The sequence below is a fragment of the Suricata suricatta genome, chromosome 14, assembly GCF_006229205.1.
Source record: "Suricata suricatta isolate VVHF042 chromosome 14, meerkat_22Aug2017_6uvM2_HiC, whole genome shotgun sequence".
NCBI classification, from domain to species: Eukaryota; Metazoa; Chordata; class Mammalia; order Carnivora; family Herpestidae; genus Suricata; species Suricata suricatta.
Genome location: NC_043713.1, coordinates 34,306,500 through 34,367,722, shown reverse-complemented (window position 1 = coordinate 34,367,722; position 61,223 = coordinate 34,306,500). Strand labels below are relative to the sequence as shown.

Here is a 61,223-nt window from a genome sequence, read left to right as displayed (position 1 = left end):
CGGCCCCGGCGAGCGGCGGTGGTACAGTCCGAGACAGCCCCCGGCTATAAATAGCGCCAGGCGCATGGCTCTTCGGGAGGCGCTGAGATTCCGGGCCCGGCGGCCGCGGGGAGCGGGTGCCCATTAGGAACGCGGCTGCTGGCCTCCTCTTTGCCTTTTGGGGGTTCTTTTGTAATAGCAGCAGGTGCAACTTTCTGTATTTTTAAAACATTGATTTTCATTTTCGTGTGGGTATGTAGGGGGGCGTTATCCACCGAGCTGAGCTCTATTAGGGCGCCAGGCGGGCGAAGCAAAGGCAGGGATGGCGGGCGGGGCGGCGGCGAAGGCGGCGGCGGAGGTGGAATGGGCGCTTTTTTCTCCCATCTGGTTCCCTTTATTTATTTATTTAGACTAGAAAAAGCGAGTCGGCTTGGAGGGAGTCCGCCCAGCGATCCGAGTGCGCATTGATCAGTGTCGAGAGAAAAAAAGCTACATAAATATATATTATGTGGATAAATCTATAGACAAGAGCTCTCTCGCGCGCGCTCTCTTTCTCTTCGTGTCTCCCTGCTTTTTTCCTCCTCGAATCCCCAACCTGCCAGAGCAGTCCCAAATCTTCGCTCTCCCGCACGGCATCTGCAGCCACCCGAGCCACCTGGGAGGTCGGAACCGGGGGAGCAGTTGGGCCTCGCTGGGCATGGGCGGGGGGACGGGGCGTAGAGATCCGGGGCCCGACCCTCGTCCCAGCCCGCCTGCGAAGGCTGGAGGTGGGTGTTTCGGTCCCGGACGGCCTCCCCCGCCCCGAAGCGCGGCGGCTGGTCCTGCAGGCGGCTGGGGGGAGGAAGGTAGGAGCCGGGCGTCTCGGCCGGCTCGCCCGCCGTGGAAGGAGGCAGGGATCTGGATGCTGTGCCGGGTCGCTGAGCCGGCGCGAGGGACCGGCTTGATTTGGCCCTCGTCTGCTTTATACCGGTTCAAGTTGAAATTTTTTTTCTTAATCCACCATCAAAAAAATAAAGCCCCCGAATCGCTATCCGGGCTGCGGCCGGACCCAGACTCGCGCTGCGTGTGCTGCCCCCGCGGGCTTCGTTGGCAGCGCCTCCCTCTCCAGAAGTGTGAGGCTCGGAGTCGCGTCTGCAGGCTGGAGCCAAGGGTCCGGCCGCCCAGTCCGACTTTGCCGGGTTCCCCACCAGGCCAGCGGGGGCCAGAGCCTTGGCCGCGCAGGAGAGGGAGTGGCCGGCGCGGGAGCCGGGTCCAACCTGCCCCGCCTCCGGGGGCGAATGCTGGTGGTGAACTTGGGCTGGGAAAGCAGATTTTTATTTTAACGATATTTACCTGCCCCTCATCCTCTCCCACGTTTGCTTTTCCAGGGCAGCCTCTTCTTCATGGCTTCAGAAGCCGGGCAAATTAAAGTAACGCGCTGGCTCCCCCGCGAGTTGCGGGGGCTGAGCTGCCGGCCTGACCCTGGCCGGACCCCCGCCGGCCCCCTTCGGTGTTCTGGGTTTCTCTTTTCTTGCCCTCGGATTACATGCCGTTATTAGACAATATGTTTACAATTTTATTTAAAGAAATGAGACCCCAGCTTCCTGAAAACCGAGACCAAGCCCGTTTGGTACCACCACAACGCGGAGCTCTCCAGCGCCAGGAGGAGGCCTGAGGAGGCCCTGAGGTTCGCAGCCCCAGGCCCTGAGCCCACCTGGGACACCTCTCCCTGAGGATCCAGGGCGAGTGACCAAACAGCAAGTACAATTCTGAGAGCTGTGGAACTTCGTCCTTTCATTTAAAGATTCTCCTGTCTTTTCTTGATGGAATCGTGTGTAAGTATAGTTGATTCATAACTCGGTTCTGGGCTTACATTATCCAGTGTTATATGACAGCCTAAGAATCGCCCAGGTTGATGGAATCGAACAGAACTCACACATAGAACCTCTCTGCAACGTAGCTGTGTGCGTGGTGTGCCTTTGAAGTGCTGTAATAAGGTGGCATGTCCCTGGTAGGCACACGGAGGGTTTGAGTTGGTGGCTTGGAGGTGTGTGTACCCATGTCTTGTCAGGACCATGGGTGCTTGTGTGGATGCAGTGTGGATGTGCACATCGACCGTTTGTATCTAAGCTGTGTGTGTGTGTGTGTGTGTGTGTGTGTGTGTACACCCACCAGTCTGAGACCTCCTCCTCCCCTTTCCCTCAGGACACATCAGCAGAGGCCAGTATCTTTGTCCAAAATATCTCCTCTAACAGCATCTTGTGGTGCTTACCTCCCAGGATCTCACAATGGAGTAGGATGTATTTTCTGCCATAACAGGGGAGGTTAGGAGAGTAATTCCTGCTTGAGCTCTCTCTCTCTCTCTCTCTCTCTCTCTCTCTGTCTGTCTGCCTCCCCCCACTCCCTGCCTGCCACCTCCTTAAAGCAAAGCTAGGTGTGGGGGAAGAGAAGGAAGTGAGCTTGGGTGGGGGTGAGAGGAGGGGCTAGCACAGGGGAGGGCAGCTGTGGTTTATCTTCCACTTCCTGCCCCGACCCCAGCCCCGCCCAATTCCAAGTAAATTATTCACAGGTGTTTCATTATTCATATTATTATTAATAATAATAGCCAATACATAAATAAAAGCAGTCCCTGGGCAGGAGTGAGTGGGAGAGTGGAGTTGTTAATGGAAGGGGGCATCTGGTTATTTCGAATGCCTGCAAAAATGCTGCCATAAGGTATAGCATGAGCTCCCTCCAGGACTGCGTCTCTGCCTCCTGCACCACAGCCCCCTCTCCCTGAGTCTCTCCACATGTGGACCCAAAGGTGTGGAGAGCTCCTTCTTCCCTAGGGAAGGTACTTCACTCTCCCCTCTCTCCCACCTGAGGATGGCTTATTTTGGATTTGGACAGTCTCCCCTTAGGGGGTAACACATTCCTCACCTCTCAGCTCTCTGGCACCATGTGGTAAAATGCCCACATTGAGGGCCAGAAGCTACCAGGACACCAGGCCCCATATAACTGAGTTACCTTGTGTTAACAGTGGCCGAAACAGCTTCTGCCAAGGCATTGATCTCTTAAAGGCACAGAGCAGGATCTCTTAGGCTCCCACTACTCTTCCACAGCAGAGTACTGGCGATAAAACAACACGGACAGGTGTCTCAAACTAATGCAATAAAGGAGCAGGACCCCAAAGAAAATAGTAAGGAACGTGGTTAGGTTGCCTCTCTGCTGCCCTTGCCCTTGATATTCTAGAAAGATTTGAGCTTTTTTTTTTTTTAACCTTAGATCATCAAAGAGAAATGTAACTAGGGAAAGACGGGGGCAACGTATTACTCACTGTGACATTTAAACAGACTTAAAACTTTTTCTTCAAGTGCCACTTCATGGCCACAATTATTCCATCCACTGAGAGAGAGAGAAGGCCGGCAAATGGAAGAAGGAACTGGGAACAGTTGCTTCTCATTTCTCTCTGTGTTTGGGGTTTACATTTTGTTGCTGATTCATCTTTAGAGATGTCAGGAAGCCCTGTGTGGTGGGGATCTTGGCTCAGTTGGTGTAGTTCTGCAGGCCTTATCATTGCCTCCCGCTCCTCACTTCCCTTTGCTCCTCCCCCTCAAGGGAGGAGGAAGCCCTCTTTGTGTCCAGCTTCCCTTCGGTGGAGCCACCATCCCTCTCCTCTCTCTGGCACCCACTGAACCACATTCTGCAGTCCCGGCCATGGCCACATGCTCTGAGACTGGCTTTGGCTCTCCTGCCTATCAATCTCACTTCATCTAGATTGTGAACTGGTGGAAGGAAGGAGCCCAGTAATCTGGCCCCTCTTTGTCCTCTGCAACCCCTCTTGCCAGGCACGAGCACACAGTAGGTGCTCAGGATGGAGTTTCTAGATACCTATGGCTAATCTGACTTGGAGGAGGGGGATGATGCTGTATTCATTCGTCTGAGTCCTAAGGATGGGGAGCTGCAGGGCCCCAGACAGACTCTCTTCCAGAAGAAGTTCAGAGCCAGAGATGAGAACAATCCATTTAGAACCCACACAGCAGTTTAGCCTCCCTGGGATGCACAGCTTGGCTTGGAGACATCGCCGCACAGTCATTCTTGCATTCACCAAACGCTTCCAGTCTCTGCCTGGAAGCAGCAGAGAAAGGACAGGACTGGGAAGAACCCACTGTCTAGTTAGAGACACCAAAGTTGTACCAAGTGAAAAGCCCCAGAACAGCAAATGGCAACAGATGGTTAAATGTCTTCCAGGCCTGAGAAGTTCCACATGCGAGAAAATAGAAAACAATCCAAGTTGTGTGGGATAATCTGTGATGGGGGGGTGGTAGTGGTGGCAGCAGCCTTGAAGAAGGAGGGGCCCTTGTGGAGGCAGGAGGCAGAAAGTGGTGGATGGCCAGAGAGCTGGGTGATGGCCTGGCCTAAGGCCTAAGGCCTAGGAGGATAAGAGGCAGCTGATTCTCCAAGGCTATGTCGAGAACAAGCTAAAAACAGAGCTATGGTGTGCTCAAGGCTCTCCACACAGAGACCAGACTGCCAATAACTGCTCAGCCCAGACCTACAGAGGGCAGTGGGGGAAGGCTGGAGACAGGAGACTCACTTGCCCTCTACAGAGAGCTCATGGATTTGGGCAAAGAGGTTGACTCAGAGAAGAGCAACCACACCAGGGTGTAAGCACACCAAGGGGTAGAGTGAAAGGTGCTGGAGATGTGTGCCATGGGACGCTGGGGAGCTGGAGCTTGTGTAGGCATTGGCACCCTGGCAAGGCTCTCTGGTGGAGAGAACTCTGATCTGGCCCCACCGGAAGGTGGAGGCATCAGCTTAGGAAGAGAGGAGAAGGTTGAGGCAGTAGATGGAATTCCTAGGTCTGGTGAGTGTAGAGAGTTCTCATGTGATGGTAAGAAGGTGGAAGCTTCTAGAGGAGACTCCTATATGGAAGTAGGCAGGGTGGGCAAGATGTGGATTTGAAGGCAGCCTTAGAAGTCTGTTTCTGGTCTTCTCCACAAGTTTAGGACTTCTCTATCTATGAATAATTTGGGAAGGGTTAGTGATACAAGAAGCACTAATTGAGGTGGAAAGGAAGAGGAAAACAATCCCTACCTTCTCTCAGTTAACCTCAGCAGCCTCCTGCCAGTGAGAGGAGACAATTGAAGGGCTCCCTTGTCCTGTCCTGAGCCAACAGCAGACCTGGCCAGGTGAGCAAATGCACGGAGGGAGGAAGGGAACGGAGTTAAGATGCTAGGTGTTTTAGGAAAGCCAGGGGCTCCCCACAAGGGACTAGGCTGCTCCTCTAGCTCAGCCAAGTGCCAGGCCTGGCAAGACAGGGGCTCCGGGCTTCCTTCCTTGCTGGTTGGGCCACAGGGACACATGACTGTGGTCTTGTGGGGACTCCTGGGCTCTGGGCAATGGTGGGGAGTTGTTTTGGGGAGTCTCTAGGCCTTTGGGTGGTCAACATGAATGTGCCCTGTTCCTGGCATGAAAACTTGCTCATGTTCCCCGCTTCTGTGCCAAGTGATGCTTTGCCTCACGTTTGCTAAGGACACGCAAGAAATGGAAAGGCAACCCAAGAAGTGGAGTAAAGGGATCTGGAATCCTGTAGCCCAGGTACCCTGCAAGGACAGGGGGCTGGGAGATGCAGCAGGAACCTGAGTTACGGCTTTCCAGGCCTCAGCTTTCTCCTCCATAAAATGGAGACCGCTGTCCTTTCTTCCACCCTCCTTTCCCTCCTCACATCGAATCCAAGGAGGTGAGACAGTGCTGTATCTGTGAGGCTGACTCACTGTTCTCATGTAAAAAATTAAGAGGAGAGCAGGGACTGAGGGTCAAAATGGGCCACAGAAAGGTGTAGATGAAATTAACTTGTTTCACTGAAGGGTTAGGAATTTACTCCTTATCTTTCTCAAATAATTCACGTGTTTTCAAAAGGAGCTCTGGCCGGCCAGCACTCGGTTGGACAGAAGAAGGAGCTTTTACTGCTGCGTTTAGGTAAAGCTGGCAGAAGCCAGACTGGTTGGGTTCAAGTCCTGCCTCTCCCACTTACTCGATCTATGACCTTGGGCAGGTTATTTAATCTCTCTATGGCTCAGTTTCCTCATTTGTAAAATAGGAAGAGGAATAGAACCTATTAAAATTGTTGTGGGGGATTAAATGAGTAAATGCACGTAAAGTGCTTAGATCGATGTGGGGCCAGCCAGTGGTCTGGCAGCCTCACTAACCGAAAGGACCGGAGTCAGAGGGGCTGGCCCAGGCTCCTCCCCCAACGTGCGCGGGTGGGAGGCGGGGCGGCCCCTCTGGTTGGGGCAGCTTTGGACCCGAAGTGGGTGTCCTCTTGCTGCAAGACTGTTTCTCAAGCTGCTCCTTCGGGAACGGGAAGCCTTCCCCGAGGGCAAGGCCTGCATCACTGCCTCTTGGGGCCAACCCCAGGTACTGGCTGACAGTGCTACTACGCAGCCTCTTCTTACCTGAGAGGTGTTGCCGAAGCAAGTCCTTTTAATTGTGATGTTTTACTAATTAGTTTTTAATTATGTTAATTTATTGTACATGAGCCCTGAGGTTTTCAGACACTGGGCTCACTTTAGAAACTGGAATAATAAGTTGTTTTTATTACACACACAATGCTGTGGGTAAATGTCACTTTCTCATGGCCACGATTTCTCTGATAATGTTGCTGAAAACAGGGCTTTTACTTATGTTTTTTAATGTTAATTCTCCCACTGCAGCCAGGACCCCCAGGTCCAGCACGCAGTCCTTCAGCTAGTGCTGAGGTTAAGACATTCAACATCTGGGGCAGTGCAGAAGGTATGAAGGAATCAGGTGGCTTGGTGGTACAGGGAAACCCCGACTGGGTAGGGGCTCAGGTAGGTGAGCCTGTAGGACAGTTACACTGAAATAGATCTTCCAAGGGTTGTTGCGTGGGGGCCTCAGACTCACCTGCCTGGGTGGCCCCCTCCAGCTCCCTCACCCAGCAGCTGGGTACAGACAAGAAGTTGGCAAGGGGGCTGCAGGTGTGCCACCTGGGGAGAGGGAAGGAGAGGCTGGTATGAGGATACAGAGGGCACGCGGGCAGTCAGTTTGGGCTCTGAGTGCCACGGAAGGATGTAGCCTATTGTTCCAGGATGACAGGTGGATTTGGGAGGAGAGGTTTACAGCAGGGCTGGCTCACAAGAAAGACTCAGGGTGGGGACTCACTGACCACAGGCTGACTGGTTGCTGATGACAGGGAAGAGTGTAATCAGTGGTATAAGGCTGGGAAAAAAGCACTTGGGTATTTTTGAAGGATGGCTGAGAAGGGAGAAATCATCCCTAACACACATGTGCCAGTCTGAAGGAATACTGTTTTGGGCCCATTTTCCAAAGATAATTTCTACATCCAAAGGATGAATGTTTGTTACCACCGGTAACATTTATGTTTTTTTTTTATGGTTGTTTTTTTGTTTTTTTGTTTTTTTGTTTTTGAGAGACAGAAAGAGGCAGCGTGAGCTGGGAAGGGTCAGAGAGAGAGGGAGATACAGAATCTGAAGCAGGCTCCAGGCTCTGAGCTAGCTGTGAGCATAGAGCCCGATGTGGGGCTCGAACCCACAAACCGTGAGATCATGACCTGAGCTGAAGCTGGGCCCAACCGACTGAGCCACCCAGGCGCCCCACCACCAGTAACATTTAAAGAAGATGCCACAGGTTTTCAAGATGTACTCCCTCCCCCAAATAATTTCCAGATGGCAGCCTTCTTTTAATAAGTTTAAAGTCTTCCGAAGTTTTATAATATATATATTTATGTATATATAATATATACATATGTAAATTCTGGTCTGTTACTAAACAGACACATTAATATATATTTTACTCAAAGAGTAAAATTTAAAGAAATACAGTCTATAAATACAACTGGGTATTTAATCCTTTAAAATATGTATATAAGACTTAAGTTTCTGTATGATATATACACACATGCATAGGTGCATGGATTGTGTATAGAAAGAGTTTAGGCTTTAGAACCATACTGATCTTTTTTTTCTTAAGTTTATTTATTTGAGAGAGACAGAGATAGCACAAGTGAGGAAGGGGCAGAGAGAATCCTAAGCAGGCTCCACACTGTCCGGACTTGGGGCTCAGACTCATGAAATCATTGAGATGATAACCTGAGCCAAAACCAAGAGTTGGCTGCTTAACCAGCTGAGTCACCCAGCCACCCCTAGGACGAGATATATCATTAGCTTACCAGCAATATAAGTCATGTTCTCCGAGTTCCGGTTTCTGCATCGGAAACGTGGGCATAAGAACACTATATATGGCTGTCATGAAGCGATAATAAACTATTGAAAGAGGTAACTTAGTGCCTGCCACATAGTAGCCAATAAATATTAGCTATTACTATTTTTTAAAATTTTTCATTTATTTTTGAGAGAGAGAGAGAAAGAAAGAGAGAGAGAAAGAGATAGCATGAGCAGGGGAGGGTCAGAGAGAGAGGAAGACACAGAATCCGAAGGCAGGCTCCAGGTTCTAAGCTGTCAGCACAGAGCCTGATATGGGGCTCGAACAGATGAACTGTGAGATCATGATCTGAGCCGAAATCGGATGCTTAACCGACTGAGCCACCCAGGTGCCCCCCAGCTATTACTATTATTTTATTCATTCAAAAGTAAACTAAGTCTCTCCTTTCCAGGTATAAATATAAGCTAGCCAAAAATAGTATTTAAACAATGTGTAAGAGGACACGGACATTTTCTAAGGGAGTGGGCAGTTTAGGTTTCCCCTCAGTGGTCCTTGCACTGTGTGGAGGACAGGAGAAGAACCCATCTCTGTTTGTGGGTGCCATGTTGTATGAACGGGTTTTGGGGAGCAGAGCAGAGCCCATGTCAGGGAGGGGCCCCACAAGTTTCTCTCAGTATGACAGCTCAGTGATACTCACCTGCATTCAGCTTTAGGAAGGGGCCCACACTGTAGCCCAGACCTAGTACTCCCCCCACACTGGCGGGGAGCCTTGCCCCGACACATGGGATGTTCCCATCCAGGCCTGCATGACCCACCCCCCGCTGCCCGTTCCTGGGAAGGAGAAGGGTGGGCAAGCTCTGTGACTCACTCCTTGGCTCTGTGCCCTCTCGCTGAGTCACAATGTAATTGATCCCTCCCTGAGCCAGGTTTCTGCTCTCATGTGACCTAAAGTAGGGTCATTTCCAGACCAGGGTTGGGGAGGCCTGGCCAGGGAGAGGCAATCCCAGGAGGGAGGGGCAGACTATCAGATCCCTAGGAAGGCACTGAGCCTTGTGCGTGACCTTCCTGGCTATCTGCTGAGATGCTGTTTTTGCAAGAGTCAGGGGTTGGTCTACTACCCATCAACACATATATATTCTCTCATTGGCCTCCATTGATATCCCCATCAAGGTAGGGATGTCTCTATAAAATAATGCCAACAGGAAATAATGAAGGTCTCTGGGCACCTCCTTGAAGATGCCCATGATGTTTGTGCTTCTGGGACGAGGCTGGTCATCCTTGTTTCTAAAGTGAGTCATGGGCTTGGGGAAGCTGAGGAGTGGGAGGTAGGAGGCTGGGGATGTATGACCGCACATCCTACAAGGGCAGGGTCACCCCTGGGGCCTCAGCCTCATGCTACCTTTGGCTCAGAAAGAGAAGAACCACCTCTCATCCTGATGCAATGGGAAACTCCGGCTGGCAGGGATAAAATCACAAGTACTGGCCTGGTGGCCGAAGGCAGATTTAGGGTCACTTCTTAAAGCTCTTTTCTGATAGACAGATCTGAGGTGTGGTTTATAGGCCCCTATCCAGCAACTGTCACATGGCCTTGTTCTTGACAGCATCACTATCCCACCTTGGACGGGTCATGTAATCCCTCTTGGAATCCTCAGTTATACACTTGGCATAAAATTCTCTTTTTATCCTGGAGAGGCATCTAATAGATGTATAAAGCCCTAAGAAATAGCCAGTGATATTGTTATAAACTTGCCCCCTCCCCCTGTCGCTTGCCCTTGTCCTGACCTCTGAGCTGGCAGCCACATGGTGAGATCTGTGCCCCCTTTGGGTCTTAGTGACAGTTCCCAGTCCCAGTTGTGAGATGATTCCTGCTCAACCTCTGAGAACAGAGTCAGGGCTTGATGGGATTTCATGTCAGGAGTCACTTCTGTGGCCATCAAGCAACAGAGGGGGCTTATCCAGGCTCTGATGGCAAGGCCTGTGTGCCCTTGGGTCACCTGCTTCCCCTCTCTGGACCTCATTCTCTGATTTATGAGATGGGCATGGTAATCCTTGCTCTGTACATCTCATGGGGAGTGGGGAGGGTCAGAGGCAAGGGTGGAATGGCTTCCCAGAGTGCAAGGTATTTATATAGTAGATCTGCTCCTCTCCCCACCCACCCCGTCGTCCCTGCCTCTGCACAGTCCCTGCCTCAGAGCGGCCTTGAGAACAGAAAGAACAGCCGAGTTCTCACATCCATCCTCCTCCTCCTGATTATTTCTCCCAATCACACTTAATAGCCGCCTGGCTTTTGGCTGCAGCCCGGTATATAATAACCTGCAATTATTGTCCACTTAAGCTGTCCCCAGGGCCTTGTCTGTTGCGCTGCCCAGGCCTGCACCGCCAGCCTGCTGATTTCCCTGTCAGAGTCATGGCCAATGGGAAGAAAGCCCCTGACGGGCTGGACTGACAACCTGTTCGGCAGGGCATCTTCTTCAGAGATGGGGCATCAGAGGCAGCCTACTCCAGCTACAGCTTCATCCAGCCTGGATGCCCCCCACTTTTCCAGGCTATCCGCAGCTATCCTCTTCCTCTGCCCTTATGCGTACATTATCTGTCAGCCTTTGTGCCTTTGTTTACCCTCATCTGACTCTACTGGCTGCTTACCACAGCCCAGCCCCTTTATAGGCTTAGTTTCTCCTCTCTGCATCCTTAGAAGGGAGGCATTGGCATTTTACATACCAGGCTACTGAAGACCAGAGAGGTTGGGTGTCTTTTCCAGCATCACGCAGCTAGGAAGTGGCAGAGCAAAAATTCAAAATCAGGTCAGCTGACTCCACAGTTCGCTTGTTTCATCCTGATGCTGTGCTCTTAGCTGTCTTCATCACAAGTCCTACCCTGCCTTAGTGGCGCTGCTCAGTGCTCCCTCCTTTGGAAAGCCATCTCCACCACTGCAGTAGCCCTGCTCTCCACTACTCTGAACTCCTGTGGCCCTCGAGTTGGAACCAGGCACCCTGGATCCTGAGAGGACAGATCATGAGTCCCCTTGCTTGCCCCTCCCCTGCCGTGTTGATTCACAAAGCATCTCTTTCCACAGATTGAATACAGCTGAGCTCTGGTCAATGTTCGAGTCTCCCCTTCCCTGAACTTTGTCTCATATTCTCTTGAGCCTCTCTCCTAGGGCCTGATCCTTCTGCTCCTGACAAGGTCCTAACCCACCTGTATGGTAAACATTTGCATTATCTCTATGGCTCCACCTGGCCATTAGTGGTGATGGGATGCTGATGTTGATGACAAATTCTATCCCTAGGCCATGAAAGGACATGTAGGTCCTGTGCCACCATTGGGAGATGGCAGAGTCTGAAGGTGTTGGTATTTTCACACCATTCAGAATCTATTAATTAAATGAAGAGAGGGATAAAAGAAAGTGTCCAGACCCTAAGTAAGGACCTTGATCCTGAGTGCTGGCTGTGTTGGCATGTCTTTATGTCTGTCAGTGAGCACATATGTGTGTGCTCATGCGTGTGCAGGATCTAGAGCATGGTGGTGACAATGGGCTGTGTGACCTGTTGGGACCTAAGATGATAAAATCAGGACTCACTGACTCTTGGCTAGAGGGACCCAGGGCATGAAAGCTGAAAAGCTTTGAAGGCTGCTGTGTACAGAGGGCCTTCCTGGCTGCTGTCATACTGGAGGTTGCACTGAGTTCTGGGCTGTCAGTGGAGGAGGCCTGTGGCCTTGTCTGCCTATCTGCCTAGGCCCCAGACTGAGTGTTCCTGCCCAGCTTTGCCCTGGGAATGCTCCCTTTCCCCTCCCAGGCTCATTCAACCTTTGCCTGAATGTTCCTCATGCCTGCTTTCATTTTTCAGTTCTTTGTCTTGGAAACAGATTCTTAGCAGGAAGACTGTTGGAATACAGGTTTTGAATAGCCCAAGGCCTTCTCAGGTCCCTCGAATCTTACAGGCTAAGTCTGAGGCTGGCCTGAAGCTGAACTGCCATGGGGATTGTCTGGTGCCTCAGGAAGAGGCCAGGCTTCCCTCCTGGACACCACCGTAGAGTCATCGGTTCAGAGGGAGGCAGTGGGCCTTCTGCCTTGGCCTCTGGCCAGCTGCCCTGGTGCGGACCCCCCCATCTCCCAGCCCTGTCCTGACTCTAAGGCTGGAAATGCCCCTGCCAACTGGCCATCAGTGCAGGGGTGAGACCTTCCATGAAGGGCTAGGAAGGGATCCTCAGGCAGGTGCAACACAGGTGAGTACAGGGGACAGAATAAGCTATGCCAGTTGCCACCTGCAGTAGCGTTTGGGACTTTACACTGATGGGGCCAACAGGCCATGGTCTTAATTTTCTCTAACTGCCATTTTATTCTCCTGCCCCAGGGCCCCATCTCTCCTGTGCCAAGGGGACAGAGAGTCTTCAAACATGCTTGTTAAGGGCCACTCACTCTCTTTCCAAGGTAATCCTGTCTTGTGTGGGCAAATCCTACATTTTTGGAGGGTCTCCTCCCCATCTCCCCTTAAGCCAATATGGCAGCTGGGGTAAGGGGAGCTTATACACCCTGTGGTGGGAAGGGGGTCTTGGGTTGCCCTTGTGCTGTCATCTGGGACCTCAGTGGGCTCCCTGGGATCTGGTAGCCATGGTCTCCATCCTGGGCACCCCAGAGTGGGAATTGGCAGGCTCCTCTGCCCGTGAGGCCCCAGCCATCATTAGGGTCACTGGGAGCCTGAGTCTTAGTTCCTCTATACCCACTGTCTCATTCTCTTCCTGGGTTTCTTAAATTTTTTTTAATGTTTATTTATTTTTGAGAGTGAGAGAGACAGAGCACAAGTGGGGGAGGGGCAGCCAGAGAGGGAGACGCAGAATCAGAGGCAAGCTCTGGGCTCTGAGCTGTCAGCACAGAGCTGGATGCAGGGCTCGAACTCACAAGCCGTGAGATCATTTCCAGAGCTGAAGTCTGATGCCTAACTGATTGAGCCACACAGGTGCTCCTCTTACTCCATTTCTGGCCCCAGATGGCATCCAGAGACCTTCTGGAATTCTCTCACACCTCAAGGAAAGAATTGATGAAATTCATGTAAACTTATCTTTCTGCTTAGGTTCACTCTCCTTTTATCCCTCTGGGTGGTAGACCCAGGTTGCCCAGAACCACTCAAGTAGGAGGTGGGCACAGTCCCCAGCTTTCAGCTTCCTTTGAAAATGTGCCTTTTTCACTCCCCTCCCCTTTCCCTGCCTTAAGTCCAACTCCTTTGGGAGATACCTGCCCTGCATTGAGAAGAAGGCCTACCCTTCCTTGTCTTTATTCCTGGCTTTTCTCTCTAAACTAGGAAGGCTTCTGTGGTCTGTCTACGCCACCCCCCTCTGCTCCCACCACCACACACAAGGCCCAGGGATACTGGAGGATGATCCTACAGTCTAGTCAGTCACCTCGTGAGCGCAATCCAGTTACAGCACACCACTGCGTACTGAAAGGGCAGCAAGACAACCAGCACCATCAAGAACCTACAATGAGGTCAGGTTCGACACAGTTGGCTTAGAACATTTATAATACAAAAAAATCTGGGGTGCCTGGGTGGCTCAGTTGCTTAAACGTTCCACTTGGGCTCAGGTCATGATTTCACAGTTCATGGGTTCGAGCCCCGCATAGGGCTCTGTGCTGACAGCTTGGAGCCTGGAGCCTGCTTTGCATTCTGTGTCTCCCTCTCTTTCTGTCCCTCCCCTGCTTGCATTCTGTCTCTCTCTCTCTAAAATAAATAAACATTAAAAAAATGCCCCAAATATTTCCCTCTGGGATTGCTTTTAAAACTACTTTTGTAGTAAGAGTAAATCCTTAGCTACTTAGAAAGGTTGATAATCTAAAATGATTCATTTGTCCAGTGTTTAGGTTAGTTGAGATTTAGCATTTACCGGTATGTAGAAGAGGTGTGACTGCGAACCAGTCCGGCAAGTTTTGTGTGTAATGTCCCAAATGTGCTGTGGCCACTCTCCTCACTTACAGGCACAGTGTAGCACCCACCCTCCTGTGTGTGCACACACGTGCCTGTGTCAGTGGGTGTGTGCACGTGTTTGTCATGGACACACATGTGAGCACGTGTTCCTCATTGGGGTTTATTGTATTCTCTTTGTGCTGATAATGCATTTGGCCTCTGGGGGTGCTATTTATATACAGATGCAAAATTTGAGAAACACAGGATTTTCAACCTGAAAGGAACGTTAAGCATCTTCTAATCCACTTTTTTCATTTTACACAATTAATGTCCAAGGAGGCAGAGTGACTCGCTCCGGGGTCAGATATAGAACCCAGGTTTCTATCTCTCTCTCTCTCACAGGCACACATATACTCCTTCTGGAGCAAGAGAGGGCTATTTCCTGCTTGTTCTTTGACTCCTCCCCCCACTTTTGACCAAGGGTCAGTTCTTCCTCCCCTCCCTGCTCTGGTGCTCCTGGGCTGCAAACTGAAGCTGGCGCAGGCAGCGGAGAGGCTGGCTCCAAGGAAGGCTGCCTCAGCAGCTGGTCAGGCCAGGGCCTACCGTGTACTGGAGCAAGTAAAGGCTCAGAGTGTCCCCTGCTTCCCTATCAGCCAGGATCCTAGGGGAGCGATGCCTCAGTCCTCAGGGAAGGCCCGGAGGAAGGAGGGTAGGTTAGCACTGCTGTTACACAATCTGTTTTCAGCCTGATCCTCTTTCTCTGGCTCCTTCCTAGGGGAGAGATGGGGGGGAAGGGCTGACATTATCGTGAGGAGGGAACTGGCTACCTCCTCGCCTTTTTTCTCTCTTGAGTCCTTTTTTCTAGCCTGAGCCATGTGGCCTCCAGTTCAGATACCCCATTGGGGAGAACGTACACACTCCTAGCCTCTGAGAGGTACAGGAAGGAGCTCCCTTCCTTCTCCTGACATCCTGATGCCACAGTCTGGCTCCCAGTCCTCAGCGGGCTCTGTGGAAATGACTGTTTTGAAATGTTTCGTTCTCCAGAGAGGCACAAATCTCAGATTCAGAATGGAGCTTAGGGGTCACTCCCTCACTCCCTATTTACACCCATTGCAGGCATCCCTGGCAGCTCCCCAGTGTGCTAGGAGCTTCCCAGTGACAGGCCAGGTCCTTTCCAAAGTCCTGCCTTTGCTCGTGGCTCTCGGATGCTGCCTTCCCTCCTTCTTATTCTTGGCAGAGGTCTTGAAATAGGTGGCTCCCCTGGCTTTCTCTGCTTCTTTGTTTCCCATTTGTTCTGTAATGCGCTTAGATCTGCTGTTGCCTCTCCCACTTTACTAAAATTACTCTTACGGAAGTCATCGGTTGCTCCCTTGCCCAAACCAGTAGCTATCTCTTTAGTTTTCATCTTACATTATTAACCACGTGTTGGCAGTATCTTCTTTCTCTTCCAAGAAAAACATTGTGTCTCTTTGATTACCTTCTACTTCCTGCTAGTCTCCTTGACAGCCCAGTCCTTAAATGTCAGGGTTACCCTGGTCATGTCCTTTAATTTGCCTTCTTTGTATGCTGTGCAGTCTCCTAGGGACACCACATTGAGGATAGCGATCTCCATACCCTGATACTCCTATGAACATGTCCAGTCCCCTTGTCTTACTGAGCCTCAGCCTCTTATTTACAACTGCTAAAGGTATCAGAAGACTCTCATACTCAGGGATTTTCTCTTCTCAGAAAAAAATCTCTCCCACCTGAAGTCCCTATTTTGGTTAGTGCTCCATCACTTAAGTCAGCATCTCAGTCAGGATGTGAATCGTTCTTGACCATATCCTCTGCCTCATCCTGCAGACGCCTTTGGTCACCAAGTCCTGTCAGCTCTACTGCATCTTTGCTTCCTTCCCACCAGATCCACATTTTGTCCTACTTACACTATTGCCACAGTCTTCCAACTGGTCTCTGTGCATTGGCCTTACCTGCTCTGACCCACATGTATGAGGTTTCTATAACATAGATTTGGTCACACCAATTCCCTTCTTAACAACTTTCAGTGGTTCCCCACTGTCTTCAGGATAAAGCCCAATCTCATTGGCTTGGTATTCCAGGAGCCTCATAACTCACCCAGGCCCCTCCCCTTCCCCTACTAGGCCTGTCTTCTCTCACTTCTCCCTTTCCCCTGTCCAGGTCACCAGTCCCAGCTGGTATCGGTCTCATCCTCACTCTTCATGCTTGCATCATATTCTCCAGATGGCCAAGGTGTCTCTCAGTGTCATAATGGTCCATGCCTGGAAGTGTTGGCCCCTTTATTTTCCTAGCTAACTGAGGCTCAGTTTTCCCATCTTTCCTTGAATACCACTGCTTTAGGGAGGTCTTAACTTGCCTGACCCACAGACCAAGATAGTAACCCATTGTGCACGCCCACCATACTCTATGTTTTGGAGCTATCTGCACTATTGTCACTATTTAATTAATTACTCATTGATTCCTCCTCACTCCCCCAGTACCAGTAGACTATAAACTCCTTGAAGGTATGACTATTCTTTCTTGTTCAGTTCCTCATCCCAAAGCCTGGCACCCTGTGTGTACAATAGTCTGACTGGATGACTGGAGAGCTTCAGTATGGCAATCTGAGTAGGATCTTGGTCTTGCAAGTGGGCAATAGGGGCAGAAGGTTGTCCCCACGATGATGGTGATTGATGAGGTTTTGCGTTTCAGGAAGATTGGCTGGGAAGCTTCATGCTGGATGGGGTGGAAGCAGGTGGTATCAGGGACCAGGGCGGCTGGTCTAAAATGAGTGACTTCTCCTCTCCCATCCCATATGCTTCTGATGGAGAGTCCAAGACACAGAGTCAGTTCGTGCATAATTGACAATGAACAGAATCCAGGAATGGGCTTATAATAAGCTCAGCACATAACTGTGAAATGACCTTACCTTATTGTGAGAAGGTTTTCTCTCACTTGCTGCTCTTTCTAAATATGTTCCTATTTCATCCCTTGACCCCCATCTCCTCCTCTTCCAAGGGTGGAATCTAGAAGAGGATACTCTCTGTTTAGAATAACATTCCTACCTGATTGGCTGCTGATTTGTTAATATTATTGTTATTCTCTACAATGTATATGCAACTTTCAGATATCACATCTGGAGGCTTCTACCCTAGAGAAGAATAAAACTGCAGCTGAAAGTGTCCAAAAAGTGGTTGGATTTCTGAGTTTCACACCAGCTGAACTGGCAGCTTTTCCCGGCTCTAATTTCTGTGATAGGAGCAAGGAGCACCCTCTCACTGCTCTCTCCCCTGGCCCACTCTCTCCACCCCAGTGAGAAATTAGGAGGCTGCTTTGCTACTCTTTGTGATACTGGGTTCTGCCCCATCTCTCTAAAGCAATCTTATAAATCATTGATGAGAATATTTCTATTTTTGTCTTAAATATCCTAGCCAAGAAAGCCTATGAATACTTTCCAAATCAAGTGCTGGCATTGCACGATGCTTCCTCATTGATGGCAGCCCCATTTCATTGTTTTTTCACTTCTTGGCTCTTCCATCCATGTCAGCAATGCCAAGTCTCAGCTTGAGGGTGGGGCCTGACCCTGGTGCAGCACCCTCTGCAGCCTCCCTTTCTTGGGCAGAAGCTCCTTTTCCCCCCTTCTCCATAGCTGCCCCCCAAGCCTCCATCTTAAACCTTTAAAATGAAATGCTAAAATTTATGACTGGTATTTATTCTCAGCAAGATTTCCTCCTGATGTCCATCCTGCATCTGGAAATACCGCCCCTCTGTCCTGATCCTCATTTGGTCCATGCCTAGGAACCTAGGAATTCAACTCATTTGAATTATCAACCTACATTTGAAGGCATGGAGTTCCAATATAAAAAAGACACTCTCCTGTAGTGCCTTCCAAACTCTGTGAGTTTATAAGAACCATGTCCCCCTCATTCACCACTATATTACCTGACACAGGGTAAGCATTCAACAAATATTTGTTGAATAATAAATAGAGGAATTAATGAATAAATGAAAAACCTAAAGGATTAGATTCCTTACACACTAGAGCTCCTCCACCCCCTAAAACCATCCTGACCTGATGCTCTAAGATGGCTAATACAGGGTTTACTGAGGTTCATATTAGTCTCTACTGAGAAAGTATTATGGTTCTAATACATCTTTCATGATTACCCTCAGTTTGTTCAGATGTTTCTTTTACTTTGATTTTTCCTTACCATTCATGTTAAAAAATTAAATTACCTGGCCCTTGTCTGTGCATTGCTAGTTTGGTTCCTTCATCTGAGTAAGTCTTACATTCCTGACCAGTACAGAAACACTTGGAGGGAAAAGCTATATCCATTTACTTCATAGCCCAACTACAGGACTTGATACAATGGGTGTTTAATAAATGGTTTTCAAATGGCTGATGGAATGATGGGTCCCAAGGCTGACATCTACATTTATTTTTAACATTAGAGGTTAGAAGTTAAGCCCAAGAGGGAATGCATTGTATATTTTCAGCCTACTTTATCATGACTTGCATAGCATCTCTGTTTGATAGCATGGAGTGTTATAGATTCACATAGTTTGTTTAATTGTGTGGATGCATAATAAGAAAAAGTGTCTGGTAAATTAAAATTATCCAGGCCACTGGGTGATTTCCATTATATCTTTGCAATACTTAGATCCTTTAGAGAAGTTATTCTTTGGTATTTTGACAATTGTTTCAATAACACACAGTCTTTGTGTGGCTTCCACACCAATGGGAAATGATCTAGGAACTCTGGAACTGTCCATCAGTCCAATACAGATTGGGTTGAAGCTCACCATGATCAACAATGGAGCTTCCTGCCATCAGTGCCATGCTCTCTGCTGCCAAGGAGCTTACGGGGCTGGGGAGGCAGGTACATGCCTGTGGCTCAAGACCAAATGGTGTAAATATTTGAGCACATAGAGAAGGACGAGGTTACTTCTCATCAGGAGAATGATGAGCACTTCATGTTGAACTCAGCACTTACACCAAGTTTTGAAGGAGAAATCTATTCTTACATGCCAGGACTGTGTCTAATTTCTAGTAGGTGCTCCACAAATGTGTGTTGGCAGACTGAGAGAAGAGGGTGGTGTTCCAGGGGGAAGGAAAGAGTAAGAAACAGTAGAACAAGGAGAGCAAAGCTCATTTAGGATGCAGTGAGTCATTTTCTGGGCCTGAAGCTGAAGCCTGGGGTGTCTGAGCCAGTACCTGGGGTGGCTCTGGTTGGAGGCTGAGTACAGAAGTCCTTGAGTTGAGCCGAGGATTTTACATTTCAGTTAGAAGGGAATAGGAGTACCCAGATGTGTCAGAGAAGGTCTGGGCTGGGCTTCATTGAGCTTAGGCTGCATTCATGAGAGGGCTGTGTTGGGGCAGAAGAGCCTGGGAGCAGGGGAATCCTTATGAGGCAATTGCAGATGACCGGGTGTAAGTAAGCAGGGTCGTGAGCAACAGTGTCTGTGGTAAAGGGGTTTTGTGAGGACAGAATCTGCAGATTCTGCATTCACAGGCAGCTCATCCATGCAGCCCCTCCTCCTCTCCTTTACTCTCCCTCTCCTATTACCTCTCTCCTATCCCATGGCACCATCTCCTTCAGGGGTGTGACGCCTCCACCTCTCACCCCACAGAGAGGTTCTTGCGTAAGAGGAGAGGTGACTTTAAGCATGTGTGAAGATGTTAATTTATTAAGACCCCAGTTGATTTATAATTAGTTATTTAATGCCTTGCTATGGTCCAAAAGGATTTGAGGAAGATAGTGTGTATGTATATAAACAAGTTTACCAACCAAATGGGACCTACAGATTCAGCCTGATTTCTTGTTTGACAGCACAGTTGAGAGTAAGAGCTTTGGGGCAGGTAGATGAGTCAGTTTGAATCCTGACTCCTCTCATGGCCAGCTGCATGGCTGTCAGCAAATTACTTGTCTGCTCTGAGTCTCAGGGTCCCTACCTGGAGGGTCAGGATGAGCATAACCTACTCCCAGTCTTGTTGTATGGATTAAGTGAACAGTTTTGTTGTATGGATTAAGTGAGATCAGATGTGTAAGATGTTAAGTGTGAGCACCAGGCCACAGAACACCTCAGACAGACAGTCAATATGAGAAGATTCTACCTCACTGTAACTCTTATTAGTCTTTTGGGCATCACTGGTCAGGTTGGGAGGGTCTTTCCATGTGGGTATTCTACCTTTCCTAAGCCCTTACCAGTTTATCCTTTATCTGGACACCTACTGCACTGATTAAATAAAGAAACACATGTGTTCCCCCCAAGGGATGACTTTCTGTCTGGTTCCTGATATTCCCCTGCATCAAAGCCTGCCTTTTTTTTTTTTTTTTTTAACAAATTGGCATAGGAGAAATACCAGCAAGTTATAAAGGTGCTAGCATTTTCATAGGACTCATTCATTAGGTGCACCCTGTAAAGACCTGGAATACAAAATAAGACTTGACCTCTTTTCTTAGAGACTTTGTATGGGGGGAAGGGAGGCACAGACATCTACATAGGAAATCAGAACAATGAAGCTGGTGATGAAGAGGGGTGGATACAGTGCTGTGGGAATAGCTCAGGCTATGTTTGAACTGAGTCAAAGTGCACAAGTCTACATGGCAGACAAGGTGGGGAGGTGTTCTGGCCAGCAGGGAGGATTGGTGATCTGCGGAGTGTGGCATGTTGCAGAAACCCCAAGTAGCTTGGTAAAACCAGACTGTGGAGTTCCTCATCAAGTGGACAGGAGATAAAAAGTATTGGCAAGGATGTGGAAAAAAATGAGCCCTTATACGCTACTGGTTGGGAATATAGATTGGTGCAGCCACTATGGAAAACCAATATGGAAGCTCCTCAAAAACTTAGAAATAGAACTACCATGTGATCCAGCAGTTCCGCTTCTAGGTATACACCTAAAGGAAGTAAAAACAGGATTTTAAAGAGATATCCACACTCCAATTTTTACTATAGCATTGTTCACAATAGCCAAGATATGGAAATAACCTAAGTATCTATTAACACATGAATGGATAAAGATGTAGTGGGGCACCTGGGTGGCTCAGTCAGTTAAGCATCTGGCTCTTGATTTCAGCTCAGGTCATGATCCATGGTTTGTGAGATCGAGCTCTGCCTAGGGCTCTGCACTGACCGTGTGGAACCTGCTTGGGATTCTCTCTCCCTCTCTCTCTACCCCTCCCCTGAATAAGTGAGTGCAAGCTCTCTCAGAATAAATAAATAAACATTAAAAAAAAGGTGTGGTGTACAATATACAATAGAATATTATTCAGCCATGAGAAAAGGAAATCCTGCCATTTGTGACAACGTGTATAGACCTTGAGGGCATGATGCTAAGTGAGATAAGTCAGGGAGGCAAATACTGCAGGATATTACTTACTTGTGGAATCTAAAAAAACAAGACTGGTAAAAAACAGAGAGTAAAATTGTGGTTGCTAAGGAGTAGGGAGTGGGAGAATAGGAGAGACATTTAAGGGTGTAAATTTGCAACTAGAAGATAGATAAGCCCTGGAGATCTAAGGCACAGCGTGGTGAGGATAAACAACAATATTGTATTATAATCATCGAACTTGCAAAAAGACTAGATATCAGTTATTCCTACTACAAAAAATAACTAATTGTGTGATGTGATAGAGGTGCTATCGTTCAATGGCAATCATATTATGATATATAAATGTATCAAATTAATAGGTTGTACACCTTAAATTTCTACAATGTTATATGTCAAATATATTTCAATAAAAAATAGAAGAAACGATACTAATCGTAAAAAAGAAAAGTGGAGTTCCTAATGGGGCATTTGTGTATCAGTAAAGGTCTAATAATGGAAAAATGGAAAAAAAAAGGCACTGAGGCAGGTAAACTGGGAAGTCTTTTAATGGGCTTTCCAGGTGCTTCTCCAATCACTCCCAGAGCATTACCACTTTCTCCTACAATGAACCTTTACTATCAAGCTATGTATTACATTTCCTGTTATGGAACTAAAATGAAAAATAAATAACTTCTTTTATTTTACCAGATTTATATTCAATGTCTTAATTTTCTTTTATTCCTTTTATACTCTGGAGAGGGGTATTTAGTGTCAAACTGTTTCTGGCTTCATCAGCCCAGGGCATCACCTATAGCCCCATCTCCTAGTCTTGGTAGAGGCTTAGCAGATGGGCTATTTAACAGCTGTCCTGAGGGCACCTGGGCAGCCTGTTCCCGGGCTGAGGGTCTCTGAGGGGCCAGGTGCTTCTAACAAGTGCGCCCAGCACTACTGCAGGGTGATGGCGGGAGGTGGCCCCAGCAAGGCCATCTGAGAAGTGCTTGAAGAGTGTGTGTGTGGAAGGCATGTTCTGGCATCAGCACCCTGCTGGCTTCCAGAACTGCCCTAGCCAACTGTGGGACAGGCTGTCTCTGTCCTGAGACCGTTTGCAAGTGCCTCGGGTCCAACACTAGGCCTTGGTACCATCTAGTTTGTTTGTTTCCCCATCTTGCATATATTTGTTTCCACTTCTGCTAAACACCCAAGGACTAAGGTGGGAATTATAGATACTGTTTGCCCTGCCAAGTGAATGAAGAGTTCAGCTTCTTCCTCATACTGTCCAAGGGCCATGGGATGTGAACTACTGACCTTCTAGTATCATTTCTCTCTCTCCCAATTCAAACCCTATTTCCTGGTCAGGCAGTGTCCGATGTCTCATTTCCAACTGTACTCCTTCGAGCCTGTGGTTCTTGTGTCTGCCTGTGATGGCCCCCTTTACTTCACCATGCACTCTATCACAGTCTGCTCATTCTTTGGTCCCAGGCCCAGATTCAAATTTCCTGTGAAGGCCCTCCTGACTTTTTGTGCCCTCACATCTTTTCAGAGATCTGAACTGGGCACCCCAAGAGCACCTAAGGGGCTGAGAACACACATGGGAACCTCATTGTTAATTCATGTCTAGGAACATACTGGCTTCCCAAACTGATCTATCAGCTTCTGAATGGTGCGGACTTTGTATTTTTTGCCTTCTTGGAGACAGCCACATAGGACAGGCTGCAGGAACTATAGTCAGCTAGCATGGCCTAGCAGTGGGCTGATCTTGTTTGTTCTCTGTTCTGTCAAGGTTTTTTTTTTTTTTTTTTTTTTGGCCCTTTAAAATAATCATTCTGATGCAGAGAATCAAATATGAAATCCCAGCCTTTGAGCTCAAGGGGTGCTGGGCAGGCATTTGCTGCATTCTGACCTCCAGAACTCCACCCTCCCCTTTCTGGCAGCCTCTCTTGGCTGCCCTGACTCAGAAATTGTATTTGGCAGAACTCAAGAGGCTTTTCTGTATGTGTGACCACAACCTCTATCCTAGAGCCCCTACTGTGCAGTCGGCTCTGTGCTAGGTTCCCGGTGTAGATGGGAGACTAGAAGACCCTGCGTTTGAATGCTTGGGATACAGCTTCCAGCCCCATAACAGCGCTCGCGCGGCCGGGGGCGGGGATTAGGAGGTTTGGACAGGCCGGGAGGCAGGGAATGCCATTTCAGATGTGGGAGAGGAATCTGTTTTTGCCTCTAGCACAAATCTTTTATGATCTCTCTGGACCTCTGTCTTCTCTGTCAAATGGGCATAACCAACTGCTCGTTGGTGCACAGAGCTGCAGGCCGATGACTTGAAGCAATGTGACAGGAGATGGGCTCCTGGATATGAGGGCCGTGGCTGAGTGAGGGGTAGGCTCTCTGCTCACCATTTGAGTGAGTGAATGCTGCCTCATCAAATTTAAACTTCACTTACCACCGGCTTTTCTATTCCTGTTTTCATCAATCGTTTGATGAGTGGGTTGTACTTGTTTTTAAAGTTTCTGAAAAAAATCCTGGGGTAGTTCCTACAGTTAGCATATTGTTATATCGCGGAACCCTACCAATCCATCATAGCGTCACCGTTTCCCTGAGCGCATGCGTGTGATCGCTCACGTGTGTCCGTGCGTGTGTGCGTGCGCAGGTCCTGGGGAAAGTCACGTCGCAGGGGCTTCTGGACGAAGAGGATCGTGAATGGTGGGGATGGTCGAGATACTGCAGTCAGGAGGTTGGTGGCGTTTGGTCCATCACTTTTAAAATCAGCTATGAATGAGGCTGAACTTAGAGGTGCCGCAGAGGACCTGGAAGTCTAAACCAGGGCAAAGTTTAATTAATTTGGGAAGTACGCGTTTGTTCTTAAACATCACACTGCGCTCAGGTAGAGCTGCTTACCCCAGCTGCGGGGCGAAAGGCTGTCCTTGGCCCTGGAGGGCAGGATGAGGTCCCTGGGAAAGGACGTGGCCTTTGGAATCAGATCAAAGATGGTTTTGGATAATGGGATATGAGGTGCAATCCTGCCCTTTCCTGTTTTACTGGGAATCTTTTGTGTTTTTGTTTGTTTTTTTAATGTTAGAGAGAGAGAGAGAGAGCGAGAGAGAGAGAGAGCGAGAGTGAGCGCACGCGTGAGCGAGCGAGAGCGATCGAGGGAGGGGCAGAGAGAGAAAGAGACAGAATCCAAGGCAGGATCTAGGCTCCCAGCTGTCAGCACGGAGCCCTATGGGGCTCGAACTCCCGAACTATGAGATCATGACCTGAGCTTAACCGACTGAGCCATCCAGGCGCCCCTATTTTACTGGCATTGTTAAGATCATAGTATGAACTTCGAAAACTTGACTGTTTTTGCTTGCTCGTTTAATTAATTAATTAATGCTCTGTCTTGCCGACAGACTTATAATTTTAATTATTTGCTAAGATTTAAAAACAGACTTCAGAAGGACTGGGCACATTGGGCCCTTATTCCTAGGACTGAGCAGACCGGGCACCACCCCATAGGTACACCTTGCTGTCCCCCTGCCTGGGTGTCTATGCTCTCGGGTTTGCAGGCCTGAGGTGGATAGCATTGGGGGGCGGGTCTCTGTGGGTACTCGCACGTGGACGGGATACAGGTAGTGGGTGTATCTCAAAACTATCGTCTCAGTTTATCATAACCAGCTTTCTGAACCTTAAGCAGCTGCTTACCACCACCCACCTATTGCAAGCTTCTGCAGTTTTTTTTTTCCAGGTGTCTCTAAGTATGGGTGTTAGGGACTGAATTTTGTGTCCTCCCCCAAATTCGTGTATTGAAATCCTGACACCCAATGTGATAGTGTTGGGAGGTGGGGCCTTTGGGAAGGGAATAGGTTCTGAGGGTGGAGCCCTCTTGAAGATGATTGAGAGAGATCCCTGGCCCTTTCTAGGGTGTGAATGAAAAGATGGCTATCTGTGAGCCAGGAGGTGGGGTCTCGCCAGCCCCAGAGTCTGGGAGCACTTTGATCCTGGACTTCCAGTCTCCAGAAATGTGGGAAATCAATGTTTGTTGTTTAAGCCCCCAGTTGATGGTATTTTTGTTAAAGCAGCCCGAACACACCAAAACACACTGGGTGCAATCCAGCAGCCAGTGGGTCTGAGCAGGGGAGAGGACAGGGCTGTGCTTGGCTGGATCACAGAGGCAGTAAGCAGGGGGTAAGCTTTAAAAGGCAGTTCAGATGGTGGAGTTGGGGGCTGAATATACAGATCAGTCCTGGGCTGGGAATCTATAGGGAGATATGGAGAGCTTACGAGAGTGTTCTATATTTGAAACACTGTTTGGCTCTTCAGATATAAATTCTCTAGAAATTTTGCCTGTATAGGGAAAAATAATCCCCCCCTTCCCCAGCTCTGGCATAAGAAACTTGGGAGAAATGAAAATATATGGAATCCTATTTTTAACATATTTTTTCAATAATATTGTCACTTAAAAATTTATGAGTATAAACACTTATTAATTATAAATTGCTGATAATATATGCATAGATATGAAAACATGGAACAGAGTCATATGCTTTCAGTAGAAAATGAGGAGATCTTTATTTAAAAAGTTATATCTTTTCTAGAACATAGCACATCCACTTTGGATACTCTGGGAGCCAGGTCAGGGGACCTTCTAAAGCCCTGCAGTTCTGAAACTCTATGAAAATGCATCTCCTTATTTCCCATCTAGTAAGATGGCTAAACAGTCCTATAAAACTCTGGCTGTTCATTGGTTATGCTGTCTCTAGCTGTGCTCTAACTAACAGCATACTAAGAATTGCATTTTTCTCTCTCCTGACTTAGATTTAAATCTTGCAATCACCGCTGGGAAGTGAGCTGTATCTTCTTGAGAAATCAGACCACAGAGTCTGGCCTGCAGCTGGCAGGCTGGGTCATCTTTAATCGCTTAACCCTTCATATCAAAGGATGGGTTGTAGCAGCAGATTCTTCGTCATGAATTTGCCATGGCAGATTTTCTCAAAGAAAAGCTGGGAGTTAAAATGAAGCAGAGTACGTACAGCAAAAGCCTTGCCTTGTAAGTTGACTTTTATACCTATACACATGACTAGTTTTATGTATATGTCCATGTAATTCTTTCTTATGGGGATGTGTCCACATGTCTGGGACATGTGTGGCTGTGATAGGTATGTACATGTACTTATTGTGAGAATATGTGAGGTGCACGTGTGGCTGTGAGTGTGTAAATGTGTGAGGGCATGTTGTGTGTCTAAGGGAAATTCTTCCCTGTCTTATGGATTAAGATCCAGGCTGTTTAGGGCTGATTGAAAACATGGTCATGACAATTCCCTTTACACCCTTGGGTAGGGCCCTTTTAAACTGACTCTGGACTTGGCCATGTGCTTTTGTTTAAGTCAGTGGAATATTACCAAATGTGACACAAAAGAGATCTTGAAGGCACTTGTCCATTGAAATTGTCTTCTCCTGTTGCTCTTGGAAGCCCTTAGCCAACCCAAGGTCAATGAACTGGGGCAAGCCTGCTGGAGAAATGTGACCCAGGGACACCGGCCACCCTGGGTGATAGGAGCCACCAATTTCCAGTCATATGAATGGAGCCCTCCTTGGTCAAGTGGCCCCCATCCCACTTGTGAGCTCTCTCCAGCCATAGGGGTGAGCACGGCGGAGGCTGGCAGGAGAACTGGCCTGCTGAGCCCAGCCCAGCTTGCTCTCCCACATAATCACAAGTTAATACTAAATGGATGCTGTTTCACATCACTAAGTTTTGGAATGGTTTGTTACACAGAAAGACTTAAATACCTGATCTAGTTGGTAAGAGTGGGAAAAGCCTCTTCACTGGGAGAAGTGTTTGGTGACAACGTGTAGACATGAATCACAAGAAGACATGTTAATTCCGCTTAAACATTCTTTATACTCCTGTTCTTATTTTATGAGTTTAAAAACATAAAAATTAGCTCTTATTGGAGGACCTCCTATTAATTCTCACATAGAAATGCACATTAACAAGTCAAGTGTGGGCAGTGCTGGCATTCTCCAATAATACTTTACTGAGGCCTTGGGAAGAAAGCCAAGGAGAAACCAACCCAGGCAGAAAGCTGAGAATGCCACACTACAGACTCCGCAGTGAGGCTGTGACTTGCTCTTTAGCAGTGAAAGGACTCCTCTCATTCCTGCTCCCAGCACGTCTTCATGAGGTGGGCATCATTTCCGCATCTGTTACCCAGGAGCTCACCCCGGGCATCCTGACTCCTTGAAGAACAGCGCCTATAAAATGAGGCTCTGGGAGAAGCAAGATTCTCTTCCCTGCCCGAGGCCTGCCTTTCGGGAACCTACCACCTCTTTGGATAATTGACTCTAGGGATGATTGTGCCTCTCAAGGGACGTGCACTTCCCTCTCAAGACCCTCTCAAGACCACGTGACCTTCCGGGGACAAGACCTTTACCCTGCAGACCACAACAGGGTATCTGGATATAATGATTGGCCTATTCTAGATGGCTCTACTTACATTTAAAAGCAGAGGTTGTGTGAGAAAATTCTGCGCGTGTGTGTAAATGCAATAATATTGGCTCAGAAGTCAGGGAAAATGACTTTTACACTTTCAGCTCCAGTCCTACCTTTTTTTTAAAAAAATAGTTCTTATTTATTTATTCACTTAAGTAATCTGTACACCCAACATGAGGCTTGAACTCACAGCTCCAAGATCACACGCTCTTCCAACTGAGCTAGCAAGGCACTCCAGTCCTACCTTATAAGACATTTCTACTTGGTGTGACGTGAGGGGGTTTAGGGTAGAACCTAATCCACTATTAATACCAGTCCTCTGGGTCTGAAAGACATTTTATTTCTAAGAATCCTGTCTTAAGACAGAGGAATACTCACAAACACCTTTGTTACTGGTTAACACCTCAGTGGAAAATAGCAGATGAGGCAGGGGTAGATGCTTTGGAGATATTAGGGAACTCTGATGCATGTGTGGACACCAATGCTTATTACACTTCATACTTTAGGTTTTATCCAGGCCTGGACCTGCCCAGCTTCCTTGCAAATAAATACATGTCACACACCACTCAAAAGCATGTGCTACATCAGTTAGGTCAAAGGCTCAGTATGACTGATCTTTCTTCTTTTTGTTTTTATGTGGTAGGTTTAAGGATATTTTGTGTAGGAGAGAAAAGAATGATTGGATTAATTATATTAATATCAACATGAAAGAAACTGGCTTTAGTAACTACTGGCAATTGCCAAGCCATTTATGAAGCCCCTTATCCAATATTATTTATCCAATAATCCAATAGTAGTATTACTATTCCAGTTTTCCAGAAGAAGAAGCTGAGATCCTTAACTAAAAAGTTGAACAGTGTTAAAGCACTGCCTTTATTTTTATTTACATTTATTTTGAACTATTTCAACCACACAGAAAACTTTAGAGAACAATACAACAGACACATGCCTATCACCCAATTTTATTAGATCTTAATATTCTGTATACATGCTTTATATTTCAGGGTATATTTTACTTTTAAGGTAGGATATTTGTCTTTTTAAAATTTATGCATAGAAGTTCTTTGTAGAGTCTGGGTATTAATTTTGTGGATTGAAATTTATGATAACATCTAACAGGCAGAAGTTTTACATTTATTTAAATGTAATCAAATGTTTATGGTTGAGGTGGTTTTGTCTTTTTAGGATTTTTTTTTGTGGTTAGTGATTGGTGGGTCCTATTTTTGAAATACTTTTCTTTGTTATCACCAAGATAGCCTCCTTTTTCAATTTTTAGAGAGTTTCTTCCCTCATCTATCTGGAATTTAATGTTTGTGAATGCAATGAGGTGGAGATCTATTTTCATCCTTCCAAGATGGAGAGACTTCCGCCAGGACACTTCACTCACGAGTTGCATCTTCACCCTCATTCTCCTTCTGTGCCGTGTGAGAGCTGCCTCTCAGCTCTGTTCTGTCTCACTGTTCTGTGGGCTGTTGCCATAGCACCAGACCATTGCTTCATTAGAAAACTTGATATGGGCAGGGCACATCTCTTCATGTCATTCTTCTGTTTGTTTTTAGGTAATTTTGGCTTCTTTCATGCATTTTAGGATCAGCTTGTGTGGCTCCATAAAAAGCCCTGTCAGGATTTGGATTCTAATTGCGTGGAGTTTATCTAGTAATTTGGGGATGGAATTGAACCTCTATACAATCGAGTCATCCCAGGCATGCACATGGTATAGCTCTCCATTTGTTGAAGTTTCTTTTATGATGCTCAGTAACATTTTGGAAATTTTCTCTATAAGGTTCTTAAATAGATTTTTTCAATTTTATTTTTGAGAAGTTCATCATTTTTCTTGCTGTTGTAAATGAGATATTTTTCCTATTATTTCTTCACACTAGTGGATAGGAATGTTGTCAGCTCTTTAAGTTTTTTTCTTTATGTTTTATTTATTTTTTGAGAGAGAGAGAGAGAGAGAGAGAGAGAGAGAGAGAGAGAGAGAGAGAGAGAGACAGTGCGAGCAGGGGAGGGATAGAGAGAAAGAGGGAGAGACAGAATCTGAAGACAGGCTCCAGGCTCTGAGCTGTCAGCACAAAGCCCGACGCAGGGCTCAAACCCACAAATCACGAGATCATTACCTGAGCCGAAGCCAAACACTTAACTGACTGAGCCACCCAGGTGTTCCTGTTGTCAGCTCTTTAAAGATTATCTTTTGTACATGAGGATTGCTCAGTTTTCTTATCTATTCCAATACTTGCTAGATACCTTCAGATTTCCTGTATGTACAAATATGTTATCATAAATAAGGCTGGTTTTTAATCTTCCTTTCCATTTTTACATCTCACTCTTTAATCTTGATATTATTAGTTGAGTAAGACATCTTGTATAAAAGCTTTTTGTGTGCCTATTGAGAAAATCATACGATATATCTCCATTATAAGAGAGCATCCTTACCTTCCTTTGACAAACGCATTTTTGAAGTAGTTTTATATATTTTATGAAATTTATTTGCTTATTACTTAGGATTTTTATATCCGTGTTCACAAGAATGGTTTATAATTTGATTACTTGTACTGCCTTTGTCACATTTTGGTATTCAGTAGATTAGATGGGTAACTTTCTCTTATTTTTCCTTTCTCTGAAATATTTTGTATAAGATATGAATTGTCTGCTCCTTATAGATTTGTTAAGTTACCTTTAAAATTATTTCCATCTGGTGTTTTGAGGGAAAGGAGATTTTTATAACTGATTCTACTTCTTCAATAATCACTAGTTTATTCAAGCTTTCTATTTCTTCTTGAGTCAATTTTGGTCATTTATATTTTTCTAGAAAACTTTCCTTTCAAATATATTTTGTGGTTGCCTCTAGCTTGATGCATGCATTGAGGTTTTTGTTCTATGTTGATATTGAGGGATCTCACATGTAGGCACAGAATCTGTGGTTGTCTTAGTTGCACTTTCTGGTCATAAGTCTATGACTTTTTTTTCTCCCTCCAGTCTAATGTCTTCATAAGCCTGTTGCCCCTGGCAGCAGGCTACTATTTCCCCCTGGCCTCCTTTTGCTTTTGTGGGAGCTCTGTTCAGTCCTGGCTTAATGCAGTGATCCTAGCTTTTCCATCTAACTTCAGTCTCCTAGAATATCTGTTTGTTAACCAGTGGAAGCCAAGGTCTAAGATTATCACTCCTGCTTCCGGCTCAGGCTGCAGCAGACCCAGGGGTATGTTCAGTCCCTTGATCTTCTGTTTCCCACCGCCCCCCCTCTGGTCCACAGCAATTGGTTTTGATTTTATTTTTTTTCTTTTAAAATTTTAACTATAGCAGAAAGAGTTGTTAAAGATGGAGGTCATTGACTTGTCTTGAATGGAGGCTTCCCAGCACCTGCTTTTAAGCACTAGACGATAGTGCCTCTTTAATTAATCACTCCTTTAGCAATATCCATTCATCCATCCAGGAAATTGATGACTTGTGCACAGTTTTCTACTCCCTGAATTGAAGCAGACGAAGTCCCTTTTTCTGAGATTACTCTTCTAGCCTAGCACAGAAATAGAAGGGGAGGTCATGAAATCAGTATATGAGGCCCTTTAGATGTCTTGAGTCCACTTGCCCCTCCTCACTCTTGACACTCTCCACTCTAGAGATGAGGAAATAGAAATTCAAGGAGCTAAAATTAGTGGAGCAAAGCCTCTGTAGGTAATGGGAGACATGGAACTAGAACACCTGGGTAGGCTGATTTCAGACCTGACATCTTCCCTACAAGATCAGAGGTTCTCAGCTTTGGTGACACCTAGGAACACTGGAGAGCACCTAAACATCCTCATAATCCAGCCTGAATGGACTGAGAATTTTAGACGTTGGGGCAAGACTTCTGTATTTTTTCCAAGTTCACTAGGTGCTTTCTGAGGCATAGTTAGATTGAGGAACCCCACACTCAGTGAGGTCCTCTCTCTTGTTTACTTAAACCTTCCTTTACCCTCTGTATTTTTCTTTTTTTTTTTTCCAATGGCAGTCTTTACCCTATAAGAAGGTGACATAAGCTGGGTAATTATTGTTCTCTTCATCTTACCCGATTCTCCAGTATCCTCCTCCCTCTCCTTTGTCTTAGATGATTAAAATTTTGCGCAGGGGATGTCTGTTTCATTGCTTCTTGATCATCATCATAACAATAACAGATTACTTTAAATTGCTCATTTATAATCAACACACTATTTTCCTTGGTGAGCATGTAAATGAAATACACACACACACACACACACACATAGACAAACACACACACAAATGCATATCAGAGGGGTCTGACCACTAATCACATAGCATATTCGATGCTTAGAATTGGGTTAGTCTCTGGCCCAAGAGCATGTGTGTGCCACAGGATTTAGATCTTGGCATAACTGTGTGGCTTTTCTTGCTCATTGCTTGCTTTCCCCAATGTGAGCTAGTCGTTTTTCTGAATCTTGTGCTTTTCATCTTCTTTAAAAGTTTTATTATATATGTACATTTCTAAGATTATGGTGTTTTTTGGGTTATTTTTAATTTTTTAGAAAAGAAATCATGTTGCCTCTAGTCTTCTGGAACCAGCGTTCCACCCCCGCCCCAAATATTGTATTGCAAAGAGTCAACCATATTGTTGTGTGTAGCTACAGTTCATTAATTTTGAGTGCCTCACAATATTTCATTGTGTAGTACTCTAGAATTTGCTTATCCAGTTGGAATATTTCCAGATTTTTGCTTCCAAGAATAGTACTACTATGAATAATTTTGTACATTCTTCCTGGTTGCACATATGTATGAGTGTCTCTGGAGTATATACCTAGATGTGGAATTTGGGGGTTGTAGAATATATGACATTTGACTACTTGATGAGATAATGCCAATTTTTTTCCAATAAGGTTTTACCAGTTTACTCTCCCCGATAATCCTGTGTATCCACGTAATTTCTAACACTTGATAATGGCATCTTTTTTTAATTTGCCAATCAAATGGGTATCAAAGACATCTCATTATGTATTTCCTTGCTATTTCCTCAAATGTTTATTGGCCATATGTATTTGCTCTTCTGGGAGATGGTTGTTCATGTCTTCTGTCCCTTTCTATCATTTTCTTTTGCTCCTTTCTTACAGATTGTTAGTAGTTCTTTGTATATTCTCCACATGAATCCTTTTTGATGGTATGTGTGGCAAATATGTTTTTTCAATTTGTAATTTATCTTTTCCTAAATTGCATGTGTAAGATCACACTTTGGCATTTTCATTCCCTTTTTTGATACCTCCCTCCATTTAACACTGTCAACTGTTCCCCTCCCCCCCCCAAAGACTTGACATAGTCATTTGATACATTCTATAATGTGTTACATTTGTTTTCCATGATTTCCACTAACAATCTGTTAAACATGTGATAGGGTCCCAGTGGTGGACAAATATTCCAAAGTATTTATCTGCACTTTAATGGGGGGTTCTGAGGCTTAGGATTATGACGTGGAAGAAATATTTCTGGGCACAGGGGCTACCATCCCTCAGCTCAAACCTGTCTACACCCACTGCTCCATGGGCAGCTGAAATATGTTCAGGATTCACATCTTATAGAACTCTTCTGAAATACAGTTCCCCAGGAAGCTTTCATTTTTCTCCAAGTAGTAAAACTCCCACTTCCTGATAGTTACAAAGATAGGTTTTGTTGTCATAATGCTTTCTCTGTGTGCTGCTTTGCAATCAGAGTTTTCACCACTCAATGGATCCATCACTGAGCAGCACATTACAGCAAACGCATATCCGTTTGCCTCTATTATTGTCATAATCAAAAGGCGGGGCTACATTGAAATATTTGCTTCGTGCATGCATATCTGTTATCCGAAGGGCCCTTTAACCTAAATGGTGTGCTTTCTGTAATGTCTTCGGTTAATGAATAGGTCTGTGAGGGCCTCAGAGCAGTGCAATGTGGGAAGAACGCTATAATTTCTTTTTAACATGCAGGAATTCTGAATACGAGAAAATGCATGCCAAATTTTATTGCTTCTAAATCTGAATAATTGTATTTCTGGGCTGTGCATCTGGGTAGATAATAAAGCCACAAAACAATTTAATGAAACATATAAAAAATAAAATGACATTACTAAATATTATAATATGAAGAAACTATTTTTTGCATATTGTCACCTAATCTTTCAACCATATAGCAACAAATAATGCAACCATAATTGAAAGTTTTATTATCCATCTGAGTAAATTGAGCTCAAATTTACCTTGTTCTTGTTAGTTGGTGGGCAAGCCTATTGGGGCTACTGACAGGATTTCATTTTCGTGGTGGATTATTTTTTTTTTTTTGCCCTTTCTGTGGAATCTAAAGTGGTCAATAAATAGCCCTGCTGCTTAATCGATTCTGAACTCAGCTCTTCAGAAAGCCACTCCTCGGCCCTGTGACCCATGCTGGCAGCCAGCCCTGTGTTTGCGGAGTTTCAGAAACTGGCTCCAGTCTTCCTGGTCCTAAAACCCCACAAACATGCCAAGGAGCCCAAGGTCTTTTCTCCCTGTTTGCTGCAGCCCATATTTCCTAATTGCACTCATGCAACTCCGGAGGGGACGCTCCATTTGCTATGGGAAGAATTGGCACGGACTAGGGGGCGTGAGAGGGAAGAGGCTGACGGCCGGCCTGTTGAAGAGAAGATTGCTCATTCTGCTTTGCGAAGGCCCACAGACTGTGTGCCACGGGAAGAATCCGCTGGCATTTGTGATCTCCAGGCCCATGTGTGAGCCCCCACAGCGGGGACTCAGGTCCACTTGTTCTAAGGGGGGTATGGGCACCGCCAAGCTTCGGGAAGAGACAGCACATCTTTCTGAAGCATCTGAAGGGTTGTGGGAAAACTATTGATTTCAGCAGTAATTTTTAGTTACGCTTATTGTAAGATGTTTGGCCTTTTCCTGGAGCTTTGGTTTGAAGAATCAGTCCACCTGGCTGTTTCCCTGTTTTCAAGTTCACGGCGGTGGGCCTCTTGAAATTATCCAAACTGTGGGCTGCCCAGATGTGAGAGGATGCTTCTTCATCAGGCAGACCTGGGGGCACCTCACAGCAAGAAAGCTGGGGCTCTGGCATCACCCCGTCTTTCATCCCGTGTCCGCATCAGAGAGAGCTAGCAGGAGGAAATAGCATTAGGCATGTGATGCTTCCAGAACTGCTTTCCCCTTCAGAGCCCTTATTCTGTTAGACTCCCCCCACCTTTTTTCTGAGGGATCTTGCTCCCATTTGCTGCCACTTGGCCTCGTCAGGCCAACTCTGCTCCATTTGGTGTGTTTCACTAACTTCATGCATCAAAGAGAAGGGGTTGGGGGTTTCCGTCGCTTCCTCCCAAAGCTCTGGTGTGCTTGGGCAGATGTGCCCACACCCTTATCCTCAGTCTCCAGATCTAGAAGAGGGAGGGCTGGGAGGAGATCCAGCACTGCTGGCCTCATCCCTGACCCTTCACTGGAGGCCCCAACAGGTCAAAAGTTTCCTTCCTACACGTCCCCTTCTCCGCTAGAGCAAATCTGTGGGGCCCTTTGGTTGTGCTCTCTATCAGAGTACAGTCCTTCTGATTCAAAGGTAATGAAAAATCCCTTCTTGACAAATGCTCCGTGAGGATTAAGAAAGCCTCGCCACTGTTAAGCCCCTTGCCCCATGGGCAGCAAGATTATAGTGACAGTTTGGAGAAACTATTTGCAAATAATTTTTTTTAATGTCATTTATTTTTGAGAGAGAGAGAGCATAAGAGGGGGAGGGGCAGAGAGAGAGATGGAGACAATCTGAAGCAGGCTGCAAGCTGTTAGCACAGAACCTGATGTGGGGCTTGAACCCACGATCCATGAGATCATAACCTGAGCCAAAGTCAGATGCCTAACTGACTGAGCCACCCAGGCACCCCTGGAGAAACTATTTTCAAATGAGACTTCTAGGAAATGCGCTGCTTGCTATGTGCCAAGACTCCTTTCCAGATCCTGTGGAGGAAATGGGAGTAGTCAGGGTGGGGTGAAGAGGAGATCTATTTGGGTAATTCAGTATAAAACTTTGAAAACATTGGGGGGCGTAGATTTTAATTTGTCTAATAGCTTTTTGCGGGGAGAAGACATGCTTCCCACTCCCCAAGTGGAAGGACATCTACACTCCTGGAATCTCCCATGGCTCCCCTCTCTGGGTTGGGGTGTGGAGATGAGAAGCTGGGGGCGGTGGTGGAAGATGCAGAGCTCAGGCCTTGCCCTCCCTGTGATCAGAGGCAGCCTGTCTGCAGGATTCCACCTCCCCTGTGGAGTGCAGAGCAGGGCAAGCCAGAGGTTGTTTGGCAGTGGGGCTCTGATTTAGGGGCGAAGGGCGGGCCAGCCCCTTTGGCTACAGAGCCGAAGCTACGCTTTTCAATTAGCTCTTAGCTGCAATGGAGCTGATCTTTTGTTCTCCTTTTGCTGGACTCCCATGTCAGTCCCTCCATTGGCTCTCAAGGGACAGGGAGTAAAGGCTGTTACTGTTGTGCCTAACGTTGTGATAAAGATGATCCCAAACCGAATTTTGGAAGCAAAACTCAATAGCAGTGTAATTCTTTTAGAAACACTTTGTTTTCTAAATTGCATTATTCTAAAACAAAATTTTTTTATAGTTTATTTTTGAGACAGAGAGAGACAGAGCATGAGTTGGGGAGGGGCAGAGAGAGAGGGAGACAACAGAATCTGAAATAGGCTCCAGGCTCTGAGCTGTCAGCCCAGAACCCGAGGTGGGGCTCGAACCCATGAACTGCGAGATCATGATCTGAGCCAAAGTTGGATGCACAACTGACTGAGCCACCCAGGCGCCCCAACATTTTATTTTTTTAAACTGTGGTATAGGGCTCATAACATAAAACCTACTATCTTATTCATTAAAAAAATTTTTTTTAATGTATATTTATTTTTGAGAGACAGAGACACAGAGCCCGAGTAGGAGAAGGGCAGAGAGAGAAGGACACACAGAATCTGAAGCAGGCTCCAGGCTCTGAGCTGTCAGCACAGAGCCTGACACGGGGCTCCAATCCACGAACTGCAAGATCATGACCCGAGTGAAGTCGGCCGCTTAACTGACTGAGCCACCCAGGCACCCCGTATCTTAGCCATTTTTAAGTGTAACGTTTAGTAGTGTTAGGTGTGTTCACACTGTTGTGTGACCAGTCTCGAGAACTCTTCATTTTGCAAAACTGAAGCTCTGTGCCCAACCAAACAACTCCCATTTCCCCTCCCTGCATCTACTGCTGACCACCCTTCTACTTCCATCTCTTTGAATGTGACTCCTCTAGGTACCTTACATCAGTGGACTGTACCGATTTGTCATTTGTGCCTAGCTTATTTTGCTTAGTTTAATATTCTCAGGGTTAATCCATGTTATTTTGTGTGTCAAGATTTCCTTCCTTTTTCAGGTTAAATGATATTCCATTGTGTATCCTTTTGTTTATCCATTCATCTCTCAAAGGACACTTGGGTTGCCTCTGTCTTTTGGCTCTTGTAGATAATGCTGCTATTAACGCGAATGCACAAATATTTCTTCAAGATCTTGCTTTCAGTCCTTTTGGGTATGTATCTATATATCTATATATCTGTATATCTATCTATCTATCTATCTATCTATCTATCTATCTATCCATCCATCCATCCAGAAGTGGAATGTCTGGATCTTACGGCAATTCTGTATTGAACCTTTTGAGGAACTGCTATACTATTTTCCATAGCAGCTGTACAATTTTTCATTCTCAACAGCAGGTCACAAAGATACCGATTTCTTCACATCCTTGCTAACACTTTTTAAAAATTTTTTTGATAGTGACCATTCGTAAGGTGATATCTTATTGTGGTTTTGATTTGCATTTCCCATAGTTTCATGTGCAGGTTGATCGTTTGTATATTTATTTTGGAGAAATCTAATAAACCCTTCACTCAGTTTTACTTAATTTTTTTGGAGTTGTAGGAGTTCTTTACATATTGTGGATATTAACTCCTTATCAGATACATGATTTGTAAATATTTTTTCCCATCCTATAAGTTGTCTTTATACTTTGCTGATTATGTCCTTTGGTGCAACTTGATAAAGTGAAATTTATTCTTCCTTCTGTTGCCTCTGCTTTTGGTGTCATATCCAAGAAATTGTTGCCAAATCCAACGTCATGTAGTTTTTTCCCCTATATATTTTCCAATAGTTTTAGGTTTAGCTCTTATGTTTAGGTCCTTGATCCATTTTGAGTTAAGCTTTGTATATTGTGTAAGATAAGGGTACAATTTCCTTCTTTTGCACATGGATATCCAGTTTTCTCAGCATTGTTTGTTGAAAAGACTGTTCTCTCCCCATTCCATGTTCTTAGCACCCTTGTCAAAAATCATTTGACCGTATATGCGATGGCTTATTTCTGAGCTCTGTATTCTGTTTCATTGGCCTATATGTGTGCACTGTTTTGATTACTGTAGTTTTGTAGCAGGTTTGAAATAGGGAAGTGTAAGAACTTAAACTTTGTTCTTTTTAAAGATTGTATGGCTGCTCAGGGTCCTTTGAGATTGGGGGAAAATTTTAGGATGGATTTGACCATTTCTGCAAATCATCATTGTAATTTTGATAGAGATTGTATTACCTCTGTAAATTGCTTTGGATAGCATGGACATCTCAACATGGTCTTCCAATCCATAAACACAGGACATCTTTCCCTTTATTTGTGCCTTAATTTTTTTCATAAACATGTTACAGTTTTTGGTGTACAAGTCTTTTACCTCCCTGGTTAAATTTATTCCTAAATATTTTATACTTTTTGATGCTTTTGTAAAATGAATTTTTCTTTTTTTTAAATTTTCATTGGTATTGTATAGAGATGAAATTGATTTTTGTATGTCAATTTTATATCTTGCAACTTTACTCAATTTGTTTATTAGTTCTGACAAGTGTGTGTGTGTGTGTGTGTGTGTGTGTGTGTGTGTGTGTGTAATATTTAGGGTTTACTACAGATATGGCCATTCTTTAAACATTTTAACAAATATTTCCTGACTGAATCTTCTGTAATTCTTCAAGTGATTTTCTTACCTCTCACCCCCTTGACTTTCTCTTTCTATCTACTTCTGCCCTCATTGGAGTCTTCTTTGTATTTAATCATACTTCTCTGATTAATCAGTTAAAGTGACTCTAATATCTTCCTAGTAACATCAGGGCAATACCCCACTTCCTTAGAAGGGCTGAGCAGAACTTCAGGATCTGGCCCCAGTTCTAGAGACCCTGAGGTATTTTAGTTATTGAACATGTTCTTGCCTGCAAAGACCCTGATCCTTCTGCCTGGAATGCCTGCCATCTCCTTAACCCTATGTCTGGCTCACTTCAGTGTTAGAAAGCCTTTTTGACCTGATATAGCTTGGTTAGGATGTATGGTATATTGCCCTCTGAGACCTTGTGCTTTACCCCATTTTATATCCACACAGTATTTTGGTTGTCTGTTTTTGTATGCCTCCCCTACTGGACTTGGTGTCTACATGTAAGGGACTGCAGCTTGGCCCTTAATATATCCTCAGTGCTCAGCATAATTACAGGTGCAGAGAAGCTACTCAAGAGGGACGCATGATGCACAGCTTTGGAGAGGAAGTGTTCCATCCCCGGAGGGAAAGGAGGAAGTCAAGGCAGTTTGCGAAGGGCAGCTCTCCTTTTCTGATCTACTAAAATGGGGGTAATTATAAGTGCTTTATATAATCCACACAATCAAAACAAAGTCCGTGAAAAGAATGCTTATTGTGCAGATGCTGCATTCCTCTTCCTGAGGGCACACCAAAATGGAAGTGGAGTGAAGTGAGAAGCGACCTGCACACTGATTAGGGTAAAACTTCCCGGGGAAGGATGCAAAGTACTGGAAGTCTATACAGCACACAGTCTACAAATGCAGTATGTAGGAAGGAGAGGAGATAAAAAGAACAAATGAAGGTGGAAGTAGTTTGGCAGTGCAGAGGACAAGACCAGAACTCACTGTCGTGGTGTGTAGGGCATCCAGTGAAACCTGAAGAGTTCATGGTCTTGGGAATGAATCACAAGAGACAGTAAACTTACTGGGGAGAATGGGCTGCCATTTTCACTGGCCTAGACTTTCTGTCTCTCAGTCATCACATGGACCAGAGTCATCAGTATGGGGTTAGGACCAGAGCCTCGAGAGGGGAAAGGATGTACTGTGGTCTGTTAAGCTTCTGGTGTGTGAGAGGCATGGAGCTGACCCTCAGGATGGCTGTTTCATTGCTTCCTCCCAGGAACTGGAAGATGCCAGCCCCACAGGAGAGATGCATAACTGAAGGGTTGGAGGCTGCGGACTGGACCCATGCCACAGAGAATTACTCCTTGGGAAGGTCTGTTAACCATATAAAACATTAGAAAGAAACTTAGGGACTTAATAACCAGTTTGGGGCTAGAGGCAGTTTTTAAAAAAATGTTTTTTGAAACTGGATAAAATTATTAAAATTATAATTTCAAACACTTCTTTCTCTTTATCATTCATATTTTAAAAATCAGGTAAAAAATATTTTCTGCTCCCCTGCTGTATAGCCATGCTTGGTTCAGCACTTTGAGAGCCAGAAGGGAAGAAGGTAGAGTCTTGCTATGGTTTAGCTTTAGAGGTCTCATAGTGGATGTACTTTCCCACAAGGTTTTAAGCTTTGAGATTGCTGGGGGTTTTATTTCATTCTCAGCTGGTATCCCCAGAGCCAAAAAGAGTACCTAGTACATACTAGATGCTCAGTAAATATTTGTTGAATGAATCAACCAATAAAAAATTCAGACACAAGTGATGGTTGAAATCTGGGCAAAATAACATGTAATCCAGCTCCAGAATATGTTGCCTGAGACTTAAAATCCAGGGGCCATCCAAAAAGAAAATGGTGGATATCAGCTGCTGTTCCTGGAAAAGGTAAGGGGCTGCCATTTGCTCTTCCTGGAGGTGGACTTGGAGTTGGGTGTTGAAGGACAGACACATGGCTAGGTGTAGGAAGGATACTTCGGGATTTGAGGCAGGCCCAAGTGAAGTATAGGGTGTTGGGGACGATGCTGAGTACGGATGAGCCACTGAGGGCTCAAGAGGGGAAGGAACTTGGCTAGGATGTGCTGCTTGGGAATGAGTGGATTTAGAACCAGGTGGTCTGGCTCAGTCCATGTTTCTTTGATAAATCTGGGTGATAGATGGGAGGAGGGAGATTGCAAGAAGCCTGTTCCAATAGCAGAGAGGATCTGTGCGTGGAGATGTCCTCTGATTTATGCATATTTCCTGTCTAAGGAGGTTTCTTATTGCTTTCCTCTTACCACTCAGGCAGTGGGGACAGTATTTACCTGGCTGTTTCTAAGTAGGTAAGTTTTAATGAGAGAGCCACTTGGGAATTCATAGGTGGAAAAGAGGTGCACAAAGACAGAGTGTTTCTGTACCAGCAAGTGGTGAAAAATAAAGGGCATTTCAAAGAATATTATCATACAACTTGATTTTTGCATGGAGAATTCAGACAGACTGCTTTTGCAGGCTTAAATAATCCCAGGATGAAAGGTACCATATAAATGCAAAGTATTATTATTATTATCCAGTGGTAGGAAAGAAGGGCATTTCAAAGAATGTTTCAGTACAACACAATTTTATTTTGCACAGAGAGTTCAAGGGAAAAAGCTTTATTTTATAGACTTAAATAATATCGTTATGGAGCTACAGTAAAATAAATAATACAGATATGGTGTTAAAATAAATAATACAGTTAGGAGGCTTAAATAAATAATGGTGGAAAGAGAAGAGAAATTAAGAGTCCTGAGAGAAGGTGGGGGGAGATGCAATTTTGAATTATAAGTGGTAGTGAATTGAAGTCCAGAAAGTCTTAAAATATTCAGGATGTATCTATATTGACCAAAAAAAAAAATAGCATTGGACAGGTCACAATCAGGGAACTGATCTGAAAGTATTTTAATTTTTTTAATTAGTAATAGTCTTTTCCCATTGTTTCAGTGACTCTGAAAGCAACATCAAAACTTTTGGCCGAAAAGTTAAAAATAATCAAATTCACCATATTATGGCATTTATATAAAATGACGTCTGATAATATCCCTCCTCCCCTAATTCTTGCTCCTTAATCTGTCTGTCTCTTTGTCCAATTACAGAAAAAACTACCTTGTTTTGTATAAATTTCACAGCTGCCCCTTTTGACAAGTTCCTTTCTAGAGCAGCCGTCTATCAGTCATCCTCATCAGTGGATGTGGACCCTGTACCCACATTTTGTGGTTCATATGTCTCTTTAAGAATTCTTATCTTTTCATGGAGACAAGGTTGATACATTGTAAGCAGAACAACAGCACCTCTTCTTTAGCCATAAACTTGAGCTGGGAGATTTTTCGACTTGAGATCCTGAGGAGAATGAGCTGGGTGCTCTTGGGAAGGAGCTAGCATTAGTGCCACAGTTAGCTCTGAGTGTGGGATAAGGGCCACCGGAATCAGGCTCCTGCAAGTGGGGGATTTGCAGCCAAAAGGGGACCAGGGGGCCAGAGAGTAGAAGGTGAAGTGAAACTGTATCCTCCCAGGAGGGCTTGGGCTTCTGAATTCTCCAGGTGGTGGGAGGAGGGAATAGACCATGAGGTATAAAGGCCAGGAAAGGTTAGAACACCCTTGGAGGATAGGAACATTCCTCAGAGGCCATCCTGTGTATGTGTGAGGCATCTCTGTCCTGGGACGAGGGTAGGGTCCAGGCTGGAGATGGAGGATTTTAGCACAGGCTGGAGAGTCTCTTGTACTCCACCCCAGCCCACAGGCTGGCAAACTGAGTTTTCCCTGTGCTTGAGGGACTTTTTAAGCTCTTGGGACAATGGAGAGAAAATTCTTGTTCGGAAGCACCAGTTCCCTGCTGGGGACTCTCATCAGAGTTACATCCTCATTCTCCATCTGGATGTACTTAAACACTGAGGTGTCACTGTGTTTGCAAAGAACAGCATAAGGGGGTCCCCCTATCTCAATGGCTTTGTACTCCACCTGTCTATCAGAACCCTGCTTCAGGTCACAGCCTCCTTTACCCTGACTTCAGTCCCCTCCAGCACAAGTCCTGGGGTCTGGTTGGGTGGAAGTGCTCACAATGTCACTTATCATATATTTTCTTTTCTTGTGACTAGGCTGTCTCACTGGGTTGGTCATGTTCAGTAAGCAAATAAGGAATACCTATTTTCTCTTGTCTTTTCCAGCTCATTCAGCTCAGGCCTAGGCATACGGTAGGTGGCTGTTCAGTGGAAAATTGTGGATTTGAAGAGAAGCAGGAAGCTGTGGCTAGCAGTGGACTTGGGGAGTGATAGCAGGTTGAAGGAGCCCCAGGCCTGGGATTCTTGTCCCCACATGGTGCAGTGCCCTTTTGAGTTTCCTCCCTAGTACTTGAGGTTGGAAGTCTACTTGGGCAACCCCACAGTGAGGGAGTCAGGAAAAGCCTGGGGGGCATCGTTTCCCCAGGAGCAGGGAGATGATGAGTTGCATGTGATGTTATGTAACTTTGAGGGGAAAGAGAAAACAAACAAAATAGGAAGGCAGGGAAAATATAAATAAGAAAGAGTGCAAAGTTTTATTGTCAACTGCTGCTGTCACCTCCTGGAACTACAGTCATATCTAAGAAATATGTGACATACTAATAGGAAGTAATTTACCCAAGGATGTTTTTGTGCCTTGAATTGCCTGCCCTGCTCAGCTGTGGGAAGTTTGCGAGTGTGTATGCATGAGAGCCAGCGCGGAGCTTCAGAAACTTCCCAATTTGTGCACAATGTGACTTTTATAAGGCCATTAAACTCATCTCAGAAAAAAGCGCTCTGGAAAACAGTGATACATGGGGTCTCAAGGAGCCCGTGAAGGCAGACAGAAATTGCAAAATGATGACCAAACTCTCTGGGCTAAAGTGACTTTGAGGTGGCTGCTGTTTCTGCTCACCTTCCTGCCCACCCATGATTTCTTCCTCTTTCTCTGCCTCAAGTGTGCTGATGGCTGTGTAGGCCTTCATCTGGACCATTTCTGACCCAGAGAGCACTGTTCTTTTCCTTTGCTGTGGTTGGGTGGGCACTCTGGGACCGGAGATTGGGACCTGGGTGTATGAGGCCTAGCCCTGAGCCCGGTAACAGCCAGAGAACCATTGTGACCTCAGGGCACTGGCGATGAAGGTCCATGGGGGCTCCTGGGGGACCACACCCACAGAAAAGGGAGTTCCGGCAGTTAACCACGTCACTGAGGGGACCTTGGAGAGGAAGGGCCAGAAAGAAGAAGAATGATGGGGAGACCTCAGGGAATGAGGGAGAGGAGAGAAAAACAGAGTGGGTTGCAAGATGGTAAGAGAGCGGAGAGGTAGAGTAAGTAAGAGAAGCATGTGGTAAAGGGTGACATGGAGGACAGGGAGGAGAAAAAAGAGGAAAAGGGTCAGGAGACTGTCCTGATGATGTTTTTCTTCTCAAGTGCCTTTATATGCTTGTTCTGTAAACATAGGCAATGCCATGATCAGAATACAGAAACCGTGAAGTAATTAATAGCACCAAAGACAAGAGAGCTGCCTGGCAGGGTGGGTGTGGGTTGCAGGAGAGCAGGTGGCCATTTTGAGTGCTCCCCACACCTCCTCCCACCCCCCAATACCTCCCTGCTACTCCAGGTGTAGTCCTAGGCCCCACCACCATCCCAGGCTCCTTCTCAGAAATGCAGCCTCGCCTCAGAGAGGGCACTGTGCAAAATTCAGCATGCTGAAGGAACTGATAAGGCATTCTCCTTGCTGAGCAGGGCAACAGGAGGCCAGAGCTGCCAGTGTGGCTGGAGGAAAAAGCTGAGATGAGAAGCCAGGAGACAGGCGGTGGGGCTGGCCCAGGAGCAGGGGGGAGCATGCCTCCCCAGCTGCCTTGCTTGACCAGGGAGTAGGCTCTGGGTGCAGAGCACCAGGGAAGGGACTAAGGGTGTTCACTGGGTGCAGGTGATTGGGTGAGGATCAGGGCAGGGAAGAAATCAGGACGCCTTTAATTTGTACTCTGGCCTGTGTATCTCCTGTGTCCTAGCTGGAGAAAAAAGAAATGAGCCCTTTATCAATTTTTAATAAATTGAAATGACAAATAATCCATTTAATAAATTATTAACTGAGAAAATTACTGAAAACTGAAATATCAAACAATCGTGAGCAAATGCTCGAAGCAGCGTGTTTCTTAATAACGATCCCTGATGTAGGAGAGCACTGATACTGTGGCTGCGACCTGGCCACTGACTGAGCCGCATGCGCACCGGGGCCCAGCCTGTCAGAGGACCCAGGGCTGGGGTCGCCGCCGAGGTGTGCTGGGTGAGCCTTTGAGGACACAGGCAAACGGAGCAGTTGCTTTAGCCCTGGGAACCTGCCGCTTGATGATCTGCCCCACGGACAGCTCTTGGATAGATGATACCTGGATGTGGCACCTTGATGGGCACCAGGCTGAGGTCCCAAGATTCCCCCTTCATGACCCTGGAAGGGGCCAGAAAGAGTCTCATCCTCGAGCTTTAGTTCTTTAAATCAAGAACTATGTGTCAGGAAAAAAAATGTGTGTGTTTGCGTGTGTGCACGTGCATGAAATTTTGTATATATAAAGGGTGACGTCAACCCCTAGTCTGTCTGCTGTGACAATCAGCTGAGCTTGCTGTCCCGCGGCAGACCCCAGCAGTGCCAGCCAGCGACCCTGGTGTGGGGGCCCAGCTGGGAAGGGGCGAGAGATGCCTGGGGTGGGGGACGGGGGCTCAGGCAGCAGTTGCAGGAGTCCTTCCGCCAAGCGGCCCTGATCGGACTCCTTTGCAGCTCCCGAAAGGCTGTTGGAGCTCAAGGAATCCAGGCATCATTCCTGCTGTGAAACAGAGGCTCACTGAGAGGAGGGACTTGCCTGCAGTGCCAGAGCCCAGGTTTCTGGTCAGATGCCCCTTCTGTTGTGGCTCCAGGTCTTCAGGGTGGCCTTAAGCTGCCATGTCTCCACGAAGTCCCTCTCTGAACTCCTCTTTCAGGTAGTCACGTAAATCTGTCTGGCTGTACATCTCTTGCCACAAGGCTGGTCATGGTCTTCCCTCGGTCAGCCCTGCCAGAGCTGAGAGACAATGGGCTTATCTCCCACTGAGTGCTTGCGCTCCCTAGAAGCATGAGCAAGCCAGCCTGCCTGCCTGCCTGTGCCCTTCCAAGGCTGCAGTACCGGGGAAGCACGTCTTCCCCATTATAGCCCTGCTGTGGAGCTTGGGGCCGCTCAGGTGACCTCCCTGTGACCTAGTTCCTTTATCTGTAAAATGGGGATAATAATAAACAGGGCAATTTGATGACTAGGATTGAAACAGTCCCATTATAAAAATACAATGCAGCAGTTCAGGATGACAGGCTGTAGGCTCGAAGATGGTGCTGCAATGGGTATTTTTAGGAAGGAGGGAAGAGGGGAGGGATGAGTGGTTTATAAATGTTTGTTGCATTAAAAATGTGCTAGTTTGAATTGTGCAGAACAGAGTATCATTTGTTTCTAGAAAAATTCACTGCTGTGGAAATGAATTAGTTTATATTGAATATGTGATGGTTCAGAGAAAGGGATATTAACCCAATTTGCATTTCTTTGAACTGAAATAAATTATTGCCATGTTTGCATTAGTTGGGTCAACTGGATGTGTTTGGGCAGACCTGCAGTGGGGAAGTCTGGCCTTTGGGCTCCGAGGGCTCTGAGGGCTCAGTGGGCTTTGGGTTAATAGGGGCATTATGTGCATATCAGCAAGCACCCTCCAAATCAGGGCTTTTTGACCTTTTGTGGGGACTGTGGGCCCTTTTGGGGTCTCATAAAAGCATACCTCGCCCATACCGTTTTGTATGGATCTCAGAAGTCTCTCTAAGTTTTTCAACCTGCCATGGTCCAGGTATGAAGACTCCCTGACACAAAGAAGGCAGTGTCCATCGTCTTGGTGACTCATGCCATATCATAGCACGGATTGGTCTAAGCTCAATTTCTGAGGCCTCTCTCAACTGTGGAAACAAAACAGGACTTCAGTTCTGAAAAGAGAGATTGCCAAAGACAAGCTCATCTATGTGCTCAGAGCTGGGAGCTGTGGACATTGAAGACTGACATGAAACACAGCCCCAGCTCTAAGGAGGAGCTGGCCACACTGCTTTAGCCCCATCAGTCACCGCAGTTGGTTTCATGGGCCTCCTTGGCAAGCCATGGCCCTTCCTCCCTCACTTCTCTATGTCCATGCCTGCTGAAATTGCATGCTAAGCCAAATGAAGAGTGCTCCCCAAAGATATGGAGGTGCCTCCATCTGGGTTCCTCTAAACCTGGCCCTGGCATGGCCTCAGGGGTTGCCTATCACAATGAGAAGAGCACAGAGCCAGCCAGCCAGAAGTCCGCACAAGCTCTTTAACACCTGACAAAAGGACGTTAGTCAGCGGTGGGTAATCTGTGGACTCTGACCCTATATGTGGACAGTAGGCAATTGCAATGGATGGACACCAAAGATAAAGGTAAATCTAGAAGAGATGGAAACTACAAGTACTCAGAGACACCGGCCTAGAGTTTGCTGTTAACTGTTGGACGGAAACAGCTTCAGGTCCCCAAAGTGTCTGATAGTGGGGGAGAGAGAGCGTGAGGTGGAGGAGGATGGGAATCATAGAGGGTGCCAAGACTTTTGCCAATCAGCAACCAGTGGCCAGAGAGCCTCATTTGATGAGTACTCCCTTCAACTCCACGCCCAATCTGAACCCACTTTTATGGGAGAGAGGCAACTAAAGGACTACAAGATGATAAGCAGGGACTTAATTAAAAAAAAAAAAACTTCAGGGGGAAACGCCCTCTCATTGTCACTTCTCTGCTTAAAACCCATCAATAAAACTTTAGTGATTTGAGGATAAAGCTTGAGCCCCTTAACTCAGTCTACAGCTCACTCCACCCTACATGACCACTAATGCTGGATTTCCTGAATGTACCATGCTCTCTTTGACCTCCAAATCTTTATTTCTGCTGCTCTGTCCACTTGGGACACCCATTCCTCCTCCTCATAGATGTCATGTCCTCCAGGCCAGCTTTCTCTGGGCCTGGACTAGGTTCGAGCCTCTGTGGTAACACTTATTACATTATATTATCTGCAGCAGGAGAAGCTAATTGGGGCCAGCCAGCCAGTGGGCTCCTTGGGGGCAGAGCTACGCCTTGTTCACTGTTTGTCCCTGTGGCCAGCCAGCTGTACAGGAGGAGCTTGGCAAATGCATCTAGAATGTGTGCATCCATAAAGTCGTGACTAAGTGAAGCAAATGACTTCAGTCAAGTTGTCCTGCATTTCACCCAATCCACTGATTAGCTCCGCAACATAAACCAAGACTTGTATTTACTAAGCCTCACTGATCTGTAAAGTGGGGATAACACTGTCTACTTGTTGATTTTGGTGAGGAAAAAACAAGTTAATATACACAAAAAGCAATGCGTGGCACTCAGTGAATGTTAGTTATTACTGCTCTCTTTGAGTAAGATGGGAGAGACTAAACCCAGTACTGTCCCAGAAATAAGAAACTTCACTTCCCTTAGTAAGTAGAACCACCATTAGCAATTAAGTGGTGAGAATGCTTCTGGAAAGCCACCTCCAGGAGAAAGTCAGACGCAGACCCAGGACCAGGAATCAGACTTCGGGGGACTGTCCGGAATCCTGCAGACTTCCAGTGGTACCAGATGGTAGGGTTGGGTTTGGGAAATCGTGGTCAGGGAGGGCTGGAGGAAACTCCTAGTGGAGCCTGTGCCAATCTATGGGTAGGCTTTACTTAAGGCAGGGGAAGGCATTCATGCTGGGTAAATGAGGTAATGAATGTGCAAGTGCTTTGCAAACTGCAAAGTGCTTTACAAATGTGAAGCATTATTGCTCTCATCTATTTCTCTTCTTTGTGCTCCCAGGGTTTCCTAATAAGAGTTTCTTCTGAAAATCTTAGCCTGGCATTAGGTTACCTAAAGGGAAGATGTGTGTGGTATGGTAGGTAGGGCGCCTGTATACCTTGAGCATAGCAGAGGTCCTAGTTAGGAAAGAGGGACTGGCTGACAGAAGGAATGTGGGAAGGAAAATGCTGAATGTTGCATAGTAATTAACCCCTCCAGACCTGGACTATTTCTCAAGCCCAGGGCCATTCTAGAACTCTGCAAATCATTCTAGAAAGACAGAATGGCCTGTACTGAGAAGGGTGAGGGCCAGACCTAGGGCTATGAATAGTTGCAGAGTGCCATGGGAAATGTACCCGATCTCTGAGTGTGTGTTTGCCACTCAGTTACACAGACAGGCCCAGGCCAGTGCAAACCACTTTCAGCTGCTTTGTGCAAGGGACACAGACTGACCTGGAAGAAGGAAGATTTCTGATCATCAATACACTTGATTATCTAGGCATTATGGGTTCACCAGGCTGGCTTGCTTCCACCTGTGCCCAGCATGTTCCTGGCCTCCTCCAGCCAAACTCACCAACTTGTGAAGATCTACAGCTCTGCTACAGCAAGATCCAGCCAGCTTAGAGAATCAAAGGTACCAGATCCAGTTTCAAGGCAAGTTTCTCTGAGTTTATGTTTAAACTCAACTTACTTATGTGCATATGTTGCCAGGGGCAGAGTAGTTCCCCCTGGCGAGAGTCACATGAAATCTCAGTCTCTTGCATCCCACGAGGGTGTGAGAAGGAAACCTTGGAAGATTGCATGGATAATCACCAGGATAATGTTTGTGATTCTTCATGAGTTGTATCTTCTGAAATTTGTGGGATTCGTCTACACCATCTACTTCCTGAAGTGCTAAGCTGGAAGCTATGGGTTGTTCTTACTCAGCAAAGCTTGAGCATGCAACAAGCATTGTGTCTCCACACATATAAAAACATATTTACACATGAATGTATATTGCTTCACTGCTCCATACCTAGCACCTAGCACAGTTCTTGATAGGATGGGACCAAATGTGACTGTTCACTGAGTGAATAAATGTCTGAGTATGGCTGGACCATTGGAAGACAAATTTCAGAGGTCTCAGCAAGACAGTGTGGAGGCAGGCAGGTTCTTGGCTCAAATGTCAGTTGATTTTCACATGAGTGACCATATCCCATCATTCCCCCAAAACAAATGGGTGTGATTTTGAGAGGCTGTTGAGGATACAAGGGTAACTTAAGTGGCCAAACAATTTCATAAGCTGAGGACAGGTAGGGAGTGGGCATGGCACGCCCAGTGGATGGTGAAAACTAGAGGGCCAGAGGTTAAAGCATGCACTATTTGAGTCACTTGTTTTGTCCAAGATGTTTTGAGTTTTTAGAAAACTACTCTTACTCATTTGCCATCCCCTTTCCCCAACCCCCAAAGGACATTTAAAACCTGCATTTAGAATTGGACCGGGAAAGGGCGTTTGGTTGGCCTGCTGTTCTCAGTCTTCAGAACATAGTCGAATCATTGATGGAACTTTAGGAACCATAGCTGTCTGGGCTCCATCAGGACTTCAGGGCTGTAAGTTGTCAAAGCTGCGTGGGTGATGTGGTGCCCTGAGAACAACTAGTCTAGACCCAGTTCCCCCAGCTCACTGAGTATTTCTGCAACATAAAAAGCATTACTTATTCATATGACACTTCCCAGTTTCTGGGGTTTCTTATGGTGTGCCCCCAAAGTGGTTTCCATGTCCACATGCCCTCTTTCCAGGGTAGAGAGCAGCAGGGCCCTTATGTCATCCATGAAGAGCAGTGTGACCATTTGCTTTTGCTGTTTTTGGGTTAGTTATACTGCTGAAAATGTGGGCACAGCACATGCATGGTCTGATGGAGGTGGCAGGAAAGGAAGAGCGCAGGGCTTTGGCCAGAGGGGCTGCCCAAGACAAGGCACACGTTGCAGTTCTCAGAAAGTGTCAGATGCACTGTATTCCAGAACTAATGTATTCATTAACTCATGTATGCTTTCTTCATTCATCGTTGCTTACTGAATGCCTATGTGTATTAGGCACTGCAGACACCATAGTGTAAGGGACAGCCAGGTCTTTGGGGTAGGGTGAAGAGATAGAGATAACAGACAAATCAACACACAGATAACATTCGTACAGATATAGTAAGATTGACAGTCACTAGAGAAAGGCTCAAACTTCTTCTCACACTGTTTTGACCCCCAACCACCCCTTATACTGAGTCAGTGGGTGTGGCCTTCTGTGTTCCAGACATACTAGCCAGTTATCTCTTGTTCCTGCCCAGGAACCCCCTGCCATGAGCTTTGCATTCTCTTCCTCCTCTCTCTCACTTTCTCTATATAATTTACATTTTAACATTTGGTAATGCCAAGTGTTTTGCAGATGAGGCAGCCAAAGCCTGAAGAGTTGAACTGACCTGCTGCGTAGTGCACAGCCAGTGATTGGGGGCAGTGGGACTACCTGCAGGTTCTGAACCCCACCTTGACCTTCTCTCCTAAGGCTCTACCTATTCTGGTCACGCTTCAGCCTCTGGAGCAGAATGACTCAGTTTCCACTCTTTCTGTTTTTCTTCATTAGAGTCAAGACTTCGGTTAACTTCTCTCTGTGGAATGACCGTATTAGGCAAAAGTTTGTGTGGGATCCAATAAAACATCAGATGATATTGAGCATACGTCAGGCAAAGCCTGCAGCCCAATAAGTTATTATGTGTAAATGTTACAACTTTATTTTGAGGAGAATACATGTGTACTATCAAGCTGTTTTATGGATACGCAGTGTGATTGATTATGGCATACGGATCTGTCGCAACAAGATAAACTCCGATAGAATAATCTGTGGATATTTAGGCCTTAGCAATTTGTTATCCAAAGACGACTCCAGAAATGATAATTCTTCTCATTCCAGCGATTTCTCTATTCCACTTCCTGATAAAAAACCCATATCCAGAGAGCTGACTTCTGATGCCAGAGTCCTCTTCTTGCTCATGTCCCCTTTCAGTTGCTCAACAGAGAGCAATGGAAGGATGTGTTTGCCATCAAAGCCATACCCACAGTGGGACTGGGCCCAGAGTAAACAGGTGTTGGGGGTTGGCTGCCAGGGCTGTTACCCTAGAACAGCCTCTGCTTCTAACCTAACAAATAAGCAAACGTGAAAAAATAGCCATGATTTTTCATCACATAGAGCTGTTTGGGTAAAAGTGGTTTACATCAAGTAGCGGAGTATTTTGTAGATCAGCCCCAAGCAACTTGTTGCTACAAAATAACTAGGCAGAATTCATCAGCAACTTTCTGAAGAGCCATTTGTGAAACAAAGTTGCTTAAATGGATTAAATTAAACTCAAGGCCCCCACCTCTCTCTTGAGGCCATTGCTGACTACCTGGAGGTACTTTGATGCTCTCTCGGCCCCTTTAGGGTCTTGGAACACTCTCTTGATAATGAGTTACTAATGTGCATTCCCTTGGATTCCTAATCTGAGTTATGAATTCTATTTAATAGTTATATAACTTTCCATGTTTATAGAGGAGACATGGCTCAGTAGAAGGGAATTCTAGATCTGGAGGGCAAAGCCCGTGTCTGCTTGGCTCTGCCTCCCACAGGTTCCATGATGTTGGGCAAGGCACTTCCTTTGAGACATAGTTCCATCACCTGAAAAGCAGCAACAGTGACACTTGTCTTACCTATTTTGCAAGGTTTTTGTGAAAAGCAAATAAGCAACTAAAATATTCAAAAATACTTTATAAACTGTGGAGTTCTATTCAAGAAATATTTATGAAACTGCTAAGACCATTTCACTTGCTTTAGGTGTAAATATGGTCACTTCCTTTTTATTTTGGTAATCAATCACTTAAGACCTCAACTGCTCTTATAATCAGGAAGTCCAGTTCCTTATTTCTTACCCCCCACCATGCACATTTTTCCCATAAGCAGGGAGAAAGACAATTTAAAGCTTCATCTGCCCAAGGCACTGCTACTTGAAGGGGAGGGGTGGTATCTTACTGCATTCTGGTCCACGGGGCCTGTGTTGTTTGTGGGACCCTGGCTGGTAGCCTACTAATGCCCTTGTGGTCCAGACCTGCACCCATAGCCATTTCTGGGGTTTCCTGTACTTGGGTCCTCACTCTTACAGGCTGCGCTCTAGTTTTCCCAAAGTGTTTCTCCAGAGTGACAGGCTCCTGTTTGCATCTGGGCCAGAATCACTCTGTCCCCATGATGTCCACAGGCCCTAGGACTGATCTTAGGTGACTACTTTGCATACCCCCTTCCATTCTGGGAGATCCCAGGCATTCTTTGTTACCATTTTACCAGAGGTCTTGGCAGAAAGCATCCTGAATAAGAGCAAGGACTCTGGAGGTCACCCCGCCTTAGGTCAAATTCTGGCTTCACCACTTCCTAGCAGTGTGACTTCAGGAGAATTTACTTAGCATCTCTGTACCTCAGGTTTCTCGTCTGTAAACTGAAAATAAAATGGAAAATAGAATCCCATAAGCTTGTTTTGAAAATTAAATGAGATAATGATGTAAAAGTCCTTAGAAATGACTGGTAGGGTGTAGGCACTATAGAAGTATTATTAGCTGTTGTCTGTTTTGACTGATCATGGTCACAGTGATTCATATATACCAGTTACCCTAATTTGAAGCTTTTTCTGTAAGGATAAGATATGGGCTAAGTCTCTCTCAAAAGGCTCCTGGGCTCCTAGGACAACTAATACAACTTAGCCCGTACCCTTTGCCTCCATGACCCTTGCCAAGAGTTAGGCCTGCTGAGTTTTAACAAAAAGAGGCAGAAGGGAAGTTGTGTCAGTTAGCTTTTGCTGAATAACAAATGACCACAAAAATGCCATTGTTTAAAATGACAACCATTTATTTAGTTCATGGTTTGTCTTTTCTGGGCTGGTTCAGCTGACGCCTGCTGGATTTTCTCGGGTATCCCTGGTTACCTGGTGGTTGGCTGGTGGCTTGATGAGCCGGGATGGTTTCATTCACACGTGCCGAAGTTGGCAGGTTATTGGCCAGGTATTGGCTGGCTGTTGGCTGGGGTGCCTTGCTGCCTCTCCACGGGGCTCTCAGCTTCCAGCAGGCTAGCTTGGGCTTATTCGCAGGGCTGTCTCGGTTCCAAAGAGGGCAAGAAAAGAAACTACAAGACTTTTTGAGGCCTAGGGTTGGAAGACACATTCCATTGGTCACATCCACCTCTGGATAGAAATGGTTTGTTGCTAAGAATTTGTGATTATTTGCTGTTAATCACAGAAGTAAACCCTTTGCTTAGGGCAGTGGGCTCATTCTTAGTTTCCATTTGCATTATAAGAGGAATGTGATTTCACCTTTGTTAAGATGTTTCACCTTCTCTTTTAAATTTTAATTTATTGCATACCCCCTCTGTGCAAGGCACACTGGACTACAAGAAGATGTGGTGGTCCCAGAGGAGAAGAGGAAGACAGGTCAGAAGTGCCTGTGCTGTGTTGGTGTCTGACATGGCCTTTAGTGTGGTTAAGGGAAAATAGGATGACCTCTTTGAGAAAATCAAATTAAGGCTGAATCTTAAATTATGTCATGAGATAGCCATGTTTGGGGGTAAAGGGGAGTAGAATGCAAGGATAAAATGGGCATTACAGAAATAGGTCCCCTGAGAACAGCGAAACCTGAATACTCTCCCAGTAGTACCCACATTTAGTGGAAGAGCAGGAATCCAGGTCTCCTGACTTTCCTGTCTTGATTTGGACTCAGAATTAGGTCCCCAGATAGGTGCATCTCAGTTAAGGCCACCTTTTTCAGTTAAAGTCTTCTCACAGACTTAATCATATTTCCTCTTCAGGTCTCTTATTGTACTCTCCTTTATGAGAAGCTCCAAATCCCTTTCACCCCTGGCTCCCATAGCCCTGATATCTGTAAAAGTAAGGTCTGTTCTATGATTGGCTGGTGAGTAACCCAAACAAATGTCTCTGCTCAGGGATGGCTGTATGGCCTTGTAGACCTGTATGGGCAATGAGGCATCTTCGTTCAGTGGGTCGTGCTGAGCAACCAACTCCAACATCCATGCTGCTTGCAACATGTCAGGAGATAAAACTGCAGTTTCGTTGGGTATTGTTTTGTTGCAAAAAGGTACAAGAGGCTATAAATTGATTGTTATACTTCTGGAACATTTGGCCCTTGGGCCCTGCCTTAATTAGAAATGCATTTTGCTGCAGAGTATCAGTTCTACTTCTGGCCATTATTCCTAGTTGAGAACCCGGGCTGTCCCCAACCAGACAGAAGTCAACCATGAACTCCACTGCTGGCCATTGCACAGTATTTTGCTTTACAGCCTTCAAAGCATTCTCAAGTTTATCATCTCATGGAATTCTCATAAAACTCTACCAGAGAGGCAGATAGAAAAGTCCTCATTTAGTGGATAAAGATGTAGAGGCTCAGAGGAGCTAAGAAACTTATTCAGGGGTGCCTGGATGACTCAGTCAATTAAGCATCCAACTTCAGCCCAGGTCATGATCTTGTGGTTTGTGAGTTTGAGATGCACTGGGCTCTGTGCTGACAGTTCAGAGCCTGGAGCCTACTTCATATCTGTGTCTCCCTCTCTCTCTGCCCCTCCCTTACTTGCATTACATCTTTCTAAAATGAATAAATGTTAAAAAAAAAAGAAAAAGAAACTTGCTCAAAGCCTCCAATTAGTGAGGGGTTGATCCAGTACAGAAGGCTATGTCTTGGGCCTTGGAGAGCAGACCTTTCATGGAGAAATACAGAGCAAACAGCTTCTGGCTTGGCATCAGACCACACTCTCAGGGTCTCTTGCACCCTGGTACAGATTTTGCCCAAACCAACCAGCTCAGGTGTCAGTACCTTCCCGAGCTCTTCCCGGCACATGGCCTGGTGCCTGACTACAACACCCCTGTGATGCTTCTAGTCCCACAGCCTGTGTGCCAGAGGGCTTTGTCAGTGGAGCAGAGAAAAAAAAAGGCTGTTACTGCATGTCATAGATACTCTACAACTCGTAGCCTACATTCTCTGGTGGGCAGGCAGAGTCCTGAAGCCATCCCTTATTTAACCAGATCAGTGTACACACACTGCCCAGCTGTTAGACATCGCGGAAGGACCATTGGGGCTCTAAGGGAGAGGAGGCCTGGCTTAGACTATTTAACAAGGGGACAGTGATTAGACTCCTTTGTGTTGTTGAGAGTAGAACTAGGGCAAACCACAGAGAGTGTCAGGAAGCAAATTTTAATCCATCGTCAGGAAGAACTAACTTTCTACCCCTTTAGAGCTGTCCAGAAGGAGAAGATTTTGTCTTAAGTGATCGCTTATCTGTCATTCATGGGAGCTGCCAGTCCCATTGCTGAAGAGCAAGAACTGACAGAAGAGGCTTTTTCAGTCAAGCTAAAGCCCATCAATTTTTCTTTATTAGGCCCAACCATTGGTCCTAATTTTAGATTCTGGAGCAGCATCAGATAAAGCTAATCACTCTTGCACATTTTACAAGAGGGGCTTGTAAATGAGTTTCTAATTGGTGGAATTTCAGGCATGATTATAAAGTGAAATGAAGAATTTCAGGCCAGTAGGGAGATATTTTGGGGCAGTGTGGTTTTTTCAGAGCCTTTAAATCATGCCACAAAGCTGACCAGCTACCATCCTGGTTTTGGATGAATGTGTGAGAAATTCATTTAACTTTCAATCACTGAAGATCCTTTTGGTGGGAACCAAGTGGCATTAGTAGGACTTTAGAAGTTTTCTGAGAGTCTTTGGTAAATGCCCCTTGCCCTTTAGACTTGGATTATGAAGTTGAGGTCCCGGATTTAGGAAATGGCTGTGCTGATGGGGCAGGGCTAGGAGGGGAGCTGCAGATGAGCCCTGCATCTTGTTGCCCACTTGCTTGGAGATCTCTGTGGAAAGAATGCAAATTGTTAGTGTAAACAGAAATGGGCCCAAGAAGAGTTCCACCTGTTCATCACACCCCTAGTATTGGACATGTGTCATTACTGAAGCAGCTGGCTTCTTGCTTAGTGGTCACAGATAACAGAGAAACATCCAGTGGCACACAAGAGGCATGTGAGCTTCTTGTTGGAAGTCACAAGTAGAGACAGGTGCACTGCCAGCAAGGTGTGCCTTCAGAGTCTCTGTCTCCCTTCATAATATCACTTCCCTCCTTTCTGCCCTCATCTTGTGTGCATGGTGTTTTGGACCATCTTGGGTCCCTAGTATTGTAGAAGCAATAATGTAGGAATTTAGCTTCCACTCAGGTGCTAGGGGCTCCTTCTGTGCCACCAGTGTGTCTAGCCCAGGGAGGATGGTACAGTCAATTTCCTGGATATTTCCTGCTCTCTCAGTCTTTATTTAACCAATGAGTGCTTCTCTTTCTCTTAGGTGGTAATAAGAGAACACAGCTCTGCCCTCTCTACAAGAATCCATGCATGCTTGCAGTTATTTGGCAAACATTGACTGGGCTTTGACACAGAGTCAGACACTGTGCTGGGCACTAGGGATATGCTTAGGGGAAAATGCATGACTAGCTGAGGATTGGCCTGCAAATACACACATCTAGTATGGTGCAGTGAGATGGTCTCTGCGATGGCATTTTGCACTAAGGACAGTAGGACTCACGACAGGCCTGCTGCCTGGGGGAGTTAAGGAAGGTGTGACAAAGGCCTTGATGATGGAGTCAGCGTTTTTCACACAGACAAGTGGTCTGGGAGAGCCGTGTGCAGGGTGCTGAGGTAAGAGACAGCATGCCATGTGTAAAGGGAGGTTCCAGGAGGGCAGAGACTGCATCCCCTTTTGCTCCCCATTGTATATCTTGTTCATAGTAGTGAACTGTTGTCGTCTCTAGAATATACAGCTATGCATATGTCCTTAAGTTTATACACCTGCGTTCAAGTTTTACTATCAAATTAGAACATGTACAAGACTACAGAATTCAAATTTATGACAAGACTTACAAAAACCTAGTAATCCCTTGGCCTGCATTTCCTCACTTCTGAGGCTTCCTCCCTGGACACACCTTTTAAATGATTTGAGCTCTTGTTGCTGGCATTTTACCTTTCTATTTCTAAATATATTTATACTGCCGTATCTTCAAGACAATTTTTTTAACTTCCATCTATAAAGGGTAGATTTCCTCTCTTCGAGCTGACATATCAGCTCTTCTCTTTCTTCCATCCTACCAACATAGCTATAATGCAATTTTTTGTTAAGTTTATTTTTTAAGATTTTCATATTTTTATTTATGAAAATATTCATAAAGGGATACATATAGGATAATTCCATTTTCTATACAACTTTTTGTTTTCCCAAGAGCTAAAAATTGTCAAATTTAATAGTTTACTTAGTTTTCTATGTTCCTACCATTGATTCTTCCCCAAACTCTCTGACAGAGCTACCAAGATCTCCTAGACACAGTCCAACTCTCTGGTGACTGAACAATGTTGCTTTTTTCTTAAAAACTCTCCCTCTGGGATCCCCAACCCTCAGCTCTGTATGATTTCAACTGGCCTCCTCCTGGCCTGCTGCACCCCTCCTGTCTGAACTTTCCTCTGTACTGGTCTCCCCTGGTGATCTCCTCTTTCTTTGATCTTTTGTCTTCTTTGTTTTACTCTATTACTTTGGTGAAAATATTCATCTAGAAGCTTCTTATGCAAACCCACATGGTTAGAACACTTGCATATCTGAATATGTCTTTATTCTCGCTTCACTTTTGACTTAACTATTTGGCCGGCTATAGAACTCTCTGATGGAAATATATTGCTCCAGTGTATTCTAGGTGCTAGTGTCACTATTGAGAAGTCTGATGATGCTTTACTGATTTTCTGCCTCTGTGTGTGATCCTTTTTTACCCTTCTCTGAAAGTGTTTATTCCCCTTTCTTTATCTTGGTGTTTTGAAATTTTAGGATGATACATCTAGGCATGCATCTTTTTATTTTTCATTCATTATGTTTGACCTTTTGATAATTCCGCTATATATAAAGTTTCACACTCTCGTTCTGGAAATCCTCTTGGGATTTATTATCTGTAATTGTCTCTCTTGTTCTCTCTGAGCTCTCTTACTGAAATTTCTGTGAGACTGTTGGACCTCCTTGATGAATGCTTTAATTTTCCTGTTATATCTTTCCATTTGATCTCACTGTGTTTTAAGAGATTTCTTATATTTATTTTCTAAATGTCTTTAATTTGTTATAGTTATTACACATTTTATATCCATTTACTCTTTTTTATTTTCTAACTTTTCTTTTTCAATAACCTTCTGTTCTTGTTGCATGTCTACCTATCTTATTTTTTTTCTGAAGTTATTAGCAGTAGTATTTTTTAAAAATAATTCTTTAGTTTCCTGCTTTGCTTTTGTTTCCTGTGAGTCCCTTATGTCCTATTTTTGTTTTGTTTTGGGTTTTGTTAGAGTCCTTCTTAAACGCCTGCCAATTTTTGACTATCTGTTCATACTTCAGAGTGAGGAGCCATGTTGCTAACCAGAAATCTGTGATTATGGGAGGGCTTTGTTGACTGATGGGCTTCAGTGTGGGGTGATTGGATCCTGGAAGTTTTGTTAGCCAAATGTTAGATTATTTAAAGACAAACCCTCTAGCTTTCCATCTTGTTGTCAGTCTTCTGGGAATGTAGTGAGTTAAAGGAGAGTATTTTACCATCCAGTCTTTAGACTTCACTTTATGTAGGTGCTAGTTTTGAAGGAGACAGGCCTGAGGCCTGACCGTTAGACACCCACATTTAGGGAAGAAGAGGAAAGTGAAGTCAATGAAGGGGACAAAGGCCTGGTCACCATGTCAGGAAGAGAACCAAGGAAGGGGGAGTTGCTAAATAGCATTGACTATAGCCCAAATGTCAAATAAGTTGGCTTCAGGCAGCAATTGGAAGTCTTCACTGTGGCTGCAGGGGTGAAATCCAGCTTGTGGGAAAATAGAAGGAGCTGGAGGAAGGGAAGCTACATGGCCCTATAGAAACTGAGCTCTCTGTCTCACTGGACTCTTGTCCTTCTGCAGCCATTGCTGGCTCCAGTTCATGTTCCTTTCATAGGTTCTGAGTGTATTCTGGGGAAATAGGGGATGCATGCATATCAGCTATCAGAAGTGATTGACAGGAGATGAGAGGGATTCTTAAATGTATGAAAATAAAACAAACACTTTATTTAAGGAAAAGGCAACTTGGAAAAAAAAAGCCTAATAAATAACTCAGTACAGCTGGCTTAAGCACTTTAAAGCCAGTGTCTGTGATAAGCAATGAAAACATTAATATAAAATGCTTCACCATAAATGAGTACAATTCAGGCTGATGTATTGCAGCTGAGCCGGCTGTCGGATGGCATGCTTTTAAAGTGATGTTTACAATCAGTATTTTTACCAAAACTAGAAGATGGCAGAAATGGCTGGAAGCCCTTCAGGGTGCAGCTCTGAGCCTCAGGAGGGTGGGAGCCTTGCCAGGCGGTTGGCCGTTCTCTACATCCCTGCTTCCAGTCAGCTTGAGATAAGGCAGTTACAAAAGTGTGATGTGGGACTGAGGACAGAGCCCGGAGCCTGGGTTCAAGTGATGGGCAGCTGTGAGGTCTGGAGACAGCAGGTCAGTATTTCTGGGCCCTTTATCTCCCCAGCTAGTCCTGGAGGCCACACAGAGGGTGTCTCCCAAGTTCTCTGAGACCAGGGCCCTTAGGACGTTTCCTCCTCCTCTGCTCTGGAGCCTCTTGACAGTGTTGCCCATTGGGCTGCTCACCCTGAGATCCACTCAAAATAAGCATGTGTTTCACCTTGGCAGTTTATAATTTATTAAATGGAGGGCAGAATGTCACCTGTCCTATCATGTCAGTGTGGTTATGGAAGATCAGATAAAATAGTCATACAAAAGAACACAAGAATGTTTAGCCTATATGACAGGGGTACAGGGAGAGAGAGAATTCCAGGTAGACTCCATACCCAGCATGGAGCATGACTCATGACCCTGGGATTATGACCTGAGCTGAAAACAAGAGTGAGATGCTCAACTGACTGAGCCACCCAGGTGCTCCAAGCCTTCTTTTTAATGTATGGGTAGTCTGATAATCATCCTCAAAAAGACATTCCTTTTTATGTAATAATAATAAGCAACTCATGTTTACTGAGTGCCATCTTCATGCCAGGCTGGAGTGGTCCCTCATGAGGATGCACCCACTGGATCCTGGCTCCATGCCTGTGTGGACCACCATCTCAGAGCCTTCGGAAGCCCTTTCTTTCTCCCTGTCTCAGCTCCATCAGGATTCTGCTTCTCCCTTCTGCCAACACTTGTTTCTCTATCCCCGGTTTCTGACAGCCCTGCTGGCTGACCAAGAAATGGGAGCTGTTTTGTTTTGCTTTATTTATCACTTTTGTCCATGAAACACATTACAAGGCCCTTTCCTTAAATTGTTTTACTCTCACTCACTGTGGGGAGAATAAACAAAACAGCATAGATGGTGAAGAGGTCAAAGAGAGCCTTGGTGGTTGTCATTGGCTAGTATCTCCTGAATTCTTTCTTAAACAATGACTCCAAAGTTTCCCAAAAGGGGACTGAGAGCTTCTCTGGCTGTGTCTAGGGTCTTACTGACAGCCCTTG

General features: G+C 45.7%; 1 long non-coding RNA gene across 2 annotated transcripts; it reads left to right on the top strand.

Annotated features, from left to right (window-relative positions):
• Nucleotides 1-1,271: 1,271 nt before the first annotated feature.
• On the top strand, nucleotides 1,272-40,255 carry LOC115278187. 2 transcript variants are annotated; one of them, XR_003902748.1, is made up of 5 exons: nucleotides 1,272-1,793; nucleotides 12,495-12,571; nucleotides 13,440-13,624; nucleotides 26,137-26,368; nucleotides 40,033-40,255. It is a non-coding gene; the product is annotated as an uncharacterized LOC115278187 (long non-coding RNA). The 2 variants fall into 2 exon arrangements; XR_003902749.1 differs by lacking the exon at nucleotides 1,272-1,793 and adding an exon at nucleotides 12,289-12,366.
• The last annotated feature ends 20,968 nt before the right edge of the window (nucleotides 40,256-61,223 follow it).